Source organism: Boleophthalmus pectinirostris, unplaced genomic scaffold, assembly GCF_026225935.1.
Source record: "Boleophthalmus pectinirostris isolate CB_2022bp ecotype Guang Dong unplaced genomic scaffold, ASM2622593v1 HiC_scaffold_12, whole genome shotgun sequence".
Taxonomy (NCBI): Eukaryota; Metazoa; Chordata; class Actinopteri; order Gobiiformes; family Gobiidae; genus Boleophthalmus; species Boleophthalmus pectinirostris.
In genome coordinates, this window is record NW_026571018.1 from 17642617 (window position 1) to 17713409 (window position 70793).

General features: G+C 37.7%; 7 protein-coding genes across 9 annotated transcripts in view; 5 read left to right on the forward strand and 2 right to left on the reverse strand.

The window, feature by feature from the left end:
• Positions 1 to 3192: 3192 nt before the first annotated feature.
• Positions 3193 to 15052, reverse strand: LOC110165153 (beta-galactosidase-1-like protein 2). The gene is given in 19 exon segments (XM_055148393.1): positions 3193 to 3279; positions 3794 to 3910; positions 4380 to 4482; positions 4563 to 4659; positions 4756 to 4816; positions 4819 to 4836; positions 4903 to 4974; positions 5950 to 6096; positions 6169 to 6278; positions 7267 to 7344; positions 9477 to 9614; positions 11577 to 11661; positions 12524 to 12592; positions 12595 to 12753; positions 12837 to 12929; positions 13055 to 13163; positions 14015 to 14110; positions 14725 to 14793; positions 14889 to 15052. Coding segments are annotated over 19 exon segments (1872 nt in total).
• A 1010-nt stretch (positions 15053 to 16062) lies between these two features.
• ei24 (EI24 autophagy associated transmembrane protein) lies at positions 16063 to 22625 on the forward strand. The gene is made up of 11 exons (XM_020930239.2): positions 16063 to 16178; positions 16742 to 16878; positions 17661 to 17806; positions 17877 to 17937; positions 18015 to 18081; positions 18791 to 18915; positions 19010 to 19129; positions 20133 to 20244; positions 20333 to 20444; positions 21279 to 21353; positions 21437 to 22625. Exons 2-11 carry the CDS (start codon positions 16837 to 16839, stop codon positions 21597 to 21599), a joined length of 1023 nt encoding a protein of 340 aa, XP_020785898.1. The 5' UTR covers positions 16063 to 16178; positions 16742 to 16836; the 3' UTR covers positions 21600 to 22625.
• A 182-nt stretch (positions 22626 to 22807) lies between these two features.
• On the forward strand, positions 22808 to 31919 carry stt3a (STT3 oligosaccharyltransferase complex catalytic subunit A). 2 transcript variants are annotated; one of them, XM_020930158.2, is made up of 18 exons: positions 22808 to 22924; positions 24116 to 24236; positions 24320 to 24380; positions 24457 to 24578; positions 25506 to 25651; positions 26570 to 26660; positions 26748 to 26854; positions 26945 to 27109; positions 27731 to 27911; positions 27992 to 28147; positions 28938 to 29029; positions 29373 to 29528; positions 30012 to 30200; positions 30611 to 30727; positions 30818 to 30920; positions 31023 to 31211; positions 31379 to 31494; positions 31571 to 31919. In XM_020930158.2, exons 2-18 carry the CDS (start codon positions 24149 to 24151, stop codon positions 31607 to 31609), a joined length of 2118 nt encoding a protein of 705 aa, XP_020785817.1. In that variant the 5' UTR covers positions 22808 to 22924; positions 24116 to 24148; the 3' UTR covers positions 31610 to 31919. The 2 variants fall into 2 exon arrangements, with proteins under 2 accessions (XP_020785817.1, XP_055004367.1); XM_055148392.1 differs by having other exon boundaries at positions 22916 to 23051.
• Positions 31920 to 31930: 11 nt separating this feature from the next.
• si:ch211-266i6.3 (cytoskeleton-associated protein 2) lies at positions 31931 to 36302 on the reverse strand. The gene is made up of 7 exons (XM_020930295.2): positions 36164 to 36302; positions 35846 to 35912; positions 34451 to 35184; positions 34005 to 34356; positions 33439 to 33499; positions 32846 to 33083; positions 31931 to 32417 (listed from the first exon to the last, which is right to left on the reverse strand). Exons 2-7 carry the CDS (start codon positions 35888 to 35890, stop codon positions 32153 to 32155), a joined length of 1695 nt encoding a protein of 564 aa, XP_020785954.2. The 5' UTR covers positions 35891 to 35912; positions 36164 to 36302; the 3' UTR covers positions 31931 to 32152.
• A 1424-nt stretch (positions 36303 to 37726) lies between these two features.
• thap12a (THAP domain containing 12a) lies at positions 37727 to 41489 on the forward strand. Of its 2 annotated transcripts, XM_055148950.1 has the most exons (5): positions 37727 to 37887; positions 38485 to 38602; positions 38936 to 39031; positions 39356 to 39392; positions 39487 to 41485. In XM_055148950.1, exons 1-5 carry the CDS (start codon positions 37802 to 37804, stop codon positions 41289 to 41291), a joined length of 2142 nt encoding a protein of 713 aa, XP_055004925.1. In that variant the 5' UTR covers positions 37727 to 37801; the 3' UTR covers positions 41292 to 41485. The 2 variants fall into 2 exon arrangements, with proteins under 2 accessions (XP_055004925.1, XP_055004926.1); XM_055148951.1 differs by lacking the exon at positions 38936 to 39031 and having other exon boundaries at positions 39487 to 41489.
• Positions 41490 to 41716: 227 nt separating this feature from the next.
• si:dkey-250d21.1 (uncharacterized) lies at positions 41717 to 52663 on the forward strand. The gene is made up of 11 exons (XM_020930196.2): positions 41717 to 42074; positions 42694 to 42814; positions 43251 to 43355; positions 43435 to 43471; positions 43561 to 45335; positions 45420 to 45450; positions 46293 to 48055; positions 48131 to 48179; positions 48252 to 50044; positions 50126 to 50162; positions 50670 to 52663. Exons 1-11 carry the CDS (start codon positions 41983 to 41985, stop codon positions 52166 to 52168), a joined length of 7302 nt encoding a protein of 2433 aa, XP_020785855.2. The 5' UTR covers positions 41717 to 41982; the 3' UTR covers positions 52169 to 52663.
• Positions 52664 to 64334: 11671 nt separating this feature from the next.
• wnt11 (wingless-type MMTV integration site family, member 11) overlaps positions 64335 to 70793 on the forward strand; it is a 17495-nt gene continuing 11036 nt past the window's right edge. The window contains exons 1-3 of the mRNA XM_020930284.2: positions 64335 to 64524; positions 65782 to 65979; positions 70764 to 70793. The exon at positions 70764 to 70793 is cut by the window's right edge and continues 215 nt beyond it. Of these exons, the coding sequence (XP_020785943.1) occupies positions 65897 to 65979; positions 70764 to 70793 (113 nt within the window). The 5' untranslated portion in view covers positions 64335 to 64524; positions 65782 to 65896. The remainder of the gene's footprint in view (positions 64525 to 65781; positions 65980 to 70763) is intronic.

Consider the following 70793-nt stretch of genomic DNA (forward strand, 5'->3'; position numbering starts at 1 on the left):
ACCACATGACATCTGTTTTCTGTTAGAGAGAACGATTGAGCTTAAAAATACAGGGTTTGTGTTAAACATGTGTGAATGAAACAAAACACAATTTAAGGTATGTTTTGATTAGGAAACAACATTATAACATAAATCAGAAAGTAGCTTAATTTGGGAGCTTTAAATATCTGCCCTTTAAGGACCTTGGTGAGCACCCGTTTCTCATATAACTTATCTGTAATCCGGGTGAGCACTAACAGTATTTTATTAATCTCTGCATGTGTATTTGTGTTACAGTGAGTGTTACCTCTCCGTGTGCTTTGGCATTGAAAGCCAGAGCTGCACAAAACCATGGACAGGTGCAGATACAGCAGCAGCTCTATTTGCACGTCCTTAGAAACGCATGACCACCTGTCCGTCTGCAGACAGAGCTAAGCTCACACCAACCTCAGGAGTGGACCGACCCCAATGTCGTCCCAGCAGCGCTCAGACAGGGGGCACTATATCTGTTTTCTGGGACAAAGGAGAAGAGGAGATCTAACTGTTGCAGCCTGAAAGCAATAACATGCCCTGATACCGCGGACATCATAGACTGGGCTTTTGTTGTTCAGAGGGTAGCACAAGGCAGCACGCACTATGAAAGAGCTCTTGTAATAAACGATTCAGAACCAGCACTGGAGGATCTGAATCAGTCTACTGTACAACAAAAAACTATAGAAAGGCTGCACTAATGAGATGCTGTACTTATAGAAGCCTTACACATCTATATTCACATGTGCAGCAGCCAAAACACATGATGTACTAGCACGCACAAACAAGCTCCGTGTTATGATGTATAGGGTACACTGGGATCAATAGGGTGGCTGGAGCTGTGTTTCTCAAACTCTGGTACATGTATTCTTCAGGAGGTAGATTTGACTAATTTATTTAATGTCCTACTTTGGATAATTTCTTGTTTAGAACTACAGTGAACATGCCCTATTTTAGACCCGGTTTAGCCCTGGTTAGACCTAGAATAGTCCTGTTACAGACTTGATTTACATTCTGTGGTAGTACTTGGTGTCAAACGTTTTAGAGCTACTTGGGTAGAGAAACCAAAATTTGTGCTCTAGTTATCTCAAATTATGATCACTGAAGCAGAAGTAGTCATCCAAGAAATTGAGAAAGAATAAAAAAACTACTATTTAAGTAAGAGTAACTATCCGGGCGTAACATCTGAGCCATCATTGGACCTTAATGTAGTTGGAAGGACAAAACTTTAAATAATGTAAATTTTAAAAAGTGGTATTTTCTAAGGACAAGCTAAAATCATACCTGAAGGAGCGTCGCAAGACACAAATGATCAAATCATTTAGTCAAGATAATGTCTTTACCACTTGCAGACTTATTCACAGGGGAAGAGTAACCAAAACTTCTACTCAAATAAGAGTACTTTAAAATCTATTGCTGAGCTAGGAGCACAAACAAAGTGTCTGGAAACTACTGAGAAAAGTAACAAGTAAATGTAACTGACTACTACACATCCTATAGATCACATATAGATTACATAACTGTTCTATTGCGCCTGAATATGTGGAAGTCCATATAAGGTTTTAAATAGTCCACTTGGTTCTTTCTAGTAGCTGTTTAAGAGCAATTATTGTCACCCTCGCGTCTGCTCAGAAACTGATGATTTAATAGATTCACAATAACAGTGCTTACAGATGCAAATGTTTGACCCAGAATGTTAAAATACAAAAAGATATGTTTTAATGTGACAGATTTCTACACAGCCTTTGACTTTTAAAGAAAAGCTATCACATTTTTATTTTCACTTCCCCTCTGTCTCTCATAGTTTTGAGCGTTTAACATATTTAATAATAAGTACTCACACATCTCACTCAGTAGACTGGGGAAAATAAGTAAAGCCACACTATGTAACTTCTTTGACGAGTAATTGAACTGATATCACACTGCTGCTATAGAGTGAGACAACTGTAAGACACATTAAAGGTGCACTATGGAACTTTTACTCTACCTGCTTGTTTCCATAGGTATTGCTTTGGAATGTTCCCTAAAACCCTGAAATACATGTGTTCTTCCAATGAGTGGGGGTCACTCCTCCACAGATCTTTATTTGGAATTAATATTAAAACTATACACAGGGACAAAACAGAAATTTCCACAAACTTCCTCAAACTTGCCAATTTATTCTTTCTGTCTCATCTCTGAAAATCCTGATGCCTTAAGTTCTGAAATTTTGGGACAGCCCGTTTAAGGTGCATTGTGTGACTTTTCTAGTGGACGATCCGCAACCTGCTTGTCTCCATGGAAATGTTATTGCTTTGTCTACAAATGTTCCACAGTTTAGATTAAGCCTATTTAAACTGTATTATTTATTTATACACATGGAAGTGAGAAACACAATTTAAATTCTTTATATATTTTTCATATGAAGAATTGACAATAAACTTTTTAAACTTAAACTTGAAACCTGCCTTTCAAGAGGGAGGTTACTGGACTACATTACAGTTTAGATCTGTGGAGAGCCGTCCCTATTCACAAAAGGAATTATTGTATTTTTGAACAACAGAAACACCTGCAATGAATAAATGCTAGATGGATATGATTAATGTAATACCGTGGAACATTCCAGGTAAAACACTAACATCTCCATGGAGACAAACAGGTAGTGGACTCTCCTCAAGAAAAGTTGTGCAGTGCACCTTTAAGTTCACATTTTCTAGATTGCAAATTTAACATGAAAAATTGTGTGAGTAACATTTTTGTACATACGCCCACTTTATAATTGAAACCCCTGAACTATAACATTGCTTTTTGTTGCCATCGAGTGGAGTATTCCAGTTAAAGCAGAGAGCCTCCACCAGAAAAGTTAGGAGACAGTATATTGGAAATTCAGATACAAACTCAAGTAATAAGCCTAAATATCAGTAAGCCTAAATATATACAGTCAGGTTACATGAGAAATAACCAAACTTTTCCATATTTTTTATCCCAGTAAAATATGAATAAATAAGACAAAAGAATTTCAGATTATGGTTTTCTGATTATTAAGGTAAATGTTACATAGTGTAGCTTTATCGTGAGATAGATCCACAACAGGGAATGGTATTGGAGTAACTGCAGGTACTGTATGTAAATGTGTGTAAATGTATGTAAATATAAAATTTGTCCGAAATGAATAAAGCTGCCTGTCTTTTAACGGTGTGAAGTTCATTGGATTTCCGCTGCCATGCCCAGATCAGGGGTGTCCTCAAACTGCACCTTGTAGTCACTTTCTTGCTCTTCAAACACAATCACCTTCAAAATGAAATGAAATATAAATAAATAAACACATTTCATCAAAGTCATGCACTAGAGCTGAACAATGTGGGGAAAATATCTCATTGGAATCTGTCTGCGTTTTACATTTTTCATGTTTTAAACACCTCCAGCGGAATTGACAAAAAGACTGAAAAATAAACTGATAAAGTAATACAAGAATCACATTTCAGAACATGTTTGTGTCTAAACTACAGAGTTAGTAGTTTCACGCAGGATAAGATAGGAGATTTTATTGTTAGTGGAGGTTTTGTTTGCTAATTTAGCTAATTGTGTCCATTCAAATTGAGGTTAGAGAAATCTTGTTGTCATACCATACACAATACAATAAAAGGGTCCTGGTTTAGTCCTGATTTGGGTTTCGTCCTGGTCTAGTACAGGCTTAGTTCCAGGTTTATTCCCAGTTTTAGTCCCAATTTTGATGTTGTTGATTGTGTTTGATTGTGCAAGTGCAGCCTTATTGTACTAGTTTTGGTTGCTTTCAGCTGGTTACCTGGTTGATTCCGCTGTTGAGAAAGGGCCCTGGGAGATAAAGAGCCTGCTGGGGACCAATCGACCAATAACGGCCAAGATTCAGCCCATTGACAAACACCACTCCCTTTTCCCAGCCCTGAAAATACATAATTATACAGATTAGAGTTACATTCTTCTTACTGATGTCATATCATAGACCGCAAAAGACAATTATTATCTTTTACTGATAATACACAAAAGGTAATTCTAATATCTATCCTGCTGATGTCCATGGGTTTCAGACTAAATATTGTATTTTTTTAATTGGAAAAAAAACAGGCTGGGGGTTTGTCACCTGCTTGTTTCTATGGATATGTCATTGCTCTGCCTAGAATGTTCCCCAGTATGACATTAAACAGTTTTATAGCTCAAAAATACCTAGAAAAACTGGAATTTTCACTGTGAGTGGGACTGCCTATCCACAGATCTGACCTGTCGCTTGGTCTACATTGGTCTCCATGAAGACAAAGCAATTACATTTCCATGGAGAAAAGCATTTGTCGGACTTTCCAGAAAAGTTACACAATGCACCTTTAAGTCTTTCTTCATGCTTTTATATGACTTACCGTTAATTTCACAAAAGTGTCACTTGGATATCCGTACGCAAAGAGTTTCCCCATGAAAAATCCCGGGAAAGCTGGGATTTTTAGAAAGAGTTTTCCATGGCGCCTGATTAGAGACTGAAACAAAGCAATCAAAACCATCACAAATAAATAAACGCGATCTAGCTCATTCTGAAAGCAATAAACTGCCCAAACCTATCAATAAAAGCGGGCTTCATATCCAGGCTGTATATTGTGAAGTCCCTCAAGGGAATATTGTTTAATAAAATATCCCCCACTAGACCTGGAAGAAACACAAATCAATGTTGACTCACAGCTTCACAGGCTTGATTTAATATAACAAGTAACTGCATAACACTGCATAATGTCTGTCCATCACCTTTATGTTGTTTATCCAGGTCCCTACCCTTGTGAACGCGTCCACAGTTTTCCACCAATAAAAACTCAGAGTTCTTTTGCCCTGCATTGTGAATTTTACATCCGAATTAAAACAGAATAGAATGAATAGAAAGTTTTGATTTCATACCTGCCCATCAGAAACTGCTAGCTCCTGAGTTTGACGCTTGAAAAGACCAATGTAGATTTTGTCCACAAATACCTGGAAAGAAAATCTGAATAAATACACGACTGTCTGAACTACAAACAGTATATTAATCACTCATATTTGAAATAGACCTCATATTTCATGATTAGATTCTCCATTAGTTAATAGACACGTTTGAATGGGCTCAATTTACATTCATCACTGTCGTGTTTTGATTAGATTGTAAATGAGAATTGGTTCTCAATCAATCTGCCTAAATAAAGGTTACATACATAAATACACTTCTTTCTCCAACTTGTAGCTCTCCACCCCCTTCCAAGTAGCTCACCAAGGGATTGCTAAATTATATGTACTGTGCTAACTAAAATTTGATTAACTACCTTTATAAATTTGTCATTTTGATGTGTAACTTTGTGTGTGCAAATAAATGTATAATGGTTTATGTTTTATAGGCATCTAACTGTATCCCACCTAAGGCTTTCCATGATTATATTTTGAATTTCTTGGGATTGCTAAAATGAGAAACTCTCTGGTATTTTCTTTTTGTAAAGGCAGCTCACAGGAGGAAAAAGGTTGGAGACCCCTGTGTTAGAGAATCAAAACTGATCCCAGCACACAGTCACAGTCACCGTCACGTTACAGTTTTTTTTTTTTCAATAGCTTTTAGTCAAAAATTTCTGCATAAATTCCAAAACTCACAGCACATATATATATTTTATACAATTATGCCTTATTTAACACCAGTCTCTTGCTATCTTTTTTGCTCCTTTTTTTAGAATTTATTATTATCATTTATATTTTTACTCTTTGTTATTATAATATATTGTGATGTGTGAGCTACTGTGTCCAAGTAATGTCCCTTGTAGATCAATAAAGTTTGTCGAAGTCAAAGTCTAATAATACATACACATACATACATAGATTTTATTTATATAGCGCTTTTCTGGACACTCAAAGAAGCTTTACACAACAAAAATTAACAGTCAAAAGAGCAATAGATACATAATACAGTAAAGACAGAAGACTTACCAGGGCCCTGTCCCGTACATTATCTGCAGATTTCAGTACTCCCCCAGTCGTTATAGTGGTTTCATACAGAGTGTAGCCAAACGCCTGTCCACTGTCACTGTTCACTGGGAGGTTCTCCATGCTTACTGGCTTGTGTGACTTGAACGGCTTTAGACAAAATGAAATTAAACTTTATTATTCCTCCTAGACAAACTGTACAAACAGCATAAATCACTCTACCCCTTCAGTGAAGCTCAGAGCATCCCATAGCGACAGGTGCTGGTACATAATGGCAGGTTCATATGCCTCTCTGTAATGTAAGGTGGGCATGTCTGGGAAAGGCTCTCCATCTGCTCAAAGAGTCACATAAGTAACTGCTGAAAATACCGCTGAAGGTACACTATTAGGGATGTAACAATAACTGAAATATCGTGATATCATATTGTCAGACGTCTCACAATAATATCGTGGGCTGTCACAATATATCGACTTACAAGTTCCTTTGCTTAAATGCATTGTTTTATAGTAGCAACAGCTTATAAACATAGGGAACTACATATCCCATGATTAATTTCAGTGCAAACAACATGAAGAGATATGATTTTTACTTGAATTCTTGGGATTATGATGGAAATAATCCACACCAAAATCTTGCCAAGGTATTTTTAAAGCAATTAGATTAGCCTCTTCAAAATATCGCAGTAAATATCGTACCGTGAGATGCACATCATGATAATTATTGTATGATTATAAGATTATAATTGTACCGAGAGATTTGGATATTGTTACATCCCTATACACTATGTAATGTTTTAGTGCTTGTCCCTATGGAGATGTTAACGTGTTGCTTGGAATGTTCCACAGTATAGGATTAATGCAATTTATGTCCATGGAGACAAGCAGGTGACACGAACAGGCCAAGTTACGGAATCTGGTTTTGAGCAAATAAAAAAATGTATTAAAGGTGTAATGTAACATTTCTTTTGTGCCACCTCTTTGTCTCTATATCTCAGTCATTATTGGTGTGCCTAGAATGAAGAGTATGGCAAGCTTTTCATTTTCACAGAGACGAGCAGGTAAAACTGACAGGCCAATTTACAAGTCAGTGCTGTGGAGAGGTGAACCCGCTCACAGTATGAATGCATGTTGTTCAAGATCTTTTTGAGCAATAGAAACACCTGTAATTCGTTTTGTGTTGTTGTTTTTTTTAAATCAAAATAGGGTTATGAAAAAGCATAACATCTCCACGTACTCGAGCAGATGGCAGGCACTCCAACAGAAAAGTTACACGGTGCATCTTAATTTTATATCTATTTTGTTTGTATTTTGACTTACTACTATAGCGAGAAAGAAGATCCCTGAGCAGATGGTACTTTGGTGTGTACTCCCCAGATTCAGACAATGGAGCGTCATAGTCTGAAAAACATATACAGTAAGACACAGCCCCCTACAGTGAGTAAAGGATATTACACTTCAGTAAGACCTCAACATCAGCTCTATTGAAATAAATGTATGTTCAAAAAACATCTATGGGAGGTTTAGTATCTCAACACATTGTCATTTTATATGAACTTAAAAATAAAAAAAAACTCCAATACCAAACTTTTGATAGATGTTATTTGAACACAGAGTAGAGGACTACAAGCCTACAAAATTTCAGCCCTCTATGTGTGATACTTACAGAGATATCGACCTGTGAAAACGGCCAAGAAAAAAATAATGTGATTTGGACCCGTAAATTGACACATACTCCCCTCACTAAATGAGCTGTAACTTGAAAAGGAGTGATCGAAAATCACTAAAACTTCACAGGGTTGGTACATGATAGTAAGGGACTATTTGGTATTTTTTTCAAACATTTTTGAGATCGAAGTGCATGAGCCATTTGGTGAAATGGCGTGGAATGACCTACATTCTTTTTTTGTATTTTCTTTAGGATGAGTGTCTTGCTGCTGGTTCACATGCATCCCCAACTCCTAAAGGCCACAATGGAAAGATGCGGTATGTCATGAAATGGTTAAGTGCTAAGTAGTTGTAATTTTTGCCTTAATCTCATTCTATTTTTGTGATTAATGGCATTTAGGTGTTTTGTTTCTTGTGGGTCTTGCATTTAAAAATAATCTTTTCTAAGGGGCAAATTGTTTTCAAATTACCCTTCAAGTTATTTAGTTGAATGGTTCCTGTGTACAAAAACATACACCTTATGCAACAGAATAACCTGCTAAATAGGAACAAACAAATAATGATATATGCACCATAATATATTTACTATATATTTACTTTTTAATTTTTATTCATGGCTCATTAAATATTGTATAGCCTGTTTTGCAAGGTTGTTACTTGAATATGTTATATTTTTTCTATTCTATATTTTATTTTACAGATCGGTATGGACACATTTCTTGCTGGTTGAGCCTGGACGGCCTTTCTACCAGTGACTGAAGTGGGAAGGACAAAGGCTTTTATGTCATTGTTGACCTGGCTGAATTTGGTGAACACTTCAAGGCACTTGGTCCTCAGACTCTTACAAACCTTACACCTGTATTCAAAGAACTGTCTACAACACGGACACTGGATGTGTCAAAAGAAACCTCAAGAGTGAAAGACTGACTCTTGAGGTAAAAAGTTTCTGCAATGTTAATGTTTCATAATTAGCAGGACTGCCTCTAATGTGAACATTGTTATTTTTATATAATGGAGAGAAGATCTTGTTTCAAACAGTCAGACATGCTCCTCTCATTTTTGGAGATGAGCCTGAATTCCATTCAAAACAAGATCTTGATTCATCCATCGACTGCTTGCATTGAAAAATCAACTTTAAAAAAGTAAATGACAATCATTGTGACCAACTGCTGAGGGCACAGAGAATTCCTGCTGTCACTTGGATTTTGCAAAAATAGTATTGTGTCATATGACTTGTTTAAATTGTGCTGATTGTATGATGTGCATTGTTTTAATATAAGTTAAGTTGAAATTAAATTTTGTGGTGGTTTTCATTATTTTACATTTGTAAAAGGGATTATGAACTAGAATGACCACAGAATTTACAGTGTATTTGTGAAGAAAGAGTTACTATTGCATAGTGTTACATGAAGAACACTCTACATTATTTCTACTTCATAAAGTAAAACATAGCAATATAGAGTTATTAGTTTTTCACTATATACTAGTGTAAAAAAAAAAAATCAAATCTTAATCAGTGTCAAATTTAGCTATGAGGAGTGTGGTTACATCACTTCACCAGTGTTGAGCCTTCTACACTTTGGAAAGTGTAGTTTTAACTCATTTTATTGTGGACCCCATGTGACATGGTAAAAGTGTTAAAATTAATGATATACGAGTTGAATTAACACTTGAATTTGCTGTGTAAACAATTTTGTGTAATACCATAAATTAGCCAATTTGCATTATTAATATTCAGCTTGTTTTCAGAATATGGTGGCAAAAAATTACACAATGTGGGCCTATCATAGTCTTTTCATAGTCTTTTAAGGGGAAACACTTTATTGCTCATATCACGAGAGAGAATACTTTTGAATGTAACTCACCATAGCTGGGGACCAGAGCTCGGTAAGTGGGATCAGCCAAGGCTCCGCTCATAAAACCAAAACTAGATCCTCCATGGAACATATACAAACTGACGGACATTCCCCGCCTTAAAATCTCCCTCACAGTTGACACCATATCTGTAAAAAGTCAATAAACAGCACATAGAAATTACAGCTGTTTATGGTAGAAAATAATAGCATTTTTTTCTGACAAGTATTGCAATTGGGATTCAATTTGTGATAAAAGTTTAAAGATCCTATAATAGCCATGTTCGAACATTGTAATCTCATCAAAACCATACCTGGAGTTATGTTTTGTTCCATTCACACGTTTGAGTAATCCTTTATTATAAGCCTGTTTACATTTCTGAAGCTCAGAATGATCTGTTCCACCTTGTGCTCTCATAAAATTAGTTTTCAAGATAACAGTTGCCCTTTACCGTTCGTTTAGTAGAGATTGACAGTTCCAGGGATGAAATGGTCTAGATGATTCTAGTGAAGGTGTATGGAGTTTCCTGTATTACCACATGACATCACAAGGTGGAAAAGATTGTTTGTGGGTTAAACATGTGACGGAAACAAAACACAACTCCAGGCATATTTTGATGAGGAAAGATTATAAAATATTCCAGAAAATAATGCAAGATGAAACCTTTAAAAACAAATGTAGGTTTAGAAACAAATCATGTATCTCATTGAATTTCAGAAAAGAAATTGTTCAAGCTACCTTTCGTTCTGTACTTTGAAACCTTTAGCTACACTGAACTGAACTCAACAACAACAACAAAAAAAAACATTTTCAGGGCCTGTGAGCAATCAGTTCCAGCTAAGTCAGTTCTTTATGGTCAGATTGTGTTAAAATAAAGTCTGATTAAAGTCTAATAAAACCAGTTAGCATCATACCCCAAGGACATGTTTATGACATCAACTGAAAAGTGTCAATATCTCACATGTTTGCTGAACTGATGGGAACTTTTAATACCAGATCTTGTGATTGTTTACTTCTAAAAACTCTCTGCACTAGAACTGAAATGGGAACAAAAGCCAGTTCAGTTATTTTGCTTTAGAAACATGTAATACATTTCAAAGACATGCAAAACTGGATACATCGGTGCCACTACTGCATTTTAATAATCTGGTGATATACATTTACAGTCACACCTGCACCTGTTTTTAGTGTTCTAAATGGACCTATGCAGTTGTTGTTATAGTTTTGTTTACTTTGTTTGAATTGTTAAACAGGGCACTCATGAAAAAGAGTCTGGCACTCGCACTGGGCTCTTCCTGTAGAAATGAAGATAAATGAAATGAAAAAAGTAAGATTATGTTCACATTGTAAACAACTTCAGAGCATTGAGGGTGCATTGCGCAATTTTTCTGGTGGAGGGCCTATTGCCTGTTTGTCTCTATGGAGATTATTGCTTTGTCTGGAATGTTCCACAGTATGGCATTAAACAGCTCTACCTTACATTTATTGAATATAATATAGCTCAAAATTACCTAGAAAAACAGGCATTCTGACTGTGATCTGACCTGTAACTTGGTGTGGTTTGGTCTCCATGAAGATAGAAAGGTTTAATACCATACTGTGAAACATTCCAGACAAAGCAATAACATCTGCATGGAGAAAATCATTTGTCAGACTCTCCACTAGAGGTCCAGAGTTACACAATCACCCTTAACATTTGAGTGAAGACTGAAATATGAAGTGATAAACTAATACAATAATTCAGAACATTTTGTAAAGACTTAAACAACAAGATTTGATAATTGCACCAACTGAAATATAAGATATTGTGCAGCCCTGGTAGAAAATCTTTATTTCTTTACTACCTGTTCATATTTTAGACTGAAATAACAACCATTAAACATTTAAAACTTCCAATGGGAAAAACAAACTAGAAATTTACATCATACAATATTTGCATGTGTTTTCCAATACAAACTTGAGGTTGGAAAAAGGCCATTATAACAGCTGCACAGGCCTGAGTAGAGTGAATTTAACACACATTTGAATATGTTTATAAAAAGGGTTAGTGGGCTTAATCTGTACAAGTCTATGGGTCATTTAATTATTATCCATATCTGTACATTTCTTACCTTCTGGTGGTAGAATATGATGCAGCTCACCCCAGGCATCATACCAGCCAGTCCAGTAGTCCATTATCATTGTAGGGCTGTTGGGCTGAAAAAGCAGGAAAACATCATTAAAGATGCATTGTGTAATTTTCCGGTGGAGGGTCTGTCAAATGCTTTTTTTCCAAGGAGATGTTATTGCTTTGTCTGGAATGTTTTGGTATTAAACCTTTCTACATTCACGAAGGCCAAACCAGACCAATTTACAGGTCAGATCTGTGGAGAGGTGATCCCGCTCACAGTCAGAATGCTCTGTTTTTATTGATAGATATTTCTAAGCACTTGCAGTTTAATACATTTAAAGTAGAGCTGTTTAAAGGCATACTATGGAACATTCCATGACATAGCTAAGAAACAAGCAGGTGACGGATTCCCAACCAAAAAGTTCACAGTGCACCTTTAAAGATGACATATTACACTTTTTCTAGTATTTAGTAACATAAAATAACACACAGTAGATCAACATTTTACATTTTGTTCATTGTAAACTGCAAAATTGATCTGAAATAGCTCAGTAAAAGAAAGAAGAGCATGAGAGTTTAATTATTGTAAAAGTTTCATTGTGTAATTTTTCTGGTGGAGGGTCCATCAAATGCTTTTCTCCATGGAGGTGATATTGCTCTGTCTGGAACATTTTGCAGTATATCATTAAATGTTTCTATCTTCACAGAGACCAAACCGGACCAAATTACAGGTCAGATCTGTGGTGAGGCAACCCCGCTTACAGTCAGAATGTCTGTTATTCTAGATTTTTTTGAGCTATAAAACCACCTGCAATTGAATAAATGTAAGGCAGAACTGTTTAATGCCATACCGTAGAACATTTCCGGCAGAGAAGTGACACAGAAACAAGCATTTGACTTATCCCCAACCAAAAAGTTACATAGTGCACCTTTAAGACTGGTACAAACCTGTAAGGCAGTTAAGTCCTGAATGTCTCTCCAGTTCAGCTTCTGTAACTTTAACGTCTTTAAAGCTACATGACCAAAATCAGGATCATAAAACACAATAGAATGTTAATATGAACGTTAATAAAGAATTATGATTATTATTTTGTACCTCCATTCACACTTCCTAACTTTAAAGAGTTGGAAGAGTCTGATGTAAGTAGCAGCTCAGTTATTCCTCTAGTTTGTAAAGCCTTAATGCCCAAACAAAAATAATATAATCATTTAAAATATTTGTGTGATGAAATAAAACAACATGTACACCAATAGCAGTTACCTCTTTTATAAAATTTAAATAACTATCATCTTTGGCAAATGATCCGTATGCATTTTCAACCTGTACAGCGATAATAGGACCTCCTTTTTTGAACTGTAAAGAAATATAACACAAAAAACATTTGTGAGTTAAAGTAATTCAACAAAGTAAACAGAAAGAGTTATATTTTTATGATAACACTTTTTTTTGGTAAATTGGAGTTGTAGAGAAACACCTACCTGCAATGGTACTAACTTAGGAATAAGTTTGTTGAAAAAAACATTGACAGCTTCAGAAAAACCTGCATATGTTGTTCTGAGTTTCATCTTGTCATCTCTGAGGAGCCAGCTGTGAAAGAAGAGAAATCAAAATGCTTTTTCAGAAAACAAAATCTTGGTCAACTTTATTGTAAAAAAAAAAATCATATGTATTTGCTGATAGTGAACCTCCATACTTTCTTACACGCACTTAAAAATTTATAAGATGTAGTGCTGTATTGTATTGTACTTTTCAATTAATTTCCCTTGTGGATGAGTAAAGTTTGTCTAAGTCTACTGTGTTGTATTGTCCTGCCTAATGTCTGTATTCTTGTTGTATGTTGCAAGCTAAATAAAAAAGAAAAAAGTAGGAAAAAAAGGGATGAAAAGGAAAATTATCTCTCTATATAGTCTATGAGTAAAACACATAGTCGCTTTGTGAGGAAGTATAATTTGTTTGATTCATTTCATAATAATAATTAAGCTTGCTTTAACCCCCACAAGAACACTTTCTTGTTTGAGAAATAAATGGATATATATATATATATATATATATATATATATATATATATATATATATATATATATATATATATATATATATATATATATATATATATATATATATATATATATATATATATATATATATATATATATATACATATACATATATACACATACATATGTAGGGCTGGCAGTATGTTGACACAGTCACTTTCCCCCTCATACTTCCTTCTCGTCAGCCTCTGTTATACTCTGAGAGATGGATTTAACCAATCACAGTAAAGCATGAACTCACAGAAGCAACATGTAGCTTTACTTATTGGAACATAGGCTATATAAAGATACTAGCTGCATAATTTTGGCATATTGCTCACCGCTAGACTTGTATATTCAGCATCAGTTTTAAAACCCACTGTCTGATATATGGACTGTTACCTTGGCAGCCCTCCGAGATCCAGTTCAGATGAAATGTAAGGCCCAGGACACAAAATCACCCACATTCCCATTTCGGCCGCAAGGTTCAAAAATGCTCTGAAATCCAAACAAAGCATAAATCAGCTAACACATTTTCCAACACAGATCCTGATTTCTAAAGAGACCCCCATCTCTCTGTTTACAGTTGCTAAAATACGCCCATGTCAAGAATATTGTTATTGTGATAAAAAGGCTAGACAATAATCATTCGTGGTACATTTTGTATAATCATGATAAACGCCAACAAAGATACAACCTATTTATGCATGACTTCAGACTGTTCTTGTTTTCACTTAATTTCTTTAATAGTTCTTTAAACATGGAACTTATAATATAACATTTATAATTATTCATAACCATAACATTTTAAATTGTCAGGAAGTTTATACTTAACATGATATTATTCAATTATTGTCAATCGCAATTATTTTTGGTCACGATAATTGAAACACAAAATTTGAATATCAGCCAATGCCTAGTCAGAACAGGTGAGTTTAGTTGTTATGTTGTTAAATGCGGAGAGGTTGGCTGTGTTGTGAAGATGCTCCTGTTGTCATGTGGGACTTTGAGGCTCTTTCTCCCTGGAGAGGTGTGGCTTTTATGAGAAAAAATATAGCAATCCTGATAGATGCAGTATTGAATGTATTTCCTGCGATATTTAAGAAACTTACTCCAAATCCAGTTGTGTTTGGAAGTTGAAGACTTCTTTCTGTGGCTGGTGTAGACTCCATGGCACATACCTAGAATATTGATTTAGGTTTATATAAAGGTTTAATGCCCATGTCTGTGTTAGCTGTAAGATTTGAAAGTTGAAACTGATTTGTAGATTTCATACGTAGTGACTGTGTTGATGCCACAAGCCTTCATCTTTAGAAGCCGGTCTCTCCAATAGGCTCTTGGAATGCGGAAATAATGTATAGCACCCCCAATGATGCGGAAAGGCTCTCCCTCCAATGTGAACTGTGATGTGTTTGCATTCAGTCCCACTCTTCGGCTCATCCTCCGTCGTCCTGTAGGCACGCTGACACTGAGAAGAAGTGAGTTACGTTATTTGTGTCATGCCCACACAGTTCTCACACAGGCCATTGTGCTACACCACATGACACACTCAATAGCAACATGCAGACAGAGCAGACAAGCTTTGAGCACAACATGAAGTATTTAAAATGTGCTATTAAACTTATTTGTGTTCTTATGAAGCAGAATGCACAGTTATTGCAAGCTAAAAGGGCAATTAGAGAATATGATTTGTGTATCCTGATAATATTCACTGCAATATGAAAGAAAGATTCAATACTGCATATAAAAACAATATTATATGTTGTACACATAACCATTAGTCTATATTATTCTGACTAGTATGCCAAAGTGTCAACCTAATATCCAAAGAGACATCAGCAATAACAATCTTATAACATAACAATAATTAATCTTCTCAAAATTAACACATATAATACCTGACATACCCGAGATATCTGTACATGATGAAGCCGACAATGCAGAGACAGACAAGTGCATATTTCCTTTTGTGAACATTTCTTATCCTAAACACGACCATTGATGTGGAGAGGCCTCTCTCTTAGTAAAGTAGTCAACACAGTAGTTCATCTGACACTGAGCGCTTGATGCTGAGCTGAATATGCACCGCCCCCTGGGATGTTCCCATGGAAATTGAACACACCTTACACAAAGTGTGCTTTCTTTAGCCCCACTTTGATAAAAAGCTATTTTATTTATACTGTTATACGGCAATAATAATGCTAAATTTGTCAAATGACATTTAGCCAAACGCTTTCATAGAAAAATTAAACAAGCGACGGCCAAGTCTGTATCTATATCTAATTTTATCCATATCATTGCCTACACCTCAGTTAAATAAAAAAATAATAAAATAAAATAGAATCCACCAAACCGGTTTACAGTGAGACCGTCCGCATTATTACTCCACTTTTCAGAACTTGAAGAAACAGGTTAACTACATATCCCATGATCCTCCAGTTCGGAGCTTGCGCAATGTGTTTTTTCTCGGCCCTGGCTGTTTGGAGTGTTTGCTTCTTGTTGTCACATTAAGGAGCGCAAATAAGAGGAAAACGACAGCGTTAACCCACTAGACCTGTCGCATGAGGTAAATAGGACATAAGTTTTATTGTCTGTGATCTTATAGACTTGAACCTTTTGTTTGCTACCTGTGTATATTGCACTTAAAGGCTACATGGTAGCTAAGTTTCTTGTTTGGCGTTAGCTAGCAACACAGACAGACGAGCTATGACTAAACAAACCAGTGCTGTACACCGTGTCTGCAGCACTGTTGTGCCCTTTTTATATACACTTTATATTGAAAGTCCCTTTTTATGTAAATTGAATGTATAAATTCTGGTCCTACAGTATATATATATATATATATTTGTAGGAGCAGAATAAGGTAATATCTACTGATCATTAGTACTAAAGCAATTGAACAACACCTCCATGTTTGTAAGTACTGAGTCACCTCGTTCACGTTACCACACAAAAAGACTAAAGCTAAAGTATTAAACCAACTACATTCTTAGCTTACCCCACCCAGAACTTACATGTTTATCTGTCTGCAAAACCACTCAAGAGTATTTCATATTCATGAAAAGTAATCTTAGCATTGTCTCTCCAGTGGTTTATAAATTGCTGGTATAATCTTGTATTGTTTTTCAGGTTGCTGGGTGAGTCCCTTCCTGCCATGAGCGCTGACCACCAGGTGCTGAGTCCCCCTTCCTTGTGCAGTTGATGGATCTGCAGCTGGCCCAGAGATGACAGACAGCGTCAGGGCTTTCCTCCGCTATGTTGCGACGGTATGCATTTATACTTTGTTAGCAGGTCCAGAGACAATGAATGGTGAATTATATAGTCTTCTTTTGGGTAATTGGCTCAACAAAAAACAAAACTATCTACAAAAATATACCATTTATGTATGCATGCTTCCCTTTTTAGATACATTTTTAATTATTTATTATGAACTTGAACTTGTTTCAAATGTCTATGTGGATATTACAGTCACATATACATTATATGCTTTTAAGAATTTGTGTCTCTGATGGGTATCAGCATAACATGAACATAAACATTTCCATTTATGTTCAATATTATCGATCAGTTGGTCAGTGGCACCTCTAAATGCATTCCTGAGGTGCCTGGCTTGAGTGCATTATGTAACTCTCCAAATATTGTGTAAATGTGAACAATTACTACAATAATAATTCCTTTTCTGGTGAGTGAGCTGCCACACTGGAGATGGTATTGCTTTGCTTGAAATGTTCCAAAGCATGGCATTAAATTGCATTTATTAAATTATTGCCTTGAAAAACATTCCTACTGTGAGCAGTGTCGCCTCTCCACAGACATGACCTGTAGTTGGACTGGTGGCATCACTGGCTTGTCCTAATGAACATTAGTAATTTCAGTGCCATACCATGGAACATTTCAGGCAGAGCAATAACATCTCCATGGAGACAAGCTGGTGGTAAACCCAGAAAGGTTACACATTGCACGTTTTAATTCAAGAATCATGATGTAAGTATTTAAAGTATTTACAACAGTATTTACTTGTGCTCGTCTCTTCCTCTGGGGTATAAAGGGGATCAAGGACTCCATACTGGGGATTGGCACGATCTCCAAGCTGGATGCCCGCATTCAGCAGAAAAGAGAGGAGCAGCGGAGGAGAAGGGCCAGTGGGGCTTTGGCACAGAGGCGGGCACAGAGTGAAGAACGGAAACCTGAGAAGTAAGATAAAGAAAAAAATTGTGAAATAAAACAAAATAATATATCTTAACAAATAGTTTTTTTCTATTAGTGAACCAAAAGTGGCTAGCAGAATCTTTCAGTGTTGTGCCTGGAATGGGGGAGTGTTCTGGGTAAGATGGGAGTTCATTTACAGTTTTATGTGATCGATAAATGCTTGGTATATTGAAACACTTTATTTTCTCCCCAGCTCAGTCTGTTTCTCTTCTATCGGGTGTTTATTCCACTGCTGCAAACACTGACTGCAAAAATCATTGGTATGTTTGTTCAGTTTCCTCTCTTTTTAAGACGAAATAAAAACAGGACTTTATTGATCCACAAGGGAAATTACTCTGACACAGTTACTCACACATTACAATATAACAGCAAAGGAGAAAAACATATGTCAGTAAAAGTCTAAGTAATTAAAGTGGCAAAGATAGTAAATATATTGTGACAGGATATACTGCGATAAATTATACTGAAACTACTTTATGCCACTGATACAATAACAATAAAACAGGATAATCCCAGTAAACCATTTTTAAATAAACAGCCTCATTAAAAACCCTAAGCAGCAACAAATAAATTGATGAATGAACCTAGCCATCCAAGTTAGTTCAACACTCTACAGCTCGAATCATATTGTATTACAAAAAACGAAGAAGAACATGTACAGACGATGAATACTGAACCCCAAAATATATAGTTCCGACTTTCATATATTGACTGATGAGTCGATATAGTAATTATTGTGACAGGCCTAAATATATCTAGACTATGTACAATAGGAGATGCTCTGCAACATGAATATGAAGCTTTGACATGACATATTGGTGATTTATTAGTACAGTTGTATTATAAAGTATGGTATGAATGTAGTCCTGCATCAGTCACTGACAATTAGACTGGATTTCAATTTGATTAATTGCGCAGTCCTATTGTTCAGTGCGATCTTAATAATTATTACTTTAATTAATTTCCCAGGTGACCCCTCCCTTCATGGCAGTGTTTGGTCCTGGTTAGAGTTCATTCTCACATCAGTCTTTAGTGCTCTCTGGGTTCTCCCCCTGTTTGTCCTCAGTAAGATCGTCAATGCCATTTGGTTCCAGGTGTGTTCCTTTTCTTCCCATATTGATCTTGGCTCTACTTTTATTATACATTTATGACTGATACCTAACTACTTTCCTCTTGTTTGTGATACAGGATATAGCTGATTTGGCCTTTGAGGTGTCCGGTTGTAAAGCTCAGCCGTTTCCCAGTGTTAGTAAGATCATCGCAGACATGCTCTTCAACCTCCTTCTCCAAGCTCTGTTTCTCATTCAGGTTTGTTTTCAGGCACAAGGCATTATAAAACTAGAGGAATCGTCTTTACCTATTGTAACCAACATCCAGTTCTATGTTGTTCTTGGTGAAATTGTCATATCCTGATTCACTATTTCTATATTTAAAGGCGCTTTGTGTAATTTTTAATTATTTTTTTTTTGGGGGTGCGTCACTTGCTTGTTTTCTATGGATATGTCATTGCTCTGCCTGGAATGTTCCACAGTATGACATTAAACAGCTCTACATCTCTTACATTTATTCAGTTACAGGTGGTTTTGTAGCCAAATACTTGGAAAAACAAGAATTCTCACTGTGTGTGGGGTCACCTCTCCACAAATCTGACTTGTAACTTGGTCTGGTTTAGCCACCATGAAGATAGAAAGCTTTGATACCATACTGTGAAACATTCCAGACAAAGCAATAATGTTCAATGGAGAAAAGCATTTGACTGACCCTTTACCAGAAAAGTTAGGGTTAGGGTAAAACTTTATATGCTCAAACACGCTTTACCCCACTCCCTTCCCCAATTGGTTACCCATTGCAAGGCTCTGAGTGAGTAACAGCTACATTTAAGGCAATAACAGGAATTATTACAACTTCATTTACTTCTTCATGGCAGTAGAAAAATGTTGAAATAAAAATCATGATCTGGCTACAAGAAAATTATGATTTGCATTTTTGCCATATTGCTCACCCCTGCATTTAATGTCAATTTAAACCCTCTATTTTCATTTTGTGGCCCTGTTTTGTATTATTTTCTATTATAATTTGGTGGTCTTACAATCACAAGATGGCCACCACAGTAGCCACAACAATGGAATCCATGGTCTCTCTAGTTTTATTATTTTATTATATAATCGTCGAATCAAAAGCACTATAATGAAATCAGAAACGTTCATTTTGTCATCTTTTGTATATTCACTTCCTGGGTTCTTTACAGGCAAGACAGTAAGAGATGTATTGAAGTTAGAATTATAATCAATGACATTGTTTTATTCTGTAGGGTATGATCGTCAGTCTCTTCCCCATTGATGCCATTGGACAGATAGTTAGTCTGCTGCACATGTCCCTGCTGTACTCCCTCTACTGCTTTGAGTATCGCTGGTTCAATCACGGTAAGACTTTTGTTGTTTCTTTTTAGCTTTAAACTCATGAATCCACCATCTAATAATGTGACTTCTTTTTTTTTTTTTTTTTTCATAGGAATTGAAATGCATCAGCGCCTTTCCAATATTGAGAGAAACTGGCCTTATTACTTTGGTTTTGGTTTACCCATGGCTCTGTTGACTGCGCTGCCCTCATCGTACATTATAAGGTTAGACTGACTTCTGACTTACTTCATACATAAGTGAATATTAAAGGTGTAATGTGTAACTTTCCTAGTGGAGGGTCTGCCAGCTGCTTGTTTCCATGGAGATATCTTTGTTTAGTCTGGAACTTTCTACAGCTTGACATAAAAAAATATCAATCTCCAAAGAAGCAAGCAAGTGACACTACAAGACCGATCTGTGGAGACGCAGCTGCCTTGACAATGAGAATGCATGTTTTTGAGGCATTTTTGAGCAATTAATATACCGGTACCTGTAATTCAGTTAACATAAAATAGATATATTTAATACTAAGTTTAATACTGTGGAACATTCCAAGCATCTCCATGGAGAAAATTACGTGGCAGACCCTCTACCTGAAAAGTTGCATAGTGCACCTTTAAGGCAGTGTTTTCAAATATGTACACAGAGCACTTAACCTGGAATTTGTTCAAATTTAACAAGATGGTGATGTTGAATATTAGTTGAATTTAAAATGTACTTCGAAGGACAAATCACATCTTAAGAAAGCTTTTGTGGGGCAATTTATCAAAGCAAGATAGAGGAAGCGTAATAGAATTTAAATTTAGAAGATTCATAGTTTACTAAAGAATCACCATTACACAAGTTAGGAAATACTCAGTGTGTTAGATGAGGCTTAGGGATACTCAAGACAAGTTTGGAGCATAGTATTAGAATACACTGAGACCATGGCCTATTTATCATGAGTCCAATGATGCAAATATAAAGTTTTTATTTAGCTTTTGTTCATTACTTGTGGATTGATTCTTTTGATGTTGTCACTGTAGTTTTTTAATCAAACATATCCTTTATACCCCCAGTGGCTGTTTGTTCTCCATTCTCTTTCCCCTGTTCATCATCAGTGCAAATGAAGCTAAGACGCCAACACAGCTGTAGTGAGTAAAAACATTAGTGCTTTATACAAATTAAATCATACTTATTGTATATTCGCTTTCATAAATACATTTGTGTTTTGTAGCCACTTCCAGCTGCGTCTCTTCTCCCTCGTCGTGCTAATTAGCAACAAACTCTTTCACAAGACGGTCCATCTGCAGTCGTCCCTGACATCATCTGCCTCCTCAGATCGACTGGCCACGCCCCACACCTCCCCATCTCGCCAGCGCCCCCTACCCGCCCAGTGAGGGATCTGATGAAGGACACAAAATGCAAGCCACCTCACACACTGTGAAAAAGAGGTTCTGTCTGAAGGATTGTTTGGGAAAAGAAGGGTTAAGATGTTTTAACTCCCCCCAAGGCTCTGTGGAGTTTAATCTGCAGCACCTGGCATCAACATATACAGCAGTGTGACACAACAATCGACTGCCCTGTGCCTCACACTCAAAAACACATTATATGTTCTGTTTTTGACTTTCTTTGGTGACTTTTGTTTTATCTTTTGTATAATGTGCCATTTGAGTGACTCTCCTTTAATAAATTACAGCACAAGAAACCACAGAGGTTGATTATGTAAAATAATACTAAAGAGAGAACATTTTACATTTGAGGGGCTTTCATAGAAAACATCCATTCTATATGTGCATTCAGTTGGGTGACATTTGTGTTAAGGCTTTCTTGCACATTAAAAAAACGTTTGATTTCCAGTTTCCCCTGGGCAAGGCTTCAACTCTTCTAGAGTTTTATAAAAGGGATAGACCATATAATACTGAAAATGAATAAAAAGGTAAAGCTTTTGTCTCATCACGCATGGGAGATTGCATGATTGAGGTGAATTGTAAAAACAAAAATTTACACCAGCAAAGACACATTTTAGTCTGCGTATTGTTCAAAATTGCAAAGACACTGCCAAACCTCTCCTTTCTGTGCATTTTAACTACTAAACATGCTGTGTTCTTAGCACATCATTGCTTGGCTGTAAAGGGCAGCATTGAAAAAAAGCCCATCCTAATAGTAGGTGGGTAGCCTTAACATGCCTGTTTTTACATCTGAGCCTGACACAAATGCTTACATTTTAGTACTGTTTGCTGTTGATTTGTTGTAGTACAAATGCAATTGTTGAAGTGACCCCTGAGCTACTGAGATGTGCTCAAAATTTAAGAAGAGAGCATTTACAATATCAAGTACAGATGCACATGGAGGAGGCTGGTGATGCTTGTAAGATTTTTGTAAAGTACTAGTAAGTTTCATTTCAATAAAATAACAGTATTTAACTATGTGGTCGGTGTGAACTGGATGGGACCATGGGAGATGATGTGCTTGGCATCTCCTCCAGAAAGAGTAGTAGATGATAAATACATGAACTTGCCCGGTAAGGACACGTCACTACATCGACGCGGCAAGATACGGAAGTGAGTTTGATGGGCAAATAACTGACCAATGAAATGTATGGACTGTCTGCGCAGGGAGGATTTGAACCAATGAGCGAACAGCATGGAGTAGGAGGGGCGGGACTAGTGGACAGTGCAGGTTGTGTGTGAGAAGTGTATGAGAAACAGGAGCAGAGGAGCGGGTGAGTGTTTCTGAACGTAATCATCATACTTAGGAGCTAGAATTCTTCAATATAAACTATGCTTTCTTATGCAGTTTAGTTATTTTTTATCTGAAACTAAGAAAAGGAGGAGGAGTGCACGCCACACGTAAGCTATCCTGTTAGCCTGGCTAGCTCTTCATACAAGCATCAGAACTAACCGGCCTTCTTATTACAAAAACGTGTAAATTTCTTTTAATGCTTTATAAAGTGCAAAAAAAGGTTGCACACGCTGGTAACTCTGATTTGCATCGCAGGTGTACATAGCATTGAGTAATTTGTGAGTTGCTTTATTAACCCTGCTTCCATGAGTGGGTTTATTGAAACGTGTCCAGCTTCCTACGTGGTGCATTTCATATTTATTATCTTCATCTTTTGAGTTATCATCCATTTTGGCATGAGATATGAGACTCAAATCAGTGCTTTGGATTGCCAAAGTTGCAGCTTCCTGGTTTCCTGACGCTACTTCGCTGCGTGGCCTTATCTGGTTGGGTTGGACAAACTAGTAGTATCTTTGGAAAACACTTAGCCAGGGGTGTAAAGTAACTATTACAAATATTCAGAGTAGATTTTTTTTGAAGGTAGTTACTTTTTTGAGTAGATTTGTAAACATATTCTTGTAATTAAGAATAACTCTAGCATGCGATTGCAATTAGATACACTTCAAAGTCATCAAAGTTACTGAGAGTATACCACAAGTCCATCATTGTCCCAATCTACAGATGTCTCACTGCTGTCTCATATCCTTTTCTTAACCTTAAAACGTGCATGACAGCATTATTTTGCATTATATTACATTTGTGGTTGCCTTAAGATCAGAGAATAAATGGCTTGTGCTTTAAACAACTTAATTTAGTGTTATAATGATCAAGATTTGTAAAAGACTAACATGCTTTAAAATGATGGTAAAAAGTAACTAGTATTTTAAGTAATGCATATTTTTTAACTTTAGGAGGACACTTTTGTGCAAAAGTACTTGTAATTAAGTACATTTTTAGTCATTTCAGTCAACTGTACTACTACTACTACTCTTTTCACCATTGCACTTAGCTTTATTGTGTCTGCTTGTTACCGGTTTGAGAACACCAGGATAATCGTCAGTGTTAGTTTAAAACGTGTCTTTTTATATGTTGCAGTGATCTAACTAATATTGATTGTTTTTGTCCTCTCCAGGTAGTACGGTGAGCTGTTTATAAACTCGCCAAAATGACCAAACTGGGCTTTTTACGTTTGTCCTATGAGAAACAGGACACACTGTTAAAGCTGCTCATTCTGTCTATGGCTGCAGTGCTATGTAAGTCCTCGTTACACAGGCCCTGTGCTAGTATCTCTGAAATATAAATGACAAATGATTTGTGTTTTCTTGTCTTTCTGTAGCATTCTCCACCAGACTTTTCTCTGTGCTGAGATTTGAAAGTGTTATCCATGAATTTGATCCGTAAGTTACTTTTTTTTCCCGTCACTTGTCCTCATTTACTACTCATGTTTTTAATATCTTACATTTTTAATATCAGGTATTTCAACTACCGTACCACCCGCTTCTTGGCAGAAGAAGGATTTTATAAGTTTCACAACTGGTTTGATGACCGGGCATGGTACCCTCTTGGAAGGATCATTGGTGGAACTATCTATCCAGGTAAAAAACATCCTCTATTCAGTCCTGTACAGTAAGTGATAATAGAGCTCCAGACTGAACGTTAAAAACTGTATCTTACTGGCAGCCCTGCCTAATGTCAATAGAGGGATGCATTAGCAAAAGCAACATTAAAAGGTAAACAAAAGAGCTGTTGAACAATTCAATAAGCTACTCACTGAATCACACTACTGGCAAATGGAGCATGAGATCGATTGTCCAAAAGTGAAAGTTATTGACCAAATCTGTCATTTTTGTAGCAGCAGTGCAAAACGTACATAGAGATGCACTGGCCAAAACAACACTTAAAAGTACAGAAAAGCATCATGGGACAACCCAGTTAACCACTGGATATTTATTGGTAATAAATTTATCACATTATAGTGTCAGGCTACTTTTGAATGAATGCTGTAGTTAGTATTTATATAATCTGAGTTGGTTTTCCATTTGGTTAAAGATGCACTGTGTAACATTCCTAGTAGAAACTCCACCCTCTGCTTATCTCCATGGAAATGTTATTGCTTTGTCTAGAATGTTCCACAGTATAGATTAAACCTACCTATCACGAGGGAGACAAGCAGGTTACATACAGCACTGCGCTACATTACAGTTCAGATCTGTGGCGAGTCATCCATATCCAAACATGGAGTTATTGTATTTTTGTGAATAGAAACACCCACAAATAATAAATGCTAGATGGACATATTAAATGTTATACCATGGAACATTCCAAAGCAATCATTTCTCAATGGAGACAACTAGGTAGCGGACCCCCCATGAACAGTGCATGTTTTTAACTGAAAATGTCATGATGTGTACACAATCCCGAGCTCTATATTAAACTGTGTAGAGATTTATTTATTTAGAAAAAAGGGGAGCAGTTTGAACATTTTAGACAAGTTGCATTAAAAACATTTCTTTTGTGAACAGGTTTGATGATCACGTCAGCTGTCCTGTATCACGTTCTACATTTTTTTCACATCACCATCGACATCCGCAACGTCTGTGTCTTCCTCGCTCCTTTGTTTTCCTCCTTCACTGCAATCGTCACATACCACCTGACCAAGGAGCTAAAGGTATGGGAAACATATGGAGTAAGAAAGCTGTTAAAAATATTTGTGCGTATTTGGGAAATCCGTGCATATTTGGCTGGTTTACAAATATTTATTTTATGCGCAGCTACAGCCAAATACGCACGGATTTCTATTTTATGCGCACAAATATTTTTGACAGCTTTCTTACTCCATAGAAACAGCCATTTTATTTTTCAGATATTGACCTAACTGTAAATGAAAAGATTGATTTATTTTTTTTATTTATTTATTTCATTAAGTATAAAAAACATTAGCGGTGTCGTAACATTTAAGCTACAAGAAATGAATGAAAAGGAGTAGAAAGAATCCTATGTTTTTTTTACCCTTTTCCAGACAATACACTAACACTGTTACTTTAAAACCTTTCAAATTAATACATTTCAATCACAAATATTAATCAGTTACAAACGCATAGCATCACTTTTATGTACAACAACTTAGTTTTCTTTTTCATACATACATATTGCACTGGATTTTAAGTACGGTATTTTTTAAATGCCATTATTGCAATCGATCCTTTGTTTTCTTTGTCAAGACTATTTTCTTAAACTGACTGTGCTTTGTTCTATAAGGTTAGTTCTGAATCTGGGTTTTTTCAACATGTCTGTTCCTTTTAAATTGTAGTAAAAGATAAGGTGTCTTAGTTATTATTTTATCTCACAAGTTACAATATCAGAACAAAGAACAAATAAATAATGCAATTCAAAATAATTAAGTAACAGAGATGGCTAAAAATATAGATTTGTGTTTATTGTAACGCCACCGTACTCTACTGAATCTACTGAAGTTTAGATTTTTCCTTTTGGCCACAAGTCATCTTTAAATCTTTAAATGAACCACAACCTGTGACATCTGTATGGGTAAAATGAATAAAAATATTAACCTTCTCCACCTCTTCAGGATGCAGGAGCTGGACTTCTTGCAGCAGCCATGATTGCTGTGGTGCCTGGGTACATTTCACGTTCTGTTGCTGGGTCCTATGATAATGAAGGTAAATGCGAAGGCAACCGGTGGTGGATAATGAATAAAAAAATACAAGCTTTCTGTTAAACTATCCTTAAACTATCTTATACTGCAGGTATTGCCATCTTTTGTATGCTGCTGACCTATTACATGTGGATCAAGGCTGTTAAAACTGGATCTCTGTACTGGTCATCTATGTGTGCTCTTGCATACTTCTATATGGTGAGTAGGAGAAAATCTATAATGGTGTTGTTTTCATTTTGTTTAATTGTCTAGCATTAACATTCACTTTACATTTATATTTATCTGTAGGTTTCCTCATGGGGTGGCTATGTTTTTCTGATAAATCTGATTCCCCTTCACGTCCTGGTTTTGATGCTGACCGGACGATTCTCTCACCGCATCTACGTGGCCTACTGCACCGTGTACTGTCTCGGCACTATTCTCTCCATGCAGATTTCATTCGTAGGCTTCCAGGTAAGAATTTTTCTAAAACAGTGGTTACCAACCCATAGGGGGCACTAAGAGACTGTAAGGGCTCCCCAGAGTTGTGATAGTCATAGGGTCCAACATCAAAAATGTGTATTCTGCTAAATAAATTATAAAAATCCCACGCATATGATTGAGAATTGGGTATATGAAATGAAAACACTATAATTTCTGTTTGTTGATCTGAAATAAAGGCTTGTTAGGGTTGATTTTAGTTACATAATGCAGTGTTTCTCAAATTGTAGTATGCAAACTTCTTCAGGTGGTTCCTTTGTAGTTCTGAATTTGGCCAAATATACAGTTTTTTGAGCTAGTCCTTATTTCAAACTAGTATAGAATGGAGTCCTATTTTAGACCTGGTTTGAAATAGGTGGTACTGTGAATGCCAGGTATTTCCATAGGTAGCACTTGGAGTAAAAAGTGTCTTAATAACTAATTTAATAGATTAAAGGTACAGTTGTACATTGGGGGCCCTGCCAAGTCTCTCGCACATACAGGGGGGAAAAAAGGTTGAGAACCACTGTTTATAAATAATGTTTATTCACTATAAAGGGCATATTTTACTTATTTTTCTTACATTTATTCAAACTTCCTCTTCTCTGTATCCAGCCAGTGCAGTCATCAGAACACATGGCTGCTTTTGGGGTGTTCGGTCTGTGTCAGATTCATGCATTCGTGGATTACCTGCGCAGTAAACTCAACGCACAGCAGTTTGAGATTCTGTTCAAGAGCGTCATCTCCCTGGTGGGCTTCATCCTGCTTTCGGTGGGAGCTGTCTTGATGCTGACTGGTGAGAGATTAGTTTTAATAAAATGACTTCAGTCCTGTTTGAATAGTTGAACCAAGTGTTTTTTCTCTTGTAATCTTCAGGAAAAATCTCCCCATGGACTGGTCGTTTCTACTCTTTGCTTGACCCTTCATATGCCAAGAACAACATTCCCATCATTGCCTCTGTCTCTGAACATCAACCCACAACTTGGTCCTCCTATTATTTTGATCTGCAACTGTTGGTGTTTATGTTTCCAGGCAAGTGAAAGCTTGAGTTTAAAGGTGCAACACGCAACTTTTCTAATGGAGAGTCCGCTACTTGCTTGTCACCATGGAAATGTTATCGCTTTGTCTATAATATTCCACATTATAGTTTAAACATACCTATCACAAGGGAGACAAGCTGGTTACAGTACTACGCTACATTACAATTCAGATCTGTGGAGAGTCGCCCCTATTCACAGAAGGAATTATTGTATTTTTGAGCAATAGAAACACCCACAAAGTATAATTGCTAGATGGATATGTTTAATGTCATACCATGGAACATTCTAGGGAAAGTAAGTGTGGACCCTCCATCATAAAAGTTGCGCAGTGCACCTTTAATTGGTGTATTTATGCAATTTAGCAGACTGCACTCTCCACCAGAAAAGTTGCATAGTGCATTTTTAGTCTTCATGGAGATGTTATTATGGTTTGCCTGGAATGTCCCTCAGCATGGCAATGAACTTTTATATCTCTATGGGAACATGCAGGTCAGGTCTGTGGAGAAGAACCCACAGTAAGAATGAATGTTTTTTGAATAGACATCTGTAATTGATTAACTCCAAGACAGATGTTTCATACCATAATGTGGAACATTTTAGGCAAAGCTATAAGAGCTTCAAGGAAACTAGCAGGAGGCATACCCAGACAAGTTACATAGTACACTTTTTAAGCAACCATTTACTACTGCTATTACTATTACTACCATTACAATTTCCATAAACTACAAAATATTGATTGCACTGCTTAGTTGTGATCAACATTTGTCTTTTATTCCCTTTAGTTGGCCTGTATTATTGTTTCAACAACCTGTCGGATGCAAGGATTTTCATCATCATGTATGGAGTGACCAGCATGTATTTCTCAGCTGTCATGGTACTTGAGATCTTCTACTTCATAAATAGACTGTAGGATAGTGGATAGTGATATTGATAGTATTGATAGTGGCTGTTTACATGCACACCAAAAATCTGATAATTATCTGATTTCTGGAGTTATTAGATTATTAAATTGTCATGTAAACAGCTACAAATAATGTGGCAAAACAAGAATGAAGGAGAAAAGATTGAAATATTGTATTTCCGGATACAACAGTTAAATCGACACATACCAGAAACCAGGTTTAATTATTGGGTGTTATTTTCTGATTATTGTAGTGATCTGCTACTTATTTACTGACCTTATTAATGTACTCAGTGTTGTTATACTTTCTCCTCAGGTACGTCTGATGCTGGTGCTGGCTCCGGTCATGTGCATTCTCTCTGGTATCGGAGTGTCCCAGGTTCTGACCACTTACATGAAGAACCTGGATGTCAGCCGCCCAGACAAGAAGTCCAAAAAGCAGCAGGATGCCACCTATCCCATCAAAAATGAGGTATGACCCTGGGCTCACACTGCACACTGTCAAGCTCTGAGTCTCAGGTCACAGGTCATTTTCATTTACAGTAGGTGCATAGTTTGTTGAGTTCACTTTCTAGAAATGCATGGCCATGATTTTAGATTACAGGATCCTAATAACTAATAACTCTATGGAAGAGTCACTGTTTTTGAGAGTAATATAAGATTTGACTGAAAGCTTATTTTATGATTGGTAACTTGCCATATTAATCTTATGACGTCTTGTTGAATCATGAAGCTGAAGCTATTGTGTATAAATAATTTGACCTTAGTTCTTTTGTGCTGATTTGATGCTGAACTTTGTGCCAGCTTTTGTTTCATGACCCAGTAATTATTGGCCTGCTTTATGGTTCTTTATAAATGTACAATCTGACAGTGAAACAGCACATTGTACCTCCTCTAGATGTCTCATGAATACAACTACTCACTGTTCTGGCTTATTCTCATTCTTATTCTGCAGGTTGCCAGTGGGATGATTCTGGTCATGGCCTTCTTCCTCATCACCTACACTTTCCACTCGACCTGGGTGACCAGTGAGGCCTACTCCTCTCCCTCCATCGTCCTGTCGGCACGCGGAGGAGACGGCAGCAGGATTATTTTTGATGATTTCAGAGAGGCTTACTACTGGCTCCGGCACAACACCCCAGAGGTCAGTTATGTACCGTACTGTTAAAGGTGCATTATGTAACTTTTGTAGTGTAGTGTCCGCCACCTGCTTGTCTTCATGGTGGTGCTATTGTTTTGCCTGGAAGAAAGGTTCAACTGTATGGCATTAGAATAATCAATTCAGTGTAGACAAGTAGATGACATTGCCAGGTCAGGTTATAGGTCAGATCTGTGGAGAAGTGACCCCACTCACAGTGACCCCCCCCCCCCAAGATATTTTTTTATAAACAAGAAAAACACAAGATGGACAACAAATACCATACTGTAGAATATTGTAGGCAGAGCAATTGTATCTCCATGGGGATCTCCAACCAAAAAAAGGACATAGTGTACAGTTTAAAAACATTAATCACAACAAATGTGCAACTATAAACATTCTGAACAAATTTACAGGACGCCAAGGTTATGTCATGGTGGGATTATGGCTACCAAATAACTGCAATGGCTAATCGAACTATTCTAGTGGACAACAACACGTGGAACAATACCCATATATCCAGAGTTGGGCAGGTAAGTTAAGTTCATTTTAGCATATTTTCACTTTGTTTTACACATTTTTAAGAGAGAAAAGCATCTTCTTACTGGTTTGTTTTTCATTAGGCTATGGCATCTACAGAGGAAAGAGCATATGAGATTATGAGGGAACTGGATGTTAGTTACGTCTTGGTCATCTTTGGAGGGCTAACGGGCTATTCATCTGATGGTAAGTGGGAATAATAAACAAATTTGTACAAGCATGCTTCATTTTACTGCTTGTGTGTAAACTGGATGCTGTAGTTCAAATATTTTAACTTCTATGATTTAGACATCAACAAGTTTCTTTGGATGGTGCGTATTGGAGGAAGCACAGACACAGGGAAGCACATTAAAGAACATGACTACTACACGCCCACCGGGGAGTTCAGAGTGGATCGTGAGGGCTCTCCTGTTCTGCTCAACTGCCTCATGTACAAGATGTGCTACTACCGCTTCGGACAGGTCTATACAGAAGCCAGTAAGTATTCCTTATGAGATAGTGGTAAAATACAATTACTTTAGCTTTCGCACTATGAACTGAATAAGAATAATATATAATTAAAATGTATGTTAAATCTCTACTGTTATTATACGTGTAGACTGGTTGATAGGCAATGAAGTACTTGACTGTTTCTGTCTTCACAGAGCGCCCACCTGGTTATGACAGAGTGAGAAATGCTGAGATTGGAAATAAAGATTTTGAGCTGGATGTCTTGGAGGAAGCCTACACTACAGAGCACTGGCTGGTTAGGATATACAAGGTAAAGCATTTTGGTCTATTACAACTGATATGAACTATGTCAATTGTTTAACATTTAACTTTGTGACTTTTTACAGGTGAAAGACCTGGACAACCGGGGACTGTCTAGGACATAAAACCTGACAAAAGTTGAACCCTTTTTAGCGCACAGCACTGAAAGCCTTCCCCTTTGATCAGCAGATGAATGAAAAAATACTTTTTATACTTTTTTGTTTGGGGAGGAATTGCATTAAAGAGATTAGTGTTTTGTGGATTTTGTTATTTTGTAATAAATGTATCATCTGGGATCAGAGGGAACAGGTATCAAACGTCCTGTAAAATGGAAATGGAAATTTCCGGTTCCAAACTAAATGATGAAAGAAAGCAATGTTCACTTAAAGTGCTCTGGATTTTTACAATGTGGTGAAATAAAATGGAAAAATTGTGTTTAAAGACTCTTCAATGTTCAAAAATTTTAATTTGCTTGTACCAGCAGAATATAACAATAGAAAGTATTAGGCATTGTAGTGTATTATTAATACACATCAATATATTAGCAAACAAAATCTCAAATAAAGAATTAGTATAATCTTGCGTGCAAATACATTCAGAAACATACAACATATTCAGTATCAAATATGAAATTCCACAGTTAGCACTGAGTCCCACATGAGCCTGAGCTACAGACTGGGCTGGTCGGGCAGGTCATCCAGAAGAGCAGGATTCTTTCTGTAGATGTAAGCATTGGGGTCATCATCCAGTTTCACCAACTCTGCCAGTGAAGAGACACAAGGATCATGGTCGACCAGCATGTTGGGCAGACGAGAGGACTGGCGGTGGATACGACTGGAGCGCCGCACTGGGGTCAAAAACTTCAGGTCTTTGATGTTACTCTTTCTCTTAGATGTGCTGGAACAAACTTCATCCTCGATTGTCTTCTTAACACTAAAACACAATACATTTATTGATTTACTGATCATTTCAAATGTGCAGAGAGGGAGAAGGTCTGTCATAATTACTATATGGGATAGATCGATAAGCTCTAACAATATTTTCAGGGGTCAAATTTTTAATATGGAAACTTTTTCTTTGTACGAGAGGGGAAGTACTATTATATAGACTTATTTTTCTGTACTACAATTAGATTTGATTTGGAGAAGATTGTATCTGATAATGAACCATAGAAATGATTCAAACTACTGTTTTATTCTATACATTTAGCACCAAATTATGAGCTATTCCTGCTTTAGTGTCATTATGTCCATAGCACAAATTGGTTTCATGATTATAGATTTCTTTTGCCCATATATCACACTTCAAAATGTGTTATCATGACAGGCCTAGACCAGAGGGAAGCTTGAAATACATGTTACCTTTGCAAGAATGGTGTGGTTTTTACACTGTATTTGACGACAGAAGCCTCCTCCTTCGGTGGGGTGTTCTCCTTCACATAACAGTCATCATCGTCACTTTCCTCAGACTCTTCATCACTTTCACTGCCTTCACTCTTCACCATCATTTTGTTTGGTGTTTCCATCTTCACTTCCTCTTGTACACATTCTGTCTTTGCTTCATTGTCCATGTCATTACACTTGTTCACCACTGGGACCTCTGTAACGAGATAATATTACTGTACTTTATTTGCAGAACTTTCTTTCATTCACTGTCCCAGGTTTATAACTGGGACTCCAGTAGCACAGGCAAACCTTATTTGAATAATATAATAAGCAGGTGTATAGGAAAAGTTTCATTTTAATACCAATTCATTGCTTGTTATGAGACTATGGGGTAAAAATTAAGACTATGGGAGACCATCATAGAAACAGTACTGAACAAAACTGAAAACGCTAGATAGAAGTGTTCAGTTTTTCAAATAAAAAAATGTAATTGCAGATCTAACTACTGAGCTGCACACAGTCGCACAATAACAAATGTTTTCCCCACTGAGAAGAGAAGACATACTTACCATCATCACAGTGAGAGGGGGGTGCCAAAGCTTCTAGTGCATCACACAGGTTTACAACAATCTGGTAAAAGATAGAGATTGAAAGATTATTAGAATGACAAGACCATAGCTGTGAAAATAACTTCAGGCTAAACAATTTTACATAAAGTGATTTATGTTTGAACAGAATCCTAGTTTTTAGTTTTTGGTTGGGGTCTGTCACCTGCTTGGTTCTATGGAGATGTCATTGCTCTGCCTGAAATTGTCTGGTTTGGTCTCCATGAAGATGTAAAGGTTTAATACCATATGTGAAACCAGACAAAGCAGTAACATTTCCTTGGAGAAAGGTATTTGACAGACCCTTTATCAGAAAAAATTTACAGAATGAACCTTTAATACTTGAAAGAAAACTGAAAAATCCCATGAATTTCAGAACATGTTTGTAGAGGTCTAAACTACAGTGTTAGTAGTTTTCTTCAAATAACAGTTTACAGTAGACATCCTATTACCCAAATCATTGCATTTTTTTGTGATTTGATAATGGCACCTACTCAAATTGTGAGTAAAATAACCGATTTTTCTCTCACATTATCAACTTCATCACTGCCGCCGTCCTGTGGGTCAACTGGCAGATCTAAATCAGAGTTCTCGAGCAGGTCCAGGGTGGTATTCATAATGAGAGAGGTTCTTTTGTCCGGGTTGTCCACTTCCAGGTTGTCTACTTCCGGGTTGTCTTCGGGGAGGACAGGTGTAACAGAGACTGGTTTGGGCTCCTCTTTAACTTCAGGTTCAGAATTAGACTTTGTAGTAAGTTGAGATTTCGAAGGAGGAGCAGCTGATTTGTTAGATGTTTTGTTTTTTGTGGAGGGGGCTGTAGAAGTCATAGCTGGTCTTTTAAGAGTCTTCCCCTTTAGAGCAAGCCATTCTGCTAGTTTTGCCCTGTAAAACATAACACACAAATGTTAATAAGGATAAAATGGACAATATTAATCAAGATACATTATATTTATTCATATTAAGTAAAAGCACTAACTTCTTCTCCTCTGCAGTTTCACTATTAGTTCTTCTGTATTGACTAACAGTGCTTGTGACTGGGGGCTTGCTTGCTTTCTTGTCTGTGACTGGAACTTTTGGCTTTGCGATCAAAGTACCACATCTTCTGCTTTGAGCTACTGTGGCATTTCTGGGGAGCGCAGCGGTCGGGACACTTCTGGTTGGAGGGCGAGCGGAGGAGAATGCGTTTGGGGGGCGACTGCTGCTGGTGTTGGGTTTGACAGATCTGTTCGAAGCTGATGTATTTGAGCCACGCCCTGTAGCTGTGGTTGGATTTCCAGATTTTTGGTGTGTCGTTTTGGGGGCAGTTGATTTCTGGTCTTCACTTTTAGCAGGAGCACTTGATTTCCAAATGGATCCGATCTTTGACTCAATAATTTTGCCTTTGTACATGCCAAAAGCAGGTTTCGGGGGCTGGGAGGTTGCTGGTTTTGGCGCTTCTCCAACAAGCTTTTTGATTTTTGCAGCTTGTTCATTTTTACACTCCTGGCTGAGAGTTGGCTTTCTTGCAGGTGCAGGATTTTTCAGAGTTGCCGTTTTTCCCACACCAATGATTTGCCTTCTCTCAGTTTGTTTAGCAGGTGCTTCTTTAGCAGTTTTCCCCAAATGATCTTTTTTATACCCATTTGTTTGGAGGGGAGCAGAAGACTGTAAAATGTTCTGTTTAATGAAAGATTTCACCACTGGGACGGGCTGAACATTCTCCTTGTTTCTCTGAATACAAAAAAAATGAAAAGAATCAAATCACATTTCTATTGCTTGCTTGTCTCAACTGATATTATTATTGCTTTGCCTGGAATGTTCCACAGTATGGCATTAAACATATCTATCACATTGAAGTAAAGTGACCAGATGTCCCTGTTTACCCGGGACAGTCCCAGTTTCGAGCCCTTTGCCCCCTGTCCCAGTAGATTTATCCAGAACCACCGATTTGTCCCAGTTTTACAAAAGAAATGTCCCAGATGTCCCTATTCTTTATTTTTTCATTTATATTTTTTGCTCTTTGTTATTATTATTGTGATGCGTGAGCTGCTGTGCCCAAATAATGTCCCTTGTGGATCAGTAAAGTTTGTCTAAGTCTAAGTCAATTCTGGACCAATTTGATACTCGTCTACAATAAAGAGGAGAATATGTTGTCATTTGTTTAGTGCTCTTTTCTGGGTGTGTCCCAATTTTTAATTTTGAAAATCTGGTTCCCCTACATTAGAGACAAGTAGGTAACACCTCAAAGCCATATTACAGGTCAGATCTGGAATGAGGCGAGCCCACTTACATGCATGTTGTAATCAATACGACTTGATTCATTTAATGCAATACTGTGTAACATTCCAGGCAAAGCACTAGCATCCCCATATAGACTAGAAAAGTGACTTACTTTCTTGATGGGGTTGTTTTGTCTCGAAACTGTAGTGCTGTCCATATTGACCTAACCAACAGAAAACCTGAGGATGGAAGAAATGAGATAACTAATAGTATAAAAACAGTATAGCAGCTCTTACATTTTACGCACTGATGCGTGACAAAACACAACAATGCATACATAATACACTAATACAATTACAGTAACATCAGATAACTTTCAGAAACGCGGTGAACAGGAGTTGACATGACAACATTAGACTGATTTTAGCTCTGAAACACTAATGCACTTTTATCTAGCCTTAAAAAATGTTAAAACTAAACTCAAACTTACTCTGATGGGCGTCGTATATGAGGAGAAACCCTCTCTCTCACGATGGACAAGTCCGGACAAAACTAGAGCAAAGCACTTGTGTCTGTTTTCCGAGAGAAACGCTCGTCTGTTTGACTTTGGCGCTGTGAATACGTCGGTATCATTGGACACGTGGATCCCGCGAGAGCAGAAAACAGACCAATGGAGACGCAGGAGGGGACGGCACGTGGACGGGACTGGGGCTGAGACTGTAAACAGGCCCCTCCTAGGACTCGGTTTGGATTTTTGAATGTTTGAAACTAAATAGGATTCCTTCTGTACTGGTTTATGTCGGCAGAGTTGAGTTCAGCATGAGAAAGTTCAAATGGGCGTGCAAAATCATAACACAGTCAGCACTAGTCTAGGCCAGATTATCAAAAGTCAAAACTGGGAGACACTGCAGGGTTGGGATGACTGTTATATACATACATATATATATATATATATATATATATATATATATATATATATATATATATATATATATTATATATATATATATATATATATATATAAATTCTGTAAAAAATGTTTGTATTTGGCAAAAAAAATGACAATTTATGCTCCTCTTTATTGTTGGTGATCAGATTAATCAAAAAATGGTGATAGTCCTATTTTAGTCCTGGTTTAGTCTTATTTTAGTCCTAGTTTAGGCCTGGTTTAGATCAAATTGGTCAAAAATAGGGACACCTGGGACATTTCTTATTTATTATGTATAAAACTGGGACAAATCATTGGTTTCGGAGGCAGGGGACACAGGGTTCAAAACTGAAACTGTTCCGGGTAAACAGGGTCGTCTGGTGACCTTACACTGGTCTCATCCATGCGTTTAGATATATTTGATGTTTGCATAGGTTAGTTACATTTCCACTTTATTTGCAAACCATGTTACTTTTGTTTTCTTTAAGGAGGTGTGATTCCTTTGTTGGAAACAAAAAACGAATAAGTACTAAAATTAAAATTGCACAACACCATGCATTTATAATTTGCTAGGCAACATTTTCTCCCATATGATTCTAGCCAAACTGGGGTGACCAGATTTTCAAAATAAAAATTGGGACACCCCCGGTTTGTGGTTGGTAATAATAAAATTGTGAATCGAGTGCGTAATTAAAGAAAATTATTATGCACTCGGCTAATTCATAATTAATATGTGTCAGTATAGTCACATTTTCTTTGTGTTTTAGTCATTTTTTAAGCATCTTTTCTGTATTTTACCTTAACTAATGACATGTATGCCTCTCTTTACTGTTGGCAGGTGTCATATTGGTTAAAAAATACGGACACCAGGGACATTTGTTATATAAAACTGGGACAAATAAATGGTTTTGGATAAATCCACAAGGACAGGGGACGCAGGGCTCAAAACTGGGGAAATAGGGGCGTCTGGTCACCCTAAATCAAACAGTTAAATGAATATCTACACACATGTTAATATCCAACTGTTGCAATTCAGAGAGCAGAGAAATTTTAATAAAAACATCTTTATCTCTACTGTAGCGCATGTTTATTTTATTTTGAAGCGTGATGATACCGGAAGTCGTCGTCGCAAAGGCGCGTAGTCGCCATGAATCTTCCGTGAACAAAACATCTTTATAAAGTTTTTGAGATAAAACCAAAATGCTGTCTCACTGCGCTGTCTCAAACTGCACTGGAGGAGAGTCCGATTCACAACCATTATTTAGGTTTCCCCTGGACTCTGAAAGGTAATCTTAAACACAACAAAAAGAAGATGCTAACTAGTATTACATTTAAGATAGTATATTATGCGAGAGGCTATTTGGAAACTATACTGGAGATTTTTTGCATTATAATTGGTCTTTCAGCTATAAATCTTGAATGAATGATTAAAAATGTAATGTACACCTGCACCATTAGTAGTCATAACCAAGTAGGGTGCTCAGACGTCCCTATTTACCGGGGACAGTCCCAGTTTTGAGCCCTGTTCCAGCAGATTTGACCAAAACCACTATTTTGTCCCAATTTCATAAAAGAAATGTCCTTTGTGTCCCTATTTTTGACCAATTTGATACCTGCCAACAGTAAAGAGAGGCATACATTGTCTTTTTTTTTTTAGGTAAAATACAGAAAAGCTGCTTAAAATTGACCAAAACACAAAGAAAATGTGACTAGACTGACTCACATGTGGGTCATGCAAGGGCAGAGTGCATTACAATGTCCCTTAATTACACAATAGTTTCCGTTTTATTATTACTAAGTTATCAACAAAGAGGCGTCCCAGCAGAAACATTTCTTGCAAACTTTATTATGGAGGAAAACATAACATTAATTAAACTTTTCAGGTGCAAGCAGTGGCTGGAGAAATGTCAGCGGGAAGATCTCATTGACAAACCTGCAGAGCAACTGTACAAATATGAACGACTTTGTGGGAAGCATTTTCAACAATCTGCCATTGATAGTGTAAGTTGCAAGTTATTTGTAAACTGGATGATGTAATTTGTTGGTTGGGGGTCCATCACCTGCTTGTTTCTATGGATATTTCATTGCTCTGCCTGGAATGTTCCACAGTATGACATTAAACACCTCTACTTTACATTTATTAAATTACAGCTGGGTTTATTGCTCAGAAATAGATAGAAAAACAGGCATTCTGGCTGAACAAGGTTGTTTCTCTACCAATCTGGGTTGTAACTTGGTCTGGTTTGGTCCCATGAGGATAGAAAGGTTTAATGCCATACTGTGAAACATTCCTGATACATAAAATCACACAAATCTGTATCGCGCATGTTGTAGGAGGCACAGGGCATGGTGCTGAAGGAAGATGCTGTTCCCACCATCTTTGACTCACCAGAAATGCCTCAGAGCAGCCAGGGGAAGAGGAAAGAAGTTGTAAGTGAATAGGGCTACAGCAATTAATCAGAATAACATTGATTATTAATTTAAATATTTGTAATTTTTTAGTCATCATTAACTGGACTGTAAAACACATGTCCAAAAGAAGTTTATTATAGAGAACAGCCAATTTCTAATTCTCATCTACTACAACTTTATTTGTAAATATTCTCCATCTAGTCACCATGTTCAAACCTGTAGTTGGTTAAAAATGCATTCAGAAAATCTCAGCAGTGTACAATAGATTTGACTAGTTAACGTCTACTCTTGTGATGAGAAGTTCTTGATTGTTACAATTTTTTATTTTTTTTTATTTTACAGGCAAAACCCAATGAAAAGGATATTAAAGGAAGAAAAAGTAAGTTTCCCCTTTTTTGTTGATTGTTTTGAAAATGTACTTTATTATTCATTTTTAGTTTATAATATAATAACGTTGTTTATTTCTCCTGTAGAGATGAAAAAGCCTGAGCCTGAACCTGAACCTGAATCTGCCGATAGCACACAGCCACTGTCAGAAGAAGATGAGAACAGAGAGTATCTAAAGTCTCTATTTGAGATTGTGCTGCTGTTAGGAGGACATAATATTTCTCCCACATACCAAGGAGAGGACTCTGAGAACAATCCAACGCTAAGCAACTTCCAAGCTCTGTTAGATTATCGCATACAAAGTGGAGACGATATTCTAAGGAAAAAGTGGGATGAGAATAAGGAGAAGTTTCCAGATGAGCTCAATAAGATGATAGAAGTCTGTGAACAATATATCCGTGGTAAACTAGTGGAAGAGGTCACGCAAAGTGGTAATTTCTCATTAATTACCGACAATTTGGTGACCATCTCTGGAGAATTGCTCCTCCCTGTTTTTGTTCGATTTGTAGATAAGACAAACAGCCAGCGTGAAAGCTTTCTTGGGTTGGTGTGCTTCAATGGAGAGGAGGATGTTGTGGCAGAAAATGTACTGAATGAAATAAGTGAAAAATGGGGGCTGAAAATGGAGCAGTGTAAAGGCCAAGCCCATTCCTGCTCTGGAACACATTCTAGCAAGATAAAAAAGTTTGCAGCCAAGGTAACAGAGAGATTCCCAGCAGCAGTATTAGCAATACGATCAACTCAAACGTTAAATATCTCACTAGCCAATAGTTTGCCATTGGTGGGGGTCCAGCTTGTCATGTCTACCCTTAAGAAGATTGGCGCTTTCTTCAGTCGCTCCGCCTTGTTGGGTGCAGAGTTTGAGCAAGCAATTTCACTTTTTTATGAAGACAGAGCAGAGAAAGCCAATGCGTTAAAGGGCTACTGTCAAACTAAGTGGACAGATAGCCACAATGTTTTCGAAATTGGGGTTGAAATTTATGAATCATTGCTTCTTTGGTTGGATAGTGTGAATGACAATGAAGATGTAAGGTGGAGTGACCAGGTTGCACATGAAGCTATGGTGATTTCAAAAGCTCTGACTGATTTTGAGTTTCTGATGACGTTAATTGTGTTGAAAAATATAACTGCTCTTACACAGGCTATTGGTAAAAACATGCATGGAAATGCTGCAGATATCAGTGGTGCAGCAAGCTCTCTTCCAGCAGTGTTGCAGTCAATTAAGGAGGTGGCAGACAACATTGACGTTTACCATGAATTCTGGTATGAAGAAGCGACCAATATTGCATCTGTAGTGGATGTTACGGTGAAGGTTCCTCGGTCCTTTCTGAGAAAACAGTCAGAATCTGTTGCAATTCATCAGGAGAATTACTACAAGGAGTACGTGTCTTTTGCTGTGGTGAGTGGCATATACAATGAGTTGAGTGAAGTCGTCAGTGAACATGTCCTGAAAACGCTTAAAGGTCTGGCACTAGTTCCTGCCGCTATCGAGCAGAACAAATCTGCTAAACCTGATGAGGATTGTGTGGAGTTTTTTAAGAGTGACGTCCCAAATGCAGATAGCTTCTCTGCAGAGCTCAACTGTTGGTGGGTTAAATGGAGCAAAAAGACCAAGCAGGAATCTTTTCCCACAAATGTCCAAGACACACTCCAGCTCGCTGACATGAAGTTCTTCCCTAATATGTTGGCAGTTTTCAGATTACTTGCCATCTTACCTTGTTTGTCTTTTGACAATACTAGCAATGTGGTGTACCAGCGTTTCTCCAGGTACATGGAAGAAGTCCCAGACAGAATGAAATCAAAAAGTGTTGCATTTATGAACATAAATTCTCATGTCCAGTGTGATCTGGATTCACTGGTTGATCTATTTGTCAAAACTGATCCTAAATAAAAAATAAAAATAAATAAAAAAAAGGTGCTCCTCTGAAAGGGTGATTGTAGTGAGAACTTATTAAAGATGTGCTATTTATTATTATGATTCAAAGCTGTAAAACACTTTTTGCCATGTTTGTTGAATTGCTGAATTTGTAATGGCCTTTTACATTGTTAAGATGTAGTGAAAAATTAAAGCTTTATCTGCCTTTCAATAAAATTAAAAATGTAATAAAATCATAAACTGTTTTGCAAACCTGCTTTAAACTAGCACCATATGTGATGCAATATAATTTGCCATAATTACTTGAACATTATGCGATACAATGATACAATAACAGTTTCTGAACACCTACATAACAGAGGCGATAGTAGTCGCACTCCGCCCTCTGGTGGTCAGTCCTGTGCATTGCCCTGCACACTTCAGTTCCTGGTTGTAGCACAGGGCTGTGGGTTGTACACATCTCACGCGTTTGGGTCGCTCTTGTCTAAGCGCCGAATGGCAACTTTGGGAGCATGGATTTAGACCACTTTTAGTTTTGTCCAGATTTCTCAACCGAAGCCATCGATACGATTGATCTTGCATTTTGCAGGCTGAGGCAAAAGCATGACTCTTTAAAGTCTCATGTAGTTTTTGTACTGTAGCATTTCCAGTTTGCAACCACCAGCGAAGCTAGCTAACTTGTTAGCTGGCTACATTGCAAACCAAAATGACTGACTGCTGCGCTGCAGCCAACTGTGGTTATCAGCGAGGAGAGGGCGAGAACACCCCACTTTTCAGTTTTCCACTGGACCCTGAGCGGTACGTGTTGTGCTTTCTATACACAGACAATCTTGAGTAAATTTAACAGATTTAACGAATTGTGTTAGCTTCCCATTAGCACCGACACTAGCATAACAGCATGTTGGCTGGCAGGCTAGTATCCATCCGAAATCAGTGGAAAATGGCGCATTTTGTGTTACTCTTTGGGAAAGTCCACGGGGATCGTAAACTCACTGTTTGTGGTTCAAGACCTGAGACCATCACACAATCTTGTTCTTATTCTAGTCTTCTCCGACGTTTGTACATTATGTTTTTTTTTTTCACAAAGTGCTAACTTTAGCGTTGTTTCCATTACTGTGCGACACCTATCGACTGGATGAGTGCACTCATTAGTCAGATGAACCATCGGGTCATTGTCCAAATGTCAGACTGGGTTATGCATCTGAGCAGCGTTTGTTCGGTTTTTTCTGAGGGAGTGTAGAAATGTATAGCCTGTTGCAGAGCTTATGTTAAAATAAATAATTTAAAAGTTCGACAAATTCACATCAAAACATAAATGTCCATATTCGTTATTAAAATGCAAATAGGCTTGTGTCACTAATCATCTTTATCTTCCACCCTTTGTAATTCTATTGATATTCTGCTTATATGCTTCCAGTTGTAAGTTATGGCTGACAAAATGTCATCGTGAAGATTTGGGATCAGAAGCCCCAGACCACCTGCACAAGACTTATAAACTATGTGCAAAGCACTTTGAGCCTGCTATGATTTCTCATCAGGTAAGAATATCATCCACCACATTTAACTTTATTTCAAACACTGAATCCCTGTATTATTTGTTGACACAAATTTGTATGGAATTTTTTTTTCTTAATTATGATATTCAGGACATATTGCCAATCCATCAGAAATGTGCTATAACGTGCCTGTGAATTTCATGCTTGAGGTTCAAATATTGCACATGTGAATGGATTGTGAAATTAAAAATATGACTATACCCTTGTTTGGGAGATTATTTTATGATCATTTTATTTTAAATCAGTGCACTTTTGAGCTTTTTTTTTTTTTTTTACATGTTGCACCTTTCCAACAGAACAAATATAATAATCAATTTCTTTAATATATTTCCCAGTTAGAATGGAATGCAGCACATTAATAAAACTCAACTCTTCTCTGTTGAAAACTTGAAATATTCATGAAAGCTTTTGTTCTTAGGATGACTCTAGCACTGTTCTAAAAGAAGATGCTGTTCCAACGATATTCAACATTACAGCACCAGTAAACAATCAACCAGTCAACAGAAAGCGAGCTGGAGATCAGGTAAGTTGCTAATTAAATGCTTGGAGTTTGTGCAATTTTATCTTGAGTGTAAAAGTTATTATTCAATTTTTGCTTCTAGTCTGAAGAGGACCACACCTCTATAAAGAAAACAAAAGGTATGGGTGTTCTAATTAAATGTTCTTAATATTTATGTTTGATGTAATTTGTATATTTTATTAAACCCAGATCTTTTTTTTTCTTCTAGAAGCTGCAGAGACAACCAACGTGTGTGATACGAACAGTTCAGCACTTGATCTGCAAGATGAACCCCAAACACAGGAAGATGTAGCCATCCGTAAAGCAAAAGATACACTTAAAGCATATTTTAAAGAAATCTTGGCACTCACTGGATTCAGCATAAATGGCACTAACACCACGGATGATCCTATCGGAGGTGCAAGGGGTCAGCAGTCTCTTAATCGCATCTGTGTGGAGAAGATTGACAAAAAAGAAATCTTGCAGTTTAGTGAAGACCTGATGCGTGAGGAAATCCAAAACAGCCTTCGCTTAGCACGATTCTTTTCCATTCTCCTTCAGGAAGTGACCATTATAGAGGGAAAGGAGCAGATTCCAGTTTATATTCGCTCTGTCACAGTGGCAGGGCTTCCACAGAAGCACTTAATTGGCTTTTTTCCATGTGATGTAGATGCCGAGAATCTTTTTTATCTTCTTATCTCAGAGCTCAGAAACAAATGGGGCTTGAGGATGGAGCATTGCAGAGGGATAAGTTATCTTGTCAAAGGCAAAATGTGTCAAAAAATCCGAGACCTTACCTGCAGAATCCTCCAGGAGTTCCCACAGGTGGTTCTGTCTCCAAGTGAGCCGTATGCTTTTAACATTTGGATCATGCGTTGCATGCCTGTGGCCTCTATTCAGAATGTGGCTGACACTGTGGAGGAGGTGGCCTCATTACTCAGGAGAACACCAGAGCTTTCCAAGAGACTAGAAGGAAAGATTCAGATGGCGTATGGGCATATAAAAGGTGAGGTGGACAGGATCAAGACATGTTTAAGTAGTAACTGGGAATATGGCACTGATGCTTTCTTAACCATGTTGGATATCCTGGAACCATTTCTTAATTGCATCAATGAAATTATTTCAAAAGTAGATGAAGATACTGCTGAACAAATGGCCAGGCTCAAGCCCATTTTGAAGAATTTTAATTTTATAATCACTCTTGTTGTTCTGAAAAACACACTCTGTTGTGTGAGCATATTGAACTCCAGTCTCAGGGGAATCATCAGCGTCAGCAGTACTTTACAGTACAGCATTTCTAATGCCTTAAAGCTGCTAAGCAAATACCAACAAGAGCTTGCAATATTACATAGAAAATGGTTTGCTGATGCTGTGGGGAGGGCAAAGAAGCTTGGTGTTGAAATCACCAAACCTGAGACAGACCAAGCCAATGCAGAGACCCCACTAGAAGACTTGTACAGGGAGACTCTGAGCCGACCCATCCTACAGTATCTGGTTCTGGAGGTGAAGAGAGTTTTGGGCATAGAGATGGTCCGTATTCTCCGGTGGCTTTCATTAGTGCCCTCTTACATGGCTGACCACAATTTCAGCATCCGCAGAGATAAAGTAGCAGATGCTAATCTGAACAACCTTGCGAGGCCAGATACTTTCTATGAAGAACTGGGTTGTTGGGAAGTGAAATGGAGACATGCCAGCAAGCGCAGAATTCTGCCCACGACTGTTTTTGCAACACTAAAGATCCCCGACATCGGCTTCTACCCAAATGTGCAGAATCTGCTGAGGGTGCTGGGCACCGTCCCCTGTGTAAACACTGAGGCAGATGTGTATGGGCAGTACCATATGGTGCAGGAGAGGTGCCAAGCCTACCTGAACACCACACCAGAGGACCAAAGACAGTGCAGCAAGGCATTCATCTATGTCAACCAAGACGTGCACTTCAATGCCGAGAAAATGGTGGACTCATATGTTCAAAAGCACCCGGATATACTGCAGCTGCTGCAAATGGTGGGACATTTTACAATTAACAGTTTGCATATGTTAACAAATTTAAACAGTTACGTTAATTTTTTAAAATTTTCTCTCATTTAGGATGACAACACAAAAGAAAAGCCTACACCAGGTAAGATTACAGTATTTTATTAGATAGAGCATGAATTACATAATCTCCATCAAGAAACAATGAGTGCATTTTAGTTGATACAAGGCATTCCCCAGTTTTCACTTTCAGTTACACATACACATTACACATGTACACATCAGATATGAGATTTTTCAGTCAGCGCTTATAACCAGAAGCACTAACTCCAGCTGCAGCTAAAACAGATTCACATATCTCCAAATTCAACCTGATTTCAGTTTGATTTAGAGGTTGTAGGCAGTATATCAAATTATTGGTAATATTGTGAATGTGAATATTTAGTTTTAGGATATACCAAAATAAACCCATAAAAGTCTTCATAAAAAGGGCATATTTTGGATTGAACCTTAATATCTTTCAAATGTGTATATAAGGTGATATTTCTGCATGTTTTTGTGGAAATTTTGCATATATGAATTTATTCTTTCATATTTGTCTTTTACTTAGCAAACAGTTTCACCTTTGTGGAAATGCTCTAATTTCTGATTTCAGTTCAAGTTTTCAGTAATTAGTAATTGTTTGTAATATACTGTATTTATTGATTTTTGTTTTTTTTAAGGTGCATTATGCAGCTTTTCTGGAAGGGGTTTCACCACTGGCCAGTCTCTTGCTTTGCATAATTATACAGTTTGACAGAATTATAGGTGTTTTTTATAGCTTAGAAAAAAATATATATATATATCTTGTGAGTGGGGTTAACTCTTTACATATTTGACCTTCAACTTGGCCTGGTGGCAGCACCTGGTTGTCTCAGTGGGAATAAATATGTTAAATTCCATATTTTGGAGTTTGTGTGTGTAACATGTGTTTATTGTTTTTTATAGTTGAAAACCAGGGGAATCATGCAGAAAAGGACACTGAAGAAGAGTTACAGCTCATAAACCTGGAGATGGACGCAGATAGACTGGTGGAGATGAAGTGTGCAGAGACTGACAGAGAAGCGCTGAAGTCCGCTCTGCAGTCCGCAGTGGTAGCAGCATACAGGAGCCAAAGCAGGGACCACCCCGAGCCCCCCCCAGCTCAAGAAGGAGAGACTGAATATGTCACAAAGTCCGAAATACAAGAGGTTCTGGTGGTCTGTGAGAATGCAGTCAGAGAGGGAATCCTTATGGAAGTTGGAGGCTCATTCTTTTCCTTGTTCATCGACAGAGTGGTTAAAATGGGTGAAAATAATTACCTTCCACTCTTTCTTAGATTTGTTGACAGTTTTGATGTCATGCGATTGGAATTGTTGGGATTTCTTGAGGCAGATCTTTCCTGTGAGGCCATGGTTAAACGTTTATTTGATATTGTAACAAATAAGTGGCATCTTGACTTAAAGAACTGCAGGGGTCAGGCTTACTTGGGCTCAGGTGATGTTTCCTATAAGTTAAAGGCATTTGCTTGTAAAATACAAGAGAAGTATCCACTTGCAATAAGCACACATTGTTCTTCATACTCATTCAACATGTGGTGGTCCAAGTCCATCCCAGTGCCGACCATCACCCGAGCTCTGGAAATCTTTGAGGAGGTCATGATGTTTTTCTCTAGCAGTGATGCTCTAGAGAAACAGCTGGACCAGGTGATAGCTAAAGGCCTCAGAGAGAGCTATGAGAAAGTCCAGGAGCTACAAGGAAAGTTCTGCTCACTTTGGCAGGAGAAGCATGACTCATATGAGGTGTTTGTGCAGATGCTGGAGCCCCTGGTGGAGTGTTTAGTGAAAATCAAAAACAACCCCCAGAGGTGGAAGACCTTGTCTGAACAGGCTCTAGCTCTTCTGCAGAAGATGATGGACTTTGACTTTATCATGGCCATGGTTGTTTTGAAGAACACCTCCTCCTTCACTAAAGACCTGAGTGCTGGCCTTCAGAAGGACCACTTCAGTGCAGCATCCCAGCTTTGCCACATTGGAGGCATTGTGGCAACACTCAACAGAGTAAAGACCAATATCAAAGTGTTCCACCAGAACTGGTTTGATGAGGCCTGTGCTATAGCGCAGTCTCTCCGTGGTCAAACTGAAGTGCCTGAAAGCTCTTTGCATAGAGATGGAATGATGAAGCCAGTGGGCTTCTTCAAAGATAATTTGAGCGTGCCGCTCGTAGACAACCTCATCAATGCTGTAAAAGACTATTTTTCAGATGACCACAAAGAAGCTCTAAATTTCCTTTCCCTTGTCCCAAGCTCGGTGACAAAGAGTTACATGTTTGAGAGCTTAAAGTCCAAACTTCCTCTGTACAGCAGTGATCTTCCTGATGCGGATAATTTCTTCACTGAGCTGTGCTGTTGGAGAGTGACGTGGAAGACCAAGGCTTCGGTCACCACTCCGGGCTCTCTATTCCAGACTCTACGTTTGCCACTGATGCAGTACTTTGGAAACATCAATGTGCTGCTGAAGATCATGTCTGTGTTACCCAGCACCGCGCTGGAGGACTGTGGAGTTATGATGCGCCACAAGAGGTTTCTGGACTATCTGAGGAGCACAGACCCCCAGGACCGGACCCCCTGTCTCGCACTGCTCCAGGTCAGCTCCGACTTTAGCCGGGACCTGGACCGCATGGTCACACAGTGCCTGAAGGCTACACCACAGGCTCTGGAGGGCATCTGTCTGGTAAGTGCATGTTTATACAACAGTCTATCTTCTCAGTGCATGCACCAGTTATCTGACCTTTTATTTATTTTACAGGAGAGGGAATCCAAATTCTTCAACAAAAACGCTGAAATTCAAATGGAAGGTAAGACAATAGAATAGAATAGCATTTTTGCCACAATTTGTGTTATTATCATGTATATTTGTTGTGCTTTAGTTGAAACTGTGAAAAATGAGAATGAAGAACCCCAAATGGATCAGCCTGCTCACAAGATTGAAGACCAGGAGATGAAGGCTGCTGATGAAAATGGCCACAGTGGAGACAATTGTCCGAGTCTCACAATAGTTTTCAAATTAGCCACAGGATTGGGGAAGAAGAACTGCAGTCTGTCTGAGATTTCTGAGGAGCATCGTGAGCTCATGTTTCAGGAGCTATCCATGTGTCACTGGTTTGAAAGTGAGAACAAATGTAACATTGGTGAGGCCCAAATGAGTGCACTTGTTATTCAAGGCATCAGAGATTTTATACTTAAAGAAATCCAGGACTCACCATTCTTCTCGCTTATTATTGACAAGCCAGTCTATATTAGTGACAAGGCATACTTACCTGTGTTTGTGAGATACGTGGGCGAATCTGTGCCAAAAGTAGAGTTGATCGGATTCTTACAGTTTAATGAGAATTCTGGCGTTGAAGCACAGGCGCGCAAACTGACCAATGTCCTCTGTGATGACTGGGGACTGAACATGGCTCAGTGTCGTGGACAGGCATTCATGAATCGCGGCGCAGGCTTTCAAAGTCTAAAGAAACTGTCTCTAGATTTCCTCCAAAACTACCCATTCGCCGTCGTAACCCCGAGCGAGTCTTGTGGTCTTAGTCACTGGTTGGTGCAGAGCGTGCCTTGTGCTTCAGTAGTGAAAACTTTAAATATCACCGAAGATCTTTTGCTGTTTTTTGACTCATACCCTGAGCTAGACACACAGTTGGCACAGGCTGTGGATGGGCTGCTCAACATGCCCAGAGAGGCATTAGAGGAAAGCCCAGAAACATGCTACTCGAGGTGGAGGAAAAGGGAGGACTTCTTTGGTGTACTTGCAGAAACTTTGGAGGGCGTGATCAGTTGTCTAGATGTGGTTGGTTCTAGTGTCACTGGTGCTAAATCCATGCATGCACAGGTACTCTCTACTGCATTGAGAAATGTTGATTTTATAATTTCTCTTATAATTATAAAAAATGCTTGTACTCCTCTTGGCAATTGCAGCACAGTTTTCCGATGTGGGAATCCTGCTGATATTTTGTGTGAGGTTGAGAAAATTCCCTCAATCATAGACACACTTGGTAAAACATTGGCAAACATTACCTCTGTTCATCACTCTTGGTTTGAGCAGGCGTTTCAGCTCTCAGCTAAAATAGCTCCTGAACAAGTGTGCTTTTCAGGGGAGGTTAACAGCTATGAATCTCCAGAAGTTTATTATAGAGAAAATCTGAGTGTTCCCCTCCTTAAATGTCTGATCGATGAAATGAAATACAACTTTTCCGATGGACATTTGAAGGCTCTGTCAGTCTTGTCTCTGCTGCCCTCCTGCAACCCTCAACCCATGCTGGCAGAGTCCACAGACCAGCCCCTCAGTTCATACCTCAAAGAACTTCCTGATCCAGAGGCGGCAGAACAGGAGATAAACGCCTGGTCCGCCGTGTGGAGAGAGAAGTACCAGGATGTAGCCCCTCCAACATCTATAGCAGAAACTCTAGCTCACGTAGAGTCCAAAACCCACCCCACTGTGACACACCTCCTCAGACAGGTGGCGGTCCTGCCTAGTGTCAGTATGGAGTTTGACCTGATGAAGACCACACTGAACTCCATCAGAGAGGTTTTCAAAAACACAGTGTGCAGAGGGAGTAAACTGGATCACATGATGCTCTCCTCCCATGCCACGACACTTCAGAGGCTGCCAGAGGTGATTGAAGTGTGTATGGAGCTCAACCCAGAGAGCCGACCATGTCTTTCAAAGGTACACTTTTGACACTGTTCTCTTATTATCTTCAAGGGAATGTTGTTGTTCCTGTTCTAAATTGTATGTTTGATTTTTCAGGTCATGGCAACATTACAAAAGCTACATTTGGAAAGCGGCAAGTATTTCAGTTATGTTAATGTATTTGGTAATGAGGTACTTTTTTTTTAAAATCACAATTGGCACACAAAAAAAGAAAAAAATATATACAAAATGGATTTAAACTGCACATTTTCAGGATGAAAATGTGATCAATAGGAGCATTTATGGTCCTGTTTAGGTGTTTAGGTGTTGCTGCTGTATCTGTGATTTTATGTGTCAGGGACTTGTTTAACAGCACAAATCATCTCACCTGTTGTAGTTTCAACCAAGTCGGCTCTTTCTGGTCAGATCGTGTAAAAACACAAAACTCAAATTAAAGTTTAACTTGAGTAACAGAGTTTCAGACATAGCAGTGTCTACAGTTAGCTTCACAACCCCAGGGAATGTTGGTGATATCAGCTGCAAAGTATCAATTGCTTTTAAAATGGTATATTCTCACAGGGATGAGATCACAATGAATTTTTATCACCATAGTGGTCAGTCCTAATTTGCATACCATAAATAGTTTTCTTCTTTTCTATAGAAGTTGCTGAAGCGGACGTTGTGATGGAAGAAATAAACGGCACCACAGGAACAGCAGAGCAGCTCCCAGAGACCTCAGAAGGACCAAGGAAAGCCATGTCCTTCTATGACCCTCAACAACGAGAAGAAATAATCAAGGAACTGTCCGACTCGCGCTTTTTCACAATTATAACTGAACAAGCGGTGGACATCGAAGGTCACCTGTACATCCCTCTGTGCGTGCGATATCTAAACAAGGAGGACATTCAGTGTGAAGAGACTTTTGCTTTTATTCCTTTCAGTAGAGATGTTCTTATCCTTACGGAGACAGTGGAGAGAGCTTTGTCTGATAAGTGGGGGCTCAAAATGGAGAATTGCAGAGGCCAGGCCATGCTCAGTGTGGGGGAAGTAGGTGCACAGATGAGCGCAGTCAGTCTGGCCCTCACTGCTAAGTACCCAAAGGCTGTTAGAACAATCAGCTCTGCCCTGTCCCTGAATGTGTGGTTGGCAAAGTCCTCTCCCATAACAGAAATAGCCAATGGAGCTGTTTTGATCCAGAAGATTTTACACTGGTTCACTAAGGATGCAGAGAGGCAGAACAGACTGGAGGAGATGATCTTGCATGTGTTTAGTCACGACGAAGGAAAGGCCAACGAGCTTAGGGACAAACTCATGAAAAAGTGGGATAAGAGTCATGATATGCACCAGGTGATGTTGGAAGTGTTAGAAGCAGCTGTCTTGTGTTTGAATGAACTTAAAGGTCAGGGCTGTACACCTGATCAGAAACAAGCTGCAGACTTCTTCATTGCGATCAGAAACTTTGATTTTATATTAGGGACAGTGGTGCAGAAAAATGTCCTCAAAGTAACGAGCACACTCAGTGAGGGACTGCTGGGAAAGCCTTTAGATGTGCTCCTTGCTGTAAACAGTTTGCCCGATGTTAAAGCACAGCTTAAACAGCTGCTGGCTGAAGTAGACTGCCATCACAGGACCTGGTTTGAAGAAGCGGTCGCTTTGGCCTCTAAACTGAATGTGACGCTGTTGCATTCAGCTCTTTTAGAGCCACTGAGTGAGTTTTACAAAGGATCGGTTAGCACCAAGGTTATCGAGCATTCAATAAAAGAAATTGAGGATGTCTTCACCGAAAAAGTAACAGACACGCTGCGGTGTCTGGAGATCGTGCCTTATGCAATGTCCAAAGTAGAAACCAGCATTCTGAGTGGTCTTGTTGGTGATCTTTACAAGGAGGACTTGCCTGATGAGGCGTCCCTTCACACTGAGCTGAAGCTGTGGAAGGACAAATGGTTGGATCCTTTGGCAGGTTATCTCCCCACTACTGTGCTGGATGCCCTACAGACATCACAGATCAAAAGCTTTGTCAACATAGAGACTCTCCTCAGACTGCAGGTCATTTTGCCCTTTTCGAGGAGGGAAAGTAACTTCAGGCAGGGCAAGAGAAGCCTACAGGAGTTTGTTCAGCAGGACAGACGGTCGCTTGGTGAGCTCCATCCTCTGGAGTAGCTGCAGGTCTTCCGTTACAGAAATCTAAGATGTCATCACCCCCGAATTAACATTTATCCTGGAGCTGTGATGGTCTGAGCTCTGTACATTACCTTTATTCTTTCATTTTGTGATTATTATAAGAGCAAATTCTTATCCTATTGTTTAGTTTCATATGATGTAGTTTGTTTGTATAGTTGGTACTGTCCAGTGGGACCAATGTGTTGGCAAAAACTGCTCCACTGATGGTTGTCGATGCTTCTGTGCCTTGATGCAGACACTCATTGTTTCCTTATACAACATTAAAATGTCCCATTGGCATTTTTATCATTACCAAAAACAGACCAACTTGAGGTAATTCACTCTTCTGAATTATGCTACCCTTGCGTCTAATTATGTTTCAGCGTCTATTTGCAGGAATAAATTTGCTGTTAACGTATCTTTAAAAATTATGTTTCCTATATAGGGAAAACTTCATATATATTTGTCAAAAAATGAATAAAATGCACAAAAAGATACCAGAGACTGGGTTATTTTTATTTCATTACACCACCACTAGATGGCGCACTTTGGCCAAGTTTGGCTTCAAGAACACAGCATTTACAGCTATGTACTAGAAATCCATATAATATGTATGCCCTGACAGAAATATCACTGTGCTTTAGGAATGTTGTGTGGAAATATATAAGATATGCTGAATAATATTTGGTAAGGTTAAAATTTTCCACAGTCTTGTGTATTTTGGGGCACTCATTTTCCATTATGCTGTCATTTATTTTACATTTAATGAGATTGTCACTTAAAATCAAGGTTCTGCTGGCACAAGGCAGACTTATCAATCATTCCTCTAAAATTAAAATATTAATTATTTTCATAAATTTAAAGTTCTCTCAAAGTATTTTGTGCATGTGTTCAGAGGTGGATAGTAACTAATTACAAATACTCCCATTACAATAGCTGTTGTGAGTTGTGTCTGTGAGTCATTGTATGTTTTTAAGAAGATTTTTTAAACATGTACTTGCTGTATTTATGTGATTCTAGCCACGTCATTGTAATTTGGTTGGGACATTTTAAATTAGTTTCTGAGTACACCTCAAATCCAATTGGCCCAAGAACAGATCTCTCTGTGCTGTGCCTGCCTCTCTCTGTACCTGTTCTAAATCAGCCCTCATTTCTTGTGCACCTCTGTCCTGTTTTCATTGGTGCCCTCTTTGAACGCACTGATTTGGTCTAATGTAATGTAATGTACTGTCATGTTGCTTCTATGGGATACAGCATCAGAGGCCTGAGTGACAAAGCCCTGATTGTTGAACCCTGGAGTAAGAGACACATCCTCAAGTCCCCATGCATCTGTCTTGGTCTCCAGTTTGGGCTACTACAGTGGTGGAAGAAGTACTCCATTTTGTAAGTAAGTGTGTAGCCTGTACTTATACTTTTTATTTTTATTTATTTATTTTTGTCTAACCTGTTTTTTTAGGTAATTTGTATACAGACAATGTAATGTAATGTAGTGGAATAGAAGTAAAAGTGAAAGTAGGCTATTCTAAAACTTAAGTAAAGTACAGATACTTGAATATTTGCAGTACTTTTACATTTGCACTTAATTACTTTTTCCACCACTGCCCCTGCACCGCTGTTAAGGCCTCAAAGCAGCCATGTGTAACGCAGAAACATACCAGCACCGTCCCATGCGCCCTGGTCCAAACCCTGCGCCAAATATAATAATACTTCTACAATCTGTCTTTTATTTATTTACACTTTTGATCTGGGAGTTGGCGATCTTACAGCTGAAATCCTAGGTGTAACTTGTGTGCATGAGACTCCGAGCTCACATCCCCCGGTCTCGAAAGCAAAACAACGTATTGCCGTAATTGACCCGTGCGCTTGGTTTCCTGCTGGAAGTCAAGGTTGCGCACTGATGTAAGGCCCATAGCACTCGGTAATCATGAACATACACGGCTCGGACTTAACTATACTCTGGGGGGAGGAGACACAGGGCTTAAGTGGATTTTATTTCAAGGTTCTCTTTCAGAAAATTGGCAACACAAACCAGAATTCTGAAGGCTCCTAGTGCTGCATGTAAACGACTGGCTTGTTTGGATTATTAGAATTTCATCTTGTGGATTGAGCACTTTAAAATCACTTAATATGTGTGAAGTGGAGGTGTTGATGTGAATACTGATGAGTATTTTCATTTTGTTGCTATAGGAGTTTCATAGCCCTGTCTTTTTATGTTTTTCTACAGAAACCCTTGTGATGATAAAGATAGAAGTAAAATGCCCAGGGCTGTTATTGATAGGACATTCAACCTATGAAGCCACAAATTATGCCTCACAACAGTTAAAGCTACAGTATGTCATTTTCTGGAGGTGCCATGTCACCTGCATGATTCCAAGGAAATAGTAAAAAAAAGTTTAGATAATACTTGACATGAACATTCTCCATGGATAGATGCATAGATAGATGTGTTTTATGCCATACTGTGGAATATTATAACCAAAGGAACAACATTACCATAGAAAACAGGAATACGCCCTTCTCCAAGCAAAATAACAATCACTTTTGTGAAGATGCAAGCCTGCTAACATTAAGAACAGTTTTCAGTGAAATATAAACAATCAAAATGAAAAAAAAAAGTTTTTATTGTAGCCAATTTTTTGCCTAAAATTTACGTGTGTGACTTTAAGAATCTAAAAATATATAGCCTATAATTATTTTTTGTGTGTGAGTTAAATTATTGTTTTCAATCCAACATACCTTCTAAAAATGAAACATTTATCTGAATCCAAAAATACATAAAATAAAACTTAAAACCCTGTTCCGACATCGTTGCATTATTCATACTGGCATAATGGTATTTCTGCAGATCTATGCCAATTTCATTCTATTTAAACTAAGCTTTAATCATATTTCAAGACGCTCTGGTTCTTTCAAGCCTCATCCAACCACAGAGAGAGGAGAAAATCTCATAGAAAACACATGTATGTGCACAATTTATCTATTGTAATGCTCCAAGAGGTCACGGTCCGGACAGTCCCACTGAATTTGACTGTATTTATCTTTCTCTGATCTTGTGTTTACTGAGAGCGGCGTGGGGAGAGTTTTGTGTGAGCGCATTGGTCTGGACTTAGCTTTATTTGTCACCCACACGGTCTACCTCGTGCCCTGTAGCCTCAGTCAGCACCTTTCGTTCTTGTAGCCTCAAACAGCTCCTCTCCGTCCTCTTCAGTAACACCTCTTCAGTTTAAGATTCATTTTCATTCTCTTCGTGATAAAGGACCTGTGTGCAGACAGCCCAGCCACCCTCCGTGATGAGAAATGTCATTTTAAAAAGCACAGTACACACATTTTGGTATTTTTTGTTTTTAAATGAGACAAACTGTGTTAAACAAGCTTTTAACCATGTTGTAATGGTGTGTCCTTATCACTAGTTTACATAAGGTACATACATAATCTTTTATATGTGGTAAAAACAAGATTAATGTTTCTCATCAATCCCATATTATCCTGCATATGGGGTTTGAGTGAAAATTTCAGCTTTCACCTACACCCTCTACCCACTTCCCTTGTGTTTATTCAAAAAAATATCACACACAGAAATGTAAAAAATCAGATTAACAGGAAATCGTTCCATTTTTATTACTAATACCAATATTGTGGTATATGTGATGTTGATCTATATATGCTATTGTTTAAGTACTAGAAAAAAGCCTTATATGTCTTTTTTAAAGTGAATCTCTGTGAAACATTTGAGAAACTGACACTACTGACAACATCACAGGCTTAATCCTCCAACGGCTTAAGACAGTAAATACTACAACTCCCAGGACGCACCGCAGCAGCCATACAGACTTAAGATGGATTGTCAAAGCTTAAACTAATTTGCAGCTGTAATCCCATAACAAAGAATTTCCTCAATGATTCCAGTGTTTAGCTCACTGTCAGGCTTTTGGGAATAAGTCTCATTCACTTCAGTTTAAGAGTCATTTTGAAGTTACATTTTACATTTATGTATTCATTTTATATATTATGGTTCCTTTAATAGACATCAGGCCAAGATCTTCAATGCATTTTTAAATACGTTGAATGTGAGGTTTTAAATATCAACTATGACATGTGATTAAAACATAATTTATGTATTAAATAGAAGTCACAAATAAAAAACACGGTTCTAATGTAAAAGCAGTATAGGCCAATATTATTAAATATTATAGAATTAATATTGTTAAAATTTATATTTCTACTGTATTGAGTTTTGGGGTCTAGTCAATAATAGAAATTATCAAGTTCATCATCTGTCTATTTACTTTTCAGATATTTCATGGTAAAGTAAAATGTAATCAATATGAAAAACATTGTCACATTGTAGAATCTGAAAACCACCAATACTGATAAATATTGATTGATTTAGAAATGATAAAAAAGTACCAGAGTGGGATTGTTTAATCTATTCAAAACTGTAAGAAAAAACAGCCCTTTTAATGCTCTGAAACAACTGCACAGTACAGACGCTGTCTTACCTCGGGCCCAGCTCTGTCTCTGAAGAGTTGGAGCCCTCCTGTGTTCAAACGTGCCCCATCTGTCACTTGAAAAGACTGTCCTCAGAGCACAATGGAGACAGGCTCATAAACAAATGGGAGACAAAGATGTGGACACGTCTTCTTTAGCTCAGGCCTGGATCGGAGCGAGTGCGTTGTTTTCAGAGGCCATCCCCATTGAGAGGACTGCAGAGGGTGATGGGAGTTTCACAGGGATGAGGTCAAACTGTCCATGGGTTTCAGAATGATAAAAGAAAATTAGAACAGTTGCAACTGTAACACTCTCTCTGCACATGCTATAGACTGTGTACCTAAATACTGCACACTCTTATCAAAATCCATAAAGTGAAGATACAAAAGGACAAAACAGAACACACAGGAATCAAAATACGGAGAGATTTTATAGACAGACACAATGTAAAAGACTTGATGATGATTTTTGTTTAGACAAAGGATCCTGACATCCCTCATACATAACATTTAATTCTATTCAGTTGAAAATACTATACACTATGAGAAAGCGTCTGACTCAAACTGAAATCACAAATGTAGCCTCCATCACCATGGTAATAAACCAAAAATATATATATGTGAACCAGGTTTTCGTTCAAAGACTTCAAGGTCCAAGACTGATACAGTTCAGATACCAACTGCTCAAAGGCACAGATTTGAAAAGTGTGCTTTTTTTGTTTCCTAAATGATTGAGTAAAACACATATTTACCGCACGTGTCTCCTTCTCAAAACATCAGAAAGTGAAAAGTGTAATACTGGTCTTATAGGTCTGTTACTCCCTCGCACTGCACGTTTAAAAGTTTTATAGCGTTCTCCGGACAGTGTCGTGTGAAGGTTTGATACATTTATATTTATAAATCTGTTATGAATAATATGTTTCTTTTTGAACCACAAAATATCATTTTTACCAGAGATGTTTTGTTCACAAAGTTTTAATTTTTCAAACTTTCTCAGTTGTTTTGTGTCTTGTCTGAATAGTTTTGCAAAGTGGACAAAAGATTTTCCAGATTCATAAAAAAAATTAAAATTCTGAAAAAGTGCCGAAGCGATTGGAAAAAATGTAAAACAAAATATTAGATCTTTTAAAATGGGAAAAAGTCCTCAAAATGTTGAATATAACAGGGTCACTATAGAGCAATGTTCACAAGGGATGCAACAATGTAATAAAAAATCACTCACCTTATAACACAATAAAAATATGACTCAATAAACACATGCTACAGTACAGGGCTGTAGGCAACATATCACAATCAAAATCACATTATCAAATTGCTAAGGTAATAGAATTGCACTGGCAAAGAACAAAATATCTACTTTTTTTCTTCTTTGTTGTAACTGTAGTTTAGACTTCTGAAATACATTATATCTTTGTTCTACTTTATCAGTTCATATTTCAGTCTTCTCTCAGATATAGTTCTACTTTCTAAACAAATCACAGAACAAATCGCAATCACAATCCTTGAAAGAAAATATTTTTGCAATTACCGAAGAAAACTGCTCCATAAAGGCCTAACTATACTATAACCGATCAGAAAATACATCACGTAATTTAATACAATATTGTTTATTAATAATTAAAAGTAAGAGAGAGATAGAAAAAAACATTTGGTTTGATCTGATGTTCTTACTTACCAAGATGCGTATCGAATAATGAAAGCTGTATTGTTGCCTCTCTATGTTTACAATACATGAAGATTTAGTTCATAATATCTCCACAGTTGATTCTCTGAGTAAAATTCATAAAAGGAACCCGTATTGTTAAGTGCGGGATGCCAGATTGGTTCCATCTGAAATCTCCTTTTAACTTCTTCCTTTATGATGACTATCAATCAGGGCTCTGGTATTATTTTGATTTGATAATTTTATGGTGAAATGAATCAAGACAATAATAAAGAACAGGCGTTTCTTTGCTTCTGACTAAAACATCCACACATACCTTTGTAGATTTGAACCTGTATCCTTTTGTCATGGTGTATTTTGAGGTCTTATCTCAAAGGTAATCGGGCAGAACTGATTCAGTGGTTAAATCTGAGCCACACTAAGTCAGGATTAAATGTACGAACAAGGAGTACCACTTTATAATAACTATCCTAATATGTTTCAGACTTAGTTAATACTTTTTTGTGGATATAATTAAGTAGTTACTAAGCCTAAATCATTCTTAGTAAATCAATAAATCAAGTTAATTCTGAATTATCCATTATGAATTGGTCCCTGCTTTATTAAGGCTAATTCAAGTATTATTTTAAGTACTTTAAGTGTTTTTTATACCTCAAAAAACACCCCTTCTTACTGTGAGCATGGTCACCTTTCCACAGATCTGACCTGTAACTTGGCCTGGTCGTGTCACTTGAGTTTTTACTACATGCATTAGAATCTTTTGGATACTTTCAGCCGTAGAATTGCCCATCTCTACTGAACTAAATGTCAAATGTAGCTGTTGAAAACTACCAGTACATGACATCACAAGGTGGAATGGAGCATTTTAAGGTTTGGAGATGTAGACAGGATTACTAAAGTGTTACTCAAACATGTGTCAATGAAACAAAACACAACTCCAGGTATGTTTTTGAGGAGGTAACAACATTATAACAGCTTAAATCTCACAAGAATCAAATTTGCGTAATATGAAGTAAGTGAATACTGAAGGACTTGAATTTGGTTTTGCGCCCTGACTGAAGCCTGGGAGTCATTTTCTAGACGATAAAAGTATTGTGTGAGGTTTATGTGTGAAAGCTGAGTGTCCCTATCTCCCCTCTGAGTCAAACAACAACAGCTCAGTACTTAAATCGCAGTAATCTTTCCGTCTTTATGATTCAGCATTTTAAACAAAGTAGGCTAGGATGTCATCGTATCAAATTTGTGTTACTGTGTTTTGGTGTCAGTGCTGTAAGAAGAGACATCACAATTATTATAACTTTTTAAATTAACAATAACAATAACATCTTATGAAATACAAAAATTCTGAATGAAAAATTATAGTTAATGTGACTAAAATTTAATGTATAAAACTTTTCTTCTGCTTATGATAATGATAAAACGCCAGACTAAAAATAAAAGTTGATTCACTATGATAGATAAAATAGAAAGAATTGATTTAAATGACATAATTTTGACATGTTTACAATTTTTATTTTTGTGATGATTATTATTGTCTAGCCCAACCATCTTGACATCCCTGATACAAAGCATTTCATTGTCAGCCTATTCTACTGATAATACTATACATGATGAGAAAACTTCTGGCTCGAGCTAAAACCACAAATGTAGCCTCCGTCACCGTGGTAATAAACCAAAGATATATGTAGTATCTGGACAAAGACGCTTGTGTGCTTTAGTAACGCATAAATCATATTAAAGCTGAATTTGAGTCTGTTTCATGATAATTCTTTATAAAAACGGGATTGTGTTGCATTGTGAGAAGACAATGTGATGTAACTGAATCTTGAGAAAGCTGCACGTACTTCAATAATCGTCATTTATCATAAAGTGGTCTCTCTTGCCCCGCGTTACGACATGACAGATTTCTTTGTGATGAAGTTGACGCTTTCACTCATCGGTATTGGCTTCGGTTCAGAGGGTACAGACCAAAGAGAAGATCGCGATGTTAGAATAGAGGCTCCGTGGCATCTGAGCTACTCCCACACTGCACTGGCCGGAGCACTCTCACAGTTGACTGCCATGTAAAACGCGCTGTCTCCAGAACCAGGATCTCAGCTCTCTGCAAATAAGAAACACACATAAGAGACTACGAGTGTGGATGTGAAGAATAGAGCGGACACAGTGGCTACAAACGCTGATAGGAATCGATGAGTTCGAAGGAGAAAGTATTTTTGTGTCTTATGTAAAAGAAGAAATTAGACTTTGTGGTTTTCAGATATTATAATGTGCTGATGTCATACTCTCAGATGGAGGCAGGAGCCTGTTTTATTATAGATTACATTATACTCTGGCATGAAATATGCACAAATGTTGAACCTGATCATTTGTATTAGTGATTATACTCTAGAAAAGGGGTGTCAAATTCACAGAGGGCCAAAATTAAAAACTGGGACTAAGTCATGGGCCAAATGAAATATTTATTGAATTTCAACAACATCTGCATGTTTTCTCTTCTTTCGAGATATGTAATATTAAACCTTTTCTTATTAAAATAAATGTTTAATAATAGTTTTGCTTAAACATTGAATCCAGAACAAGCAAAATATAAATATATATATAATAACAAATAAACAATAATAATAACAAATGTAAAAATAAATAATGTCTCTGTAGCCTCTGTCATCTATCTGTAGCCAGCAGACCAGCTCTAATACATATTTGGTATAATCCCGCGGGCCAAATATAATGATATCACGGGCCAAATTTGGCCCCCGAGCTTGAGTCTGACATGTCTGCCCTAGAATTTGCTGTATTAGACCGTAAATCTGCATTTTAACCATCGAAATTTTAGATGCTCCCATCTGTATTAAATATTATTGGCCTGCAGAATGTTGACTTCATCTGAACTAAACTCAAGATTATTAATATCATTTTTATTATTCTATTTATTTGTTCTTTCCGTTGCTTGTTGTTTGCTGACAGCTGTGTTCTTGGCTCCATCATTTGTAAATAGGGTTAGACATTCATAAATTACCTCACTTCAGCCTAAACCTCTTCGGTCATAGTTTTATGCAAAATGTTTGTATCAATCTAATGAGTTCATGTCTGGAGAAAATAAACCTACTACTACTACTACTACAACGACTACTACTACTACTACTACTACTACTACTACAGTCATACCTAGGTCTGTCAAGATAAATACTATCGACTGGGGAATACGTATTTATTGCATGTACATTTTCGTTGCACTACTACATGAAAATTTGTGATTATTTTTTCAATATATGATAAGATTTGAGCTGTAGACATTTTAATTAATAACTTCTATGACTCATTATTGCAAACTAACTATTAAAGTGTTTCATTCTGTCGTTTATTATTGTAGATGTATAATAGTTTCTGTGGATTAAATCTGCTCTTGGGTTATTGTATCAGCGGCATAAATTAGTTTCAATCTTATCGTTAATTGTTTACATTTTCTACAGCAATATATCGCACTTCAGTTTTTTTTAGACCTTTTTACACACACACACTGCACCTTGAAATAAAACCTGTAATATTTTAAAACCTATATTAAAGACACATCTGGAAAATGAATGGCAAACCATTGCATGAATATTTATTTACTTGACCGTTTGAATTGTCATGATCAAAATTTAGTGTAAATGATGTGAATTCATATATATTTTGCCAAATATGTGAACTTTTATCTTATGTTTTTGTGGTTTTAATTCTGTGTAAAGCACTTTGAATTGTCTGTGCGCATGAAAGGTTCTCTAAAAATAAAACAGGACTGACTTGTACACTGTGTAACTTGTCTGCTGGAGGGTCCGTCACCTGCTTGTCTTCGTGGAGATGTGCCTAGAATGTTCCACAGTATGGCCATAAACTTATGAATCTCCATGGCGACTTGCAAGTCACATTACAGGATAGATTTGAGGAGAGACAATGCAAGACAGATCACCATACTGTTAATTTCATGACAATTTTAACCAAAGCATCTCCATGGAGACAAACAGGTTATGGACGCCTCCAGAAAAACAAAAACAAAAACATGTTTCACTAACCAGTTCTATAGTTATTTGATTTTACTGACCTGGTTTTCAAACTATGAAATCTATCTAGTACTATTTACTATCATTGTCTCTAGCGCTCACAAACCTTTTGACACTTCACTAGTATTCCCGTGCTTATTTGGCAATAGCGCAGCTTTAGAACAGCTTTTTTACACAGAAAAGTGAAGTATGACCGACCACCCTTGCGCAGCCGGTTAGCTCTCATCTCAAAGTGACACGCATGGCTCTTTCTTAAACATTTGCAAAAGATAAAATGTTTTCAAGTTAGATGAAAGCAGCACGTAGAAGTCTGATTTTTGTCAAGTTCTGGTTTTACAATACCAAAAAAAAAAAAGAAAAAGTTGGGTAACGCAGCTTTAAAGACTAGATCCAGTTTCGAGGCCAGCGGTTTGTTGTGGTCTGTAAAAGTGTCTGCTCCAGAGATGTTTGACAACACCTGATCCACAGATCCCAGAGGGGCGGCCATGTTGGCTCAACCAGCAACGAGGTCAAGGCCTAGACGCATCTCCACTTATCCTTGTCCAAGCCCTGGCAAGAACTGTGCATAATAATAATAATAATAATAATAATAATACTTTTGATTTTTGTAGCGCTTTCAAGACACAGAAATCGTTTCACAATAACAAACATACGCGCACACAAACATAGAAGAAGCTGGACTGTTGCATATCTCAGAGCGGTTCATATTTAACACTGTAACACTGGCTAGAGCAAGAAAATAAACTTCACAATGTTTTATAACCTTTTGAAGAAGGGAGACCACATGTGCATCTATTGGTTGTTCTGTACTCACACTGAGGCCCCTTATGTAGAGAATGTCACAGTTTTTTTCAATATGAATGGTATTAAAAGTACACAGAAAACAGGATACCACAGATCCGGAGTCTCCAACCTTTTTTCTCCAGTGAGTTACCTTTACGAAACAAAAAATGTCAGAAAGCTGCCAATTTCAGCAGTCGCAAAGAAACTGAGTAAATATAAGAGTCACGGCAAGCCTTAGACAGGGAACAGTTAGACGCCTATAAAACATAAACCATTTTCCATTTATCTGTGCACAAAGTTAGGCATCAAAATTATATATTTACAATGGTAATTAATAAAATTTTACTTATTATCCACAATACACAGAATCCAAAAATCCCTTGGTGAGCTACTTGGAAGGGGGTAGAGAGCTACTGGTAGCTCCCGGGCTACAGGTTGGAGACCCCGGCCATAGATAATCCTTGAAAAAAAAAATCATACCTTTTTGGTGGTCCTGTCTTTCCCGGTTGTAATATAATGTATTTCTAATTCTCTAGCTGTGTTTTAATTGACAAACACTGAAAATGATACAGTACCACAGCAGTCTTAAGCCTAAACTGCATGTCTGTCTGTCCTTCCATGCCCACTTTGTCCCACTTACTTTAGGAGGTCATTTATTTTGAAGTAAAGCCCACATATTAGTATAATAGGATAATATATGTTTTTGTACGCAGGATCAATGAAAATGGAAACCTTGAATTAGATTTTTAAGAGTTTCCAAATTGTAAATTTGGAAAAAGCAGGCTATATATGTCAAATATTTATTCTTATATTGTTAAAAAATTTACTCCGTATTTTTGCCAGACTTTTTAAAATACAAAATGTTAACTTAACTTAATATCTTGTTAATATTAGTCTGTGTGGTTAAAATGCGCTTTAATTACATGCGTTAATCTCGTTTCATAATCTAAACCGCATCACAAAAACGCTGAAAATACCATCATCATAAGATCATCGTGCATCGCGCTGTGGACACGCTCTAACTCACGGGAGTTGCCTGTAGAGATACGAAGGGCTTTTCCTGAGCTTTGGGAGCCGCGTCTTTCTTATGCTAATACGGCTCTGACATCAGCAGTGAGATCAAAGCGGCGCAGGACTACTTTAACCCGCTCTCACCCCCACCAGGACTCACTCACTCCGCGCTCCTCCTGCCCTGACAGTCCCACTCTGCCTCCCCAAAGCGCACCATGCGTACTACCTGTGTGGAGATAACCTACCTCCCGATTCTGGATTTTACTCGCGTGTTTGGCTGATACCGAAACAGACTACACCCCGAAAGGATACTCAGGCTCACTTTGCATTGTTCCTGTGCGCATTTATTCCACAACGAGACACGCTGGAAAGGTGAGAGCGAACTTTTTGGTGCGAGTGTTGTGTTTCTTTACGCACAATGGATACGGTCAATGTGAAGGCAAAGAGTAGAAAACAAAGCATGCTCCTACAAAACCAGCCGGTGACAAGTCATTTTGCAGCAGCATTGAAAGCTTTTTTACAGTTTTGATTAAATTTAAATACTTTGCAATTCATATTTTAAACATTTAAACTGCGTAAATCATATATAAATTACGAAAACTTGTCTATTTGTTGATCCCTTGTGATTTTTCCCCAGGATTTAAGCCTAATTTAGTATCTTGTGAGACTGTGGCTCTATCAATCTACAGAGCCTGGCAAAGTTTAATGTCCATTGTGTGTGATTCTGGCTTGACATCGGTAAAGCTGCTACTACAGTGAGAGGCGATCTGTGCTTATCTTTACGGGGAACAGGAGCTGCTTTTAGGGCACTTCGGGTTAGTGTCAATTTGAACAATTAAATCCTTGTGAACTACTTAAGTCTTCATCAAACAACAAGTATCAAGAGGCTGGTTTAGAGTAAAGGATTATAAAAACGCCCCAGCGACCACAAAAGGCCTGAATTAACAAATCGTGTGATTGTTGTGCAAAACAGAATTCCCGCACACCGGCATGTTTAGTTTCACTAATCTCATTACAATAATTCATGAGTGATTTGACACAGTTTGCGCGCGCCTCAGCCAATCAAAGAAAAGGGAAGAAGAAGCCCCTTTATCAGCTACCTGCGCTCACTTAAAGATCTGTGCAAAGAGATTACTTATCTATCAGATAAACCCGTAATGATCCGCTGTTTGTCTTCATATTGTAATAGTAACAAATGTGGCGAGCTGTCACTGTATAAAGCAGTTATAAGGCCTCCATTTATTTTTATGAAGCACAATTTTTCATCTTTGATTTGATGAGTTGGGACCAGCGTTGTTAGTAGTGAGTAACGTGACTTAATATTCACAGTATTGAAAATAAAATACTAAAAATAGCATCATGTAAAAATAAATACAATGCATATTCAATGTTTTTCATTTTTGCTTGGTTGTATTTCTCATCATTTACACCATCTTGCTATTTGTATATTAATTAATAGTCTACATCTTAACTAAAAATATATTTGTGTGAGGTTAAGCTACACTTTATTGTCCGTGTAGAGAAATCCACCCCTTGCATTTGACCCATCCTTCAATGACGCTTGCACTACCCAGGTTTCCCCATTATCTAAGCATCTGCTATGTTTTTTTGTTTGTTTGTTTGTTTCAGAGTGTCTATACAATGAAGACTGACTTCTAAATTTGGGCCCAGAGAGATCTTTTGTCTTTTGCCTCCTGTGTGAACTCCAGTGTGAACTTTGGCGTGCCTCAAAGCCCCTCTCACCATGCGGAGCTGCTCCCATGTCCTGCGTTTTGGTGTCTTCACTGCCCTTTTCCTGTCTCAGGTCTGCTCTGGCATCAAATGGCTGTAAGTATTATGGATATATAAAGAGAGATACTTTATTGTTATAATATATAGCACTGCACAATTTTAGAAAGCAAAATGTAGTTCATTTTTCTGACTCGTATTGCGACTAGATATGTTTATAAAAGTATTCTGTTCAAAAAGCTCATTGTAAACAACTCCAGAATCATTAACATTTGAGAGTAAGCCTGTTACAATAACAAAATTTGAAGCACGATATATCGCTGAAGGAAATATAGACGATAAACGATAATATTGAAACAAATTTATGCAACTGACACAATAACCCAAAAGCAGATTTAAACCACAAAACTATTCTAAATCTACAATAGCGTTAAAAAACCATGAGCTGCTTTAAATGAGTGATAGAAATTCAACCTTTTATGGCTTAAATAACCAAAATTACCCAGAAGTGCAAAAAACTGTGCACACGATAAATACTGAGCCCAAATATATATTGTTCCAGCGTTCATAAAATTAAACACTAACTCACAGGCCTATTTAAGAGAAGACTGAAATCTGAGCTGATAAACTAATACAAGAATCCCGTGCATGCCAGAATATATTTGTGGCGATCTGAAAAACAGGAACAACAAGATATAGCTATAAAAAACTGGATATTGTGTTCTTTGCAGACGACATTCTATGATCTAATCTTAGCGGAAACTCAAATAGCAGTTTGAATCTGATTGCGATATATTGTCCGACGCTAAAGCATTGTCCTCTCAAAACATCGGGCATTTTCCATTCACAAGTTGTTTTTTAGCGTACTTCAGATAAGCGATATTGCGCGAGTGAGTAATTCTGTGTTTTGTGTTGCCGTGTGTCCATGGCAGGTTTGAAAAGGGCCCCCAGCATTCCTCTGGTTGATCAAGGAAAGATTGTGTTGTGTATTGTGCGGTAATGAATGGACATCTCAGAGTCTGTAACATCTGCTACAGCTGAAATAGGCACTCGGCGTATATTATCATGTCCTCCGTGAGTCCTTATCAAAATAACAGTGAGATATAAATAAGATGCACACCTGGGCCAAGCAGTTGCAAGTGTGTCGGAGACTGTAAGTCAAAATGGAGGACAGAATGCACAGACTTTATTGTTGAAACACGTGTTAGTCATACACTTTTTACTGTTGACATAAACCATCGATTGCACAAACATTTTGGGCAGTACGGAATATTCTCAGGTTATTTCTGTATTGCGAGCGTGTTGTTTATCACTTCGGAAAAGTTATTCATATTTCCAAAGCGCTTGTGGTTTTCAGCTTGACTTGTTTTTGAGCTTTTTAAATTTGGGTGTTGTAGTTAGATCTGTGACAACATTGTACTGAGCTAAACACAAGTGTGAGGGTGTGCTGAGTTCTTCACACTCCCTGTTCGGTCCTGGTTTGAGCCCAGTTTAGTAACGGATGTAGATCTGGTTTAGTCCTGGTCTAGTCCTGGTCTATTACTGGTTTAGTCCTGGTCTAGTCTTGGCTTGGTCCTGCTCTAGTTGTGGGTTAGTCTAGGATTAGCTCCAAAATTATTCCTAGTTTCATCCGAATTTTAGAGCTGCAAAGACTAATTGTGACTATCATCGACTATAAAAGGCAACCGTAGTCGTATTTAGAAAATCGCTCAGGTTTCAGGTTTTCATTTATTTCGTGTCCTTGTGGAGAAATTTGGCTCGGAGCAGGGGTCAGTAGCATTAACATAAAATACACACAACATATGACATGACAATGGTTGACTATGCAGACTCTAAAACATATGAAAACAACAACGGTGGCATTATTAAATCAAAATGTCAAAAAAGAATAAATAATTTCAGACTTAATCAACAATACACTTTATTTTAAAATATTTATATACAGAAGACTTCATATTTCAACATTTATTTGGTCAAAAAAATTTAATTTACCAGAGAAATGCTTGTCTGACTATTCGACTAATCGGAAAAGCAACTGCGGATCAGTCGAAAACTAAAATAAGCATTAGTTGCAGGCCTAGAATGCAGTTTAAGTGACACTATGGGAGCGCGGATGGCTGATACCGAAACACTCTAAAACCCGAAAGGATACTGAAATCTGAACTGATAAACTAATACAAGAATCCCATGCCTTTCAGAATAAATTTGTTGTGGTCTAAACTACAGTGACAACAAAACATTCCTGGATATTTTCTTCTTTGCAGACGACATTCTAAAATCAAAATTTACCAGCAAAATAATCGTCTGACGGGATGAATACTAAAGTAAGCTTTAGTTACAGCCCTAGTCTATGTGTGTCTGTGAACACAGTTAGTCACACTTGGGGCGCAGGGATGCCATGTGCTGAATGCAATGCAAACTCCTACAGTGTTGATAATGCACAGCAGTACAATGTGAACCAGATGAGGCTGTAAACACCTGTGAGTGCTGCAGTACACAGAGCCCAGTGGAGTCACAGCTTATCACTGGGCACAGAGAGGTGGCCCCATGGCCTTAATGCAAACCAGGCAGAGGAGCAAGAGGCCAGGGCTTCTCACGAACAGACCACAGACACACACTGTCCCCTGTGTAAACTCAATCAAAATTATGTGACAAAATTATAAAACAGAGCAACGAAACTCGATGAACTTTTGCGTGAGTTTAAAGGGGCTGTATCTCATTTTTACTGCCTTAAAAACCTGAAAAACAAAACTAGCACTGACCCAAACATATTTTTTACTTCCCACATGCATTCAGAGTATCATTTTTATTCACCGCTGTGAGTTTATGAGCGTTTTTCACCACTTTCCGAGACACGAGTGTTTCGCTGTCCATGTAAAACTAACAACAACTAGCATGCTAATGTGCACATCCTGATTATCTGACAGTAAAACGCTTTAAAATTTGACGCAGATAGCAAACATCGGCCATATTTTGACCTCAAGAGCTGCTTACACAACATATCTGCACTGGGACAAGATAAAAGTTGCTGAAATGCATGGAAAATATTGTGTAGAGGTTCTTTAAGACACTGTGAGTTTATTTCTATCCATTACATGTATGAGTGTTCTTTGTTTTGGCATGGAGGACTAAGGAAAGTGTATTGCCAAAAAGGTGTCCGATTTACTTTATGAATCTACAGCTGACGGTCCTTTGGGATTTCTCTCTGATAAGATGTTTCTGCTCTGTGGTTATAGAAAAACATATGGTCTAAAACACTATCTGTTTCAGTTTGTGTTACCGTGGCCAGACTTTTGTGCACAAGACTGAACTGTGAATAAATATTTTACTCTTCTGTGCAGTAGAAGAATAGTAGGGATGTAGGGCGTTAGTCATTTAGTCGATTAATCAGTCGATAGTGTATTACTCAACCAAATTTTCATCTAGTTTAATTATTATTTTATTTTGCAGTTAGTGAGCGAGTTAGCTGGAGATTTCTTTAGTATTAACCAGAGGTAGGACAAGTCTCAAGTAAGTCTCAAGTCTTTGACCTCAAGTCCGAGTCATGTCCCAAGTCAAAGACAGGCAAGTCCAAGTCGAGTCTCGAGTCACTGGCCCATAAGTCCAAGTCAAGTCCCAGGTCATCTGCTTTAAGTCATTTCAAGTCTTTAAACCAAAGTACAAAGCAAATATAGCTTATGTTTTTGCTATTTATATAATTTTTAAACAAAATTGTACTTAAAAAAGTCATGGTATATTTATATATGAGTATTTATATAAGAATTGTAGAAATGCAAATTTTTCCTTTTTAAATGTCTTGACAAGAGTGCGAATTATTATGGTCGGAACAGAAAGAATTAAGAATTAAGAGTGCTTAATTTGTCAACTAGTCTAAGCATCAAGTCTTCTCAAGTCACAGGGCTCAAGTCTCAAGTCACTGACCTTCAAGTCCAAGTCGAGTCCCAAGTCTTTGTCCATTTTATCAAATCAAGTCTCAAGTCCTAAAAATAGTGACTCAAGTCTGACTCAAGTCCAAGTCACAACTTGCAAGTTCCCAACTCTGGAAAAGAAAAGATTAAACGCATGACTGCGTAACATTTGTAGTGGGGGGTCCGCCACCTGCTAGTCTCCATGGAAATGTTATTGCTTTGCCTAGAATGTTCGACAGTACAGACTAAACCTATCGATCATAAGGGAGACAAGCAGGTTACACCCTCCACCAGAAAAGTTACTACAGAATAATATTACTCAAGTAGAAGGACAAAGTGATCGAAGAAGTTGCATCTCCACGGAGACAAGCAGGTAGCGGACCCTCCACCAGAAAAGTTGCGCAGTGCACATTTAATCTTAAGTCTTTATATAAAAATATTGTCAGTACTTTTTTCTGCGCAAGTAGCTGTTTTCGCTTAAAGTCCCTTGCACGTAAGTGGGTCAGATACATTGGGATACGTAATGGTTTTGGAGCTTTTGCCACGTCCCCTTTTTTTAGTCAACCAATCCATCAACAGAACCTGTCTTCAGTCGACCAAGAATTTAAATACCATAGTTGACTACAGCCTTATTATATAGTAGTGCTTTTATATTCAAAGGTGCATTGTGTAACTTTTCTGGTGGAGGGTCAGTCAAATGCTTTTCTCCATGGAGATGTTATTACTTTGTCTGGAATGTTTCACTCCACCGTATGGTATTAAACCTTTCTATTATCATGGAAACCAAACCAGACCAAGTTACAGGTCAGATCTGTGGAGAGGCAACCCCGCTCACTGTCAGAATGGATGGATTTCTAGGTATTTTTGAGCAGTAAAATCACCTGTAATTGAATAAATGTAAGGTAGAGCTGTTTTTTTTAAAGACTTTAAGACTTTAAGACTAAACCTTACGTATTCCCAATGATTTTCTTGCAGGGCTATATCACACGCTCCAGCATCTCTACA

Bases quoted from the DNA above. Each gene is read 5' to 3' on its own strand.
- ei24 (XM_020930239.2), top strand. From the start codon at position 16,837: ATGACAGACAGCGTCAGGGCTTTCCTCCGCTATGTTGCGACG. The intron at 16,879-17,660 runs GTATGCATTTAT...TGGGGTATAAAG, and splicing joins TCCTCCGCTATGTTGCGACG to GGGATCAAGGACTCCATACT. The intron at 17,938-18,014 runs GTAAGATGGGAG...TTTTCTCCCCAG, and splicing joins GGAATGGGGGAGTGTTCTGG to CTCAGTCTGTTTCTCTTCTA.
- stt3a (XM_020930158.2), top strand. From the start codon at position 24,149: ATGACCAAACTGGGCTTTTTACGTTTGTCCTATGAGAAACAGGACACA. The intron at 30,921-31,022 runs GTAAGTGGGAAT...TCTATGATTTAG, and splicing joins AACGGGCTATTCATCTGATG to ACATCAACAAGTTTCTTTGG. The intron at 31,495-31,570 runs GTAAAGCATTTT...GACTTTTTACAG, and splicing joins GGCTGGTTAGGATATACAAG to GTGAAAGACCTGGACAACCG.
- si:ch211-266i6.3 (XM_020930295.2), bottom strand. From the start codon at position 35,890: ATGGACAGCACTACAGTTTCGAGACAAAACAACCCCATCAAGAAA. The intron at 33,500-34,004 runs GTGAGAGAAAAA...ATCTTTTACCAG, and splicing joins GCAGTGATGAAGTTGATAAT to ATTGTTGTAAACCTGTGTGA. The intron at 33,084-33,438 runs GTAAGTATGTCT...ATCTCGTTACAG, and splicing joins CCCCTCTCACTGTGATGATG to AGGTCCCAGTGGTGAACAAG.
- thap12a (XM_055148950.1), top strand. From the start codon at position 37,802: ATGCTGTCTCACTGCGCTGTCTCAAACTGCACTGGAGGAGAGTCCGAT. The intron at 38,603-38,935 runs GTAAGTTGCAAG...CGCATGTTGTAG, and splicing joins AACAATCTGCCATTGATAGT to GAGGCACAGGGCATGGTGCT. The intron at 39,393-39,486 runs GTAAGTTTCCCC...TTTCTCCTGTAG, and splicing joins GGATATTAAAGGAAGAAAAA to AGATGAAAAAGCCTGAGCCT.
- si:dkey-250d21.1 (XM_020930196.2), top strand. From the start codon at position 41,983: ATGACTGACTGCTGCGCTGCAGCCAACTGTGGTTATCAGCGAGGAGAG. The intron at 42,815-43,250 runs GTAAGAATATCA...TTTTGTTCTTAG, and splicing joins CTGCTATGATTTCTCATCAG to GATGACTCTAGCACTGTTCT. The intron at 43,472-43,560 runs GTATGGGTGTTC...TTTTTCTTCTAG, and splicing joins CTCTATAAAGAAAACAAAAG to AAGCTGCAGAGACAACCAAC.